Below are 72,089 nucleotides of genomic sequence, written 5' to 3'. Positions count from 1 at the left end.
TTTAATGTTCTTTTTTGCGTTTGTCAAAGGTGGGAAAGTTAATGAAAATAATCAACTGTGGAAAGTTAAGTTATTTCAACTACATTGCCTTCAGTTAAGTTAAAACTTAACAAAAAAAAATTTAACTAGATAAGTTTAGTTAAGATGAAAAATAAAATTCACTTAACCCAGTTAAAAAATATAAGTCATAATAAGTCATAATCTGCCCTAGTATTTTGTTACACTCAAACATTTACCAAGACGTTTAACATTTTGTGAAAAAGTAGATTATTATAATATATAATTTGAAAATAAATTAAAAAAATTTAAAAAGATTCAACGAATTGGGAATGTCTAGTTGATGACAAGAAAAGAAAATTAACTTAATTGCACGACAGTGATAATTAACCATAAAAAGTTAAGTTACAACAATATAAATTTTAACTAAATAGGTAAATTAAAAGGACCTCGCACCTCACATATGTTGTCACTGTCTTACACGTGTACAACATAACAAATTTTACGTTCAGCAGATCACGTTTAGCCCCGTTAATTTTAAAATTAGGGTAAATTGACTTCTCATAAAATTTAAAGGTGAGAATATTATCTAGGGCACCTCATCGGCTTTTTGTTATATTTTAGTTTTAAAGTGAATTATGCGTGTTTTAAAATTGTAAATTGTATATACATCTTTTAATACTCATAACTCAATTTAAAATTAAAATATAACAAAAAGCCGATGAGATGCATGTCTTAAGAGGACGTCACACCCGTATGTGTTGTCTACCTACTTGTCTCCGTACAACATAGTAAAAACCGTTTTGCGCGGGACAACTTTTATCTTTCTGTGTTTGTAGTAGTGGCTCCAAAATGTCTGAACATATAGGGTAGAAAATGATCTATGCAACTGCGTGCCTATATTTTAGATGACATAAATACAATAAAATTTATTTGCTTCTAAAAATTTCGTTTTTTTCATTTGCTTATCAAAAATGATTGGATAGTGCTATAAAAAAAAAAAGCACGCTGTTGCACAGATAAAGTTCTCCTATACGTGTTGTGAAAATTATGTGGTTCTTCAACAAATATGGTGCAAGAAACATTGTCCCGCGCAAAACAGTTTTTGCTATGTTGTACATTTGTAAGACGGAGACAACAAATGTGAATGTGACGTCCTCTTAATAAGTTAAAAATAAAAATAATTAACTAGTTGAGTTAAGAAGTTAAAAAAAATCAACTTTTTAACTTTACTTTAACCTTTAATGCCCACCTTTGCCGGTTGGGGGCAGTAAAACTGTTTTGATTTTCTTCGACAGTTTCTTGTCCAATGGGAAAGTGAACCTAGTTGATGCATTAAGAAGGTAAACATTTAAAACTCCTAGTAGTTTTCAAAAGCTCCGGGAACAACAAATAAAAAATTAAGGAAAACGGGAATTTTTACACAAAATTGATTTCTGACAAAATCTATTTTGGTTTTTGGTGTAACTCTAAAACAAATAACCATAGGTACATGCAATTTTTACTGAATTTTTATATTGCATTTTCTATACACTATAAAATTGTCATAATATTTTTACTTGTTTTGAGCTGTCTGTGAATTATGGACATTTGAAGTTTTCAATTTCATAGTTTTTTTTTTCTATAGATGTCAATAAAATGTTATTCGGTGCGTCAAAAGGCTCCTAATGTTACAATGGCAGTTGAAAAATATTAAAAATTCTTAGTTACAATTTTTTTTTATAAGGATAAGCAAAAAAAATCACGAAAATGTGCAAATTATTTTGAGTTACAAACTCATAAATATATATTTTTTTAAATCTAAGATTTTAAATGTAATACAAGATTCCTCATAAGTTTGTCTAAGTTCATCAAAAGAAATGTCGACTCGAAAGTCAAATTACAATTTTATGAGCATTTTTACAACATTGGATATTCACTCGATTTCTCAAGACAAGTAGCGATTTTCTTATTTTATTTAATTCAAAAACGAATAACTGTAAATAATATACTTTAAATTCACACCATATGTTTATTTTATTAATTCCTATACTAGATAAAATCTTCAAAATATTTTGACTCGTTTTGAGCTGTTTACGGATTTTTTCAGTTTTGAATTTTTTAGTTTTTTTAGGAAGATCTGAGGATATTAGGAGTAAAGAAATAAGGAGTAACACAGAGGAAATTGCAAAAGACCGATAAGAATGGAGCCAATATTTTGTTAGCAATGGGTCTGAAAATCCAAAGAATGAAAGAAAGGAGGATTGAAAATTTGAAACAAAGTTCCTCAAAAATAGTTCATACTGTAACCAACAAATCTAAAAAAATATACAAACACAGTTATTTTTACAGATATTTTAAATTCAAATTTGGACGAAATTACAGATTAAATCCTAGAATAACGATTTTAGTTATTTTGTTGTAATTTAAAAATATTATTCGTGGATGTATAGAACTTTTAGAGTATATTTTATACACACATTGACATTTTCAAATGTAATTATTTTGGCAATGCTTAATACTAAAATTAATTTGGTACTTTAATCACAATAATATCATTGTAGGCTGACAGGCCGTCTTCGCTCAGAATCGTTTTCCGTATACAATGATATTTTATCATTAAATTCAACTTTAACACCATCCATTACAGCGATCCACTGACCACTTGTAACATATGTACAATACATGATAAACTGTACAGCAGAGTAACATCCACTTACCAGATTTCTTAGTTTATGCTTAAATACTACACAATAACATGTTAAACACTAACAAAATCTAATTGGCTTTTTAAGTCATAGAAAATATATTAAGCACAGAAAAAATATTTAGTATTCTATATTATATAAGAAGCGCATAATATGGACTTTTTTTTATAGGGAGCCTTGTTATTTTTAACTTTTTGAATTTGAGAGTTGGTGGTATGATATTTTAGATTTCCTTTTTTCTTTTTTTCTTATTTTTATGTATTTTAATACTTATTTCAGTGCTCGTGATAAAGTTTTAACAACTTTAATTTTTTTATTATGGTTTTAATTGCTTTACCTGAATACTGATTATTTAGTATTATTATGCATAGGCACATGATACACTACTCGCATTGACATATGCATGAAGAGGGGGAGATCCAGTTTTAATCTCACTCCAAAAAAAAAAATTTTAAAACTTGTTAATAAAATCTTAAAATAAGTTAATAATGTATTATTTGTGTTTAATTTGTTTATTATAATTATCATTTAGTTAAAACATAATTTGTTCTGGGAGAAGATGATTTATATTTAATTATAATTATAATTATCATTTATCATACGTATACTCACTAGTCACTAGTATTTACTAACTAAATCTCTGGCTATAGTCAATAACAATATATAAATAATTTGTGTTTAACTACCTAGTTATAATGTTTAGTAAACATCCACCATATTTGTATAAAAATATATTTAAAAGCCATTATTAAAAAGGCGGGTAAGTGAGTACTGTTCTCCTGTACATTAGGTGTAATATGCAAGCCTGGGCATAAACGAGTTAAAACTTAAAAAGATAAAGCTAAGTTAAAAGTTAAGTTTTAACTTGACATTTTTAAATTTAATTTTCATTAACTTAATTTTTAACTTAACATGTTTTTATTGATATAAACTTAATGATTAACGAGTTACTTTTAATAAAATCCAAGTTAACGATATTTTATAAATAACTAAATAATAATTATAATACAAATATTATTGATGATACATATAGCATAAACATTTACATTTTATTATTTTAAAGCATATAACTTATGGTTATTTTTAATCAAAAAAATATATAACTTAACTTAACTTAATAAGTTAACTGTAAGTTTTTGTATAACTTTTAACTTAAAACATCTATAAAAAAAATTGTATTAGTTTATTTTTTAGATAGTTAAAATACAATATGAACTAGATACTTATGAGAAATCTTATTTTAAATTTTAAATCTTTACCTATAAAAATTGAATATTTTATAGATTTTTAACAATAAAATAATTTGAAAAATTTGGTGATTTCGAAAAATTTTGTCAAAATTTAAGCTTAAAATATTTATAAAATACTACTATTAAAACAACTTATGAGTTATGAGGTGCCTTGAAATAAATTTACAAACATGTTTACCCAGCAAAAAATTTTTTATCAATATTTATATACAAAGAAGGTGGGCAATTGGGTGTCGCTTTGCTGTACAGTAGATTACAAGTGGGTAAAATTTGATGGTTGGTGTTAAATTTGAATTCAATTATATATTATCATTGTATGGAATAACGATTCTGAGCGAAGACGGGCAATCAGCCTGTGCTATAATACTAAGTAGGTATATTAATTGATGATATTATGAATAAAATAATTTAATTACCAATTTACGTGGAACTTAATTTCAATTTTCAATCCTTAGCTATAAAAGTTGGACATTTTATACATTTTTAACTACAAATTTTTTTTACATTTTAAATGCTTATAAAAATTATAAATTTGTGCCTATTTATTTTTAATATTTTTCAACTGCTATTGTAACAATATATCAATACCTATCCTTTTTCTAAATTTTCACACTTTTTGACCCAACGAAGAAAATGTTATCGACGTTTATAGAAAAGTGAAAATGTCAAGTATCTACGATTATTCGAAATTGAATTATCCAGTACCTACTAGCCAATAGGTAATCAATTTAAGTGATTGACATGATTTTCTTGGTCAATTTTTGTATTAACATTTTTTTTTAAAAATATTTATTAAACTAGATAGGTACCAATGTTATTACCAAAATATTCCTAATATTATATCAATATTAAATTTATATAGGTATATTATCTATGTATTGATGTTGAAGATTGTATATCTCACAAAACCTATCAGTTTGCAATGAAAAGCAATTATATTATAATAACAACAAATTAAATGCAATGTTTACTGACTAAAAATACCTATTGTTCTTATGGTGGTGCTTAAATCAAACTAACAGCGGTCGAGTGGTATACCGAAAATATTATAATCGGTATTCGGTTGGATGGGTAGATTAACGTTATAACACAATAATACATTTTCTTCATTATGATGAAAATATACTACAGTAGTACACAGACAGCAGGTTAATGAGGTTATTCACATAATGTAAAAAAACGCACTCCGTGGTAGAATGCTAATAATAATTTAATTAATAGTTGATTTTAATTTTCAAGCTGTTTTAAGAATGATTTTTCTGAGATTCATTCTAGCATTAAAGCATGTAATATAGTCATACATCATAATGTAAATAGACATGACTTAAAGGGATAAGAAATAATAGAGCTGTGACCCACTATATAATTTTTACTGTTGGATATACATATTACACACACGACATACATATAATAGGCCTATATTATAATAAAAAGAATTAATAGCCGGAGAACTCGCCCTGCTGTAACTACTATTACTTTACTCAACTATGGTAAATTAGGTACCTCCAACTTCGTCTACTGTATTATATGATAATAAAGTATTATTGTTATTAACTATTAAGATAATACCAAGGTAGGTACCTACTAGGTACGCAATAGAACAAAAAATAATATGTTCCTGGTGGCTGGTATAAATAATAACTATTTAATAGTTTAATATGGCAAAAAAATGATAGTGAAATAAGTAATAACTAAAATCGATTGATTAGAAATCGCTTTTATTTTCATTTAAATATCCAACTTCATGTAATTTTTATCTTCAAATATTTATAAAAAAATAAATATTGCTGGTGTATTTTTGTTAATTTTAAATTAACTGCGAGCAAAACTTATATGGGGAACCTTGTATATTTTCGTATTGTTAATTCGTGTTATAATTTTAAAATGCTATAAAAAACAAACGAGGAACTTTGCGTTATATTTTGAAGCTTTTGACAGAATAAAACTATTTTATCGATATTTAGCAAAAATAACTAAAGATATTCGAATATTTCAAATACCTACTTTAAAATTTTAAAAAATAGTATAAAAACATGATAGCTTAAAATTAGTCCAAATATGTCAAATTTTTTATTGCCTATAGAAAATTATAATTTAAGTTACAATAAAATGTTTCAAGTTTCTGCAATTAATATACTTGAATTACTAAAATATAACAAAATAATAAAAATCAATTGAGGGGAAAACTTTATTTATATTTGCATAATAGGTATCCAATTTTATCTATACTAAATACTTTATTATAGCATCGGCCGTTAATAAAAAAATAATGTGTCTTTAGGTTGAACTTTATTTTTAATCCAGAAAAAACAACTTAAGGTATCTTGAATAAGATAAGATTTATTTCAGAAATTTGAAATTTGCTTTTTAACATCAGCGTTTATTAGGCAGTCAGCTACGGTATTTAGTCCAGGGTTACTACTTACTATTAGTTAAAAGTATTATAATTTATATAATGCCGAAAATATTCTGATGGCTTATTATTTTTGAATACCTGCCTATCTATTTGAAAATGACTATTTCGTTACGAAGGAATGGTGTAGGTCCCCTGTATAAATATAGTATAGGCATGTATTTCTATGTCTCTATATAACCCCCTCCGAAATTATATCATAATTTTGCCTCTATAACTAAAAAGGGGTATGCAGACTGTCCACCTCTGTAGTTAGCGTATATTTACGTGCATCGCGTAAGTATTTGCAGTTTTTTTTTTTGGCTTTAGATCAAAATAAATTTCCCAAGGCCCGACAAATTCTGACATCAACATCGTTTTCTGCCACTAAAAAAAGTCACACCAGTTAAATGGCGTCCCATAAAGTGCATTAGCGTGTTGTTTTAATAATAATTATTGTCCCCCACTTAGCAAGAAGTACGACATCAGACAAGCCTTAATAAAAAAAAACTTCAGTCGACGTAGGTAATATGTTTTAGGTGATCATTAACGTCCATTATAAAAGTGTAAGCTATATTCTATGTTTTTTTTTAAGCACATAATCAAAAAATGTAATTTCTATTATTTACACGATAATAAGTACCTATTCGCAACACAGACATTTATTGGTTACACAATAAATTATTGCGCAAACGGCCTAGATCGATAACGGCAGTTTGGAGGTAGGCAAAACAGGTACGTAACGGAGCGTAGCGGAACGTAATGCTAGGACCCTCGAGTGTTGCGCTCGCACAGTCGCACGTATTTTACTCTACATTGGCGCCGTGAATTCCGTACACCTACGAGAATCGTCGAGAGATAAAAAAAAATTGATAAAAACCAATAGGTAATAATCGACAATTTTGCGGTATAACCAAATCGACGCAATCGGTTGCAGTGTTGGAACAGCATAGGTAGTACGTTCGATCGGGGTACAAACCAACGGGTCGTGGGAGATGTTATCTTTTTAGAACGTCTTATCTTAACCAGACCGTGGTACAAGCAGATAAGTGATAACGCTCAAGTTATTTTAATTGCTCGTATTGTTGTTGTTTTTAACTTAGTTTTAAGTGTTTTATTACGATAAAATATTCTTTTCATGATATATTTCATACAAACTAAAAAGTTATTCGGTGAGTTACGTATACACATCGAAATGTCCAACCCGGTTCTATTCCACTAGATTCCATCATTTACTACGCTGTGCGATTCCTGCATTGTTTCACTTACTGATACATATTATTATGTATAGTAGTAACATTCAACAGGTTTTTAAGTAAATATTATTTTCTAAATTATCATACTATGTGCTTTTAAAATATTTCAGAATGTATAAAATTGATAGAGATTTTATCGTTATTTTCATTTTAAAACGTCTAGGTACTAATAATATTGTGTTTCTCAATTGCTTCATTAAATGATAATATTGAGATTTTGTTGTTAGATTACATACCTTAAGTATTAAAAAATTAATTTTTTCTATCTCTTGAATGAATTGTATGATTTTATTATTTGTTTTAGATGTTGAAAGTAATTAATATTCAACAGAATAAACATGTCTCGCGGAGAAAAAACCAAACCAACCACTGGTTTTGTAAGTACTTATACATATTATATACTAATACATAAATATTTCTGTAATTTCTTTTCAGTATGTAGGTAATTATTACATTTATGATAATAACTATTTTTAATTATTGGCCAAATTCTTAATTCATTTAAACAAAATTTTATTTTTACATTTATTCCTTTCTGCTATTACTTTTTACCTACTTATTATTATCAATTATTGATTTTATTTATGTATTTACAGCTAGATACATTGTTTGGACGACCAAAAAAATATGGGTCAGCGGCATCGTCACCCATCGGTGGTGTCGGTGGCAATGGTATCTACAGCAGTGGAAGTACATATGGTGTTGGCAGCCGCTCTTTGCCACGCATAAACTCGGATAATGATATTTCATCAGGTGGTCACAACGATGCAGATGAGTGTGAAATGTTTGTGGAACATTTAGATGTAGAAGCACTCAATGATAAGTTTGAAGAAATGCTGGTAATAATAAAAAATACATTCTAAATATTTACATACTCAATTTAATACAATATTTTTATTTGTTGGAAAAAAAGTATATTTACATTATACATAATATTATATTCAATTTATCTAAGATTTTATATATTTTAGGATGATATGAATTTAACAGAAGAGAAAAAAACCCCAATAAGAGACCAATCGGTTGTGAATAAAAAAAAAATGTTAATGATGCATTATAAAAAATCAAGTAATGTAAGTTAAAATTTTCTTAATATTATATTATTATTTATTTTATCTAAAAATATTAATGTTGTTATAAATACAATCGTAATAGGAAGGAAATAAAAAAACGTGTGACAAACCTACGGAGTATATCCAATATCTTTCTCAACCAGATTTAAGTGCCAATAAGACATACAATTGTGTAGTATCCCTCCGCATTGCCTTAACTAACCATCCGTTAAGCTGGGTTAGTGAATTTGGCACCGAAGGATTGCGTCAAGTATTATCTGTACTCAATGAATGTTATCGCAAGTAAGTACAATTTTATATTAGTATTACTGTATTATACTAATCATAATATATTTATGAAGTTAAAATTAAACTAATATAGATAAAGTTATTAATGGATAGGTAGGTATGGGATATAGAAAAAAGGTATCGATACTTGTATTGAATACTTATATTAATATCAGTAAATTATCAAAAGATCTTTTGGTAAATTGCAGAGAATTAATAATAGCTAAATGGGAGAACTAATTATGCAATTTCTAGATTTTGTTATTGTTTCTTCGAGTTTTAAAAAGTAGTTCATAAGGAACAGATATATCAACCATTGGGTTAGGTATGGTACTTACCGTAAACATTAAAATCATTTGATACCGTCAATTTTGCTTGAATATATTTTACCATTATATAGGAATTGATATCAGTTAAATATTGTTACCATAGTATCGAACTAAAAAATACTGGTATTAAAAAAAAACTACCTATTCATTACTTGTATTGAAAGTATTGGTTCCTATTAATGGATATAACATAAATATCAATAGAAAAGGAAAAGGAAATCATTATTTTAGATATATTACTAAAATCTATTTCATTTTTCCCAGTTCTGTTTGTACATCACTGACATTGATTAAATATATTTGTTTCTGAGGTTGTGCATTAATCACATTGGATTTGTGATAATTTGGTAATAGGCTTTTTTTAAAACCTATTCTTAATTGTTTATATAGGTATTTACTATTTAATACATTTTAGAGATTTTTCAATAAATATTTTATGTTTTAGTGATGGGAAAAATGCTCAGTTTGCTCGTATACAGTATGAATGTATCAGATGTTTAAAAGCAATCATGAATAGCACTGTTGGCTTAAAGCAAATGTTTGGACACAAAGAAGCATTGACTGTTATTGCTCGATCGCTTGATATCAATAAGCCTGCTGTTATGCTGGAGGCAGTAAAAGTCTTAGCAGCTGTTAGCTTAATACCTCCAAATGGTCATGAGAAAGCTCTTGAAGCCATAACTATGAGTGCTGATATTGAAAATCGCTGTCGATTCTTACCTATAGTTCAGGGCCTGAAAACTATAGGAAATGAAGCTTTGAGAGTAAGTAAATATATTTTACCTTTTATACGTAACGTATTTAAAGCAGTTTATTTAAGTATTTAATATTTTATTTTGTTTATAACTATTAAATAATTTCAATTAAGTTAAGTATTCTCACATCAAAAAATAATATTTTGTATTATACAGTACCTATTAAGTTATATATTTTTATTTTATTTTTATACAATAAGATTTCCTAGCTTGCGCTATCTATTTCTAGGGGATGATAAAATATTATGGACATGTTCATTTTTACTAACTACAATAAATAAAATGTATATTAAATAGTGAAGAGAGAAGTAATTAACTAATATTAGTCTAGTTATATACTAATATATTTAATTACATTTTATTAGGTAGCTTGCTTGCAGTTTATTAATGCCATTGTGTCCACACCTGAAGATTTAGAATTTCGTGGTCATTTACGAAATGAAATCATGCGAGCTGGCATGTATGATGTTATTGATGTAAGTTTTTATTTTAATTATTATTTTAGTTAAGGTATTTAATAATTTATCCTATGAATATCTTTCAGAGCTTAGAAAAAGATTGCAGTGAAGATCTTAGTAGGCAATTAAACATATTTAATGTACATAAGGAAGATGATTATGAAGAATTAGTTCAACGATTTGATAATGTACGCATGGATTTTGATGATGTAGGAGATTGTTTTGATGTCATTAAAAACATTGTGGCTGATTCACCTGCTGAACCATATCTTTTATCTATACTTCAACATTTTCTATTTATTAAAGATGATGTTTCTATCAGGTAAAATTTCTTAACAGAAATAATAATAGATAATCATCAAATAAATTATTGGTATTAATCAACAAAAGATAACACCTATGTATCAATTTAATTTAGTTTAAAAAATATATATTTATTATATTAACCTGGTTATAATTATTTTTATTTTTAGTTTTGATTATTTTATAGAGTTTTTTCCAAGGATGAAATCATTCTAGTGGGTAATTAAATATTAGTAAAGACTCTTTATTTTGATTGTTAAAAATAAATGTAATTTCTTTTTATAACTGAATTTTTCATGACGAAATTTATACTTATAATTGTTAAAATATTTGTTTCTCTTTGAAAGAAATAACAACATTTAATTTTTATTTTATTTCTTACATTTTTAAATGTATGTTTGATATAAACAATAAATAAATAGCACACACTTCCATATTTTACTAAATGAAAGTTGCTACAAAATAAGTTGAATAAATGTTATTTTAGTAACTAAAATAACAATAACTCACTAAATGTATAGGATAATTTAAATTCATTTTATTGTTAACCTACATATTGTACACAATTTTCATTTGAAAGATTTTCTAGTTTATTGTATGCTATTACTAGAGTAAAGGGAAACAAAATGTATTAATAATTTGTTTATTTTTATTGAAGGCCTGCTTTTTATAAACTCATAGAAGAATGTGTATCACAAATTGTTTTACATCGCAATGGCTGTGATCCTGATTTTCATGCTACAAAGCGTTTCCAATTAGATGTACAACCATTAATTGACACTGTTGTTGGTAAATAATAATTTTTGCTTAATTGTGTTACAAGTTATTACTATGAATCTTTAAAATGTATTAAAATTATTTTTTGTAACAGAAAAATCTAAAGCTGAAGAAGATAGAAGAGTTGAAGAGTTAAAAGATAAATTAGAACACGCTGTAGCTACTCGCCAGGAAGCAGAGGCCAAATTAATTCAAGCTGAGACTACGATAAAAGAGTTCATGTTAAATTCATCCATGGAAATTGTAAGTATTTTATTGTAATATTTAGTAAAAAACACATCATTGTGATAAATAATGATACTTAGATTTAATATCGATTTACAAGTATTGTAAAAAATCTTATTTATATTGTTATTTGATACTATACTCTATTCGGAATGAGATCGTACCTCGGCGTCCAACTTCTGCTCATGGCGTGGCTTCGTTCCGTAGCGCTAGCCCCATGAGCTTTTTTTTAAGTGGGGTAGGCGTCTCACCATATGTCTGACCGCCGCCCGACGAAATCTGGTACCCGCCGAGGTACGATCTCATTCCAAATAAAGTATACAAATGCATAGGTTATACAGAATGGGGCGTGGTTACTTCCTTATTTTAAAGGAATTTTAATTCAGATAAGGAAGTGACCACGCTCCCACCCTGTATTTGAAAATCTAATGCTGTAAACATACATAAAGGACGAATATACAATTATTAACATACTTAAAATGTTAATTTTTTTATAAACAATACAATATTATTTCAACATTGACATATTTTATAATTTAGAATGGGAAATCAGGATTAAATAAAAAACAAGATGGAAATACCGGTGGACCCCCTCCACCACCTCCACCGCCACCTCCACCTCCGATGTTTATTGGTGGTAATTTCCCACCTCCGCCTCCTATGCCTGGTTCTGCTGGTCCACCTCCACCACCACCACCGCCAATGCCTGGAGGTGGTCCTCCTCCACCTCCACCATTTCCAAATATGATGGGAAGTGGAGTACCTCGTCCACCACCTCCACTTGGTAATTTAGGAACTCAACTACCTCCTGGCCTTAAACCTAAGAAACTGTGGCATGTGGAAGGTATTAAACGAGCAAATTGGAAGAGTGTAAGTACACATGAACTTTTAATTTATATCAGATATTTTGTAATATATAAGATGGTTAATAAAATATTATATAATAATTAGTTTTTTCGTAATGGTTATTACTTACTCAGTCACTTAACTCCATATCCATATAATTTTAGATAATACCTCAAAAAGTATCCGATAAATGTTTTTGGGCACGTGTTCAAGAAGAAGCGTTAGCATCCAATGATATATTACAAGGGTTATCTGAAAAGTTTTCTTCAAAACCAGCTCGAAAAAAACCAGAAGATTCCACTGACAAGTATAATAATATTTTATAATTTTATTGAATTAAAAATTAGAAACAATTTTAAATGTCAAAAAACTTGTAACAATATTACATTTTTTATCATACTTATAGGACTATGACTCTAAAGAAAGTAAGATGTTTAAAAGTATTAGAACCAAAAGCTTCGCAAAATCTTTCTATTTTATTGGGTGGCTCATTAAAACATTTGAGTTATGCTGATGTGAAACGTGGTGTTCTCAAATGTGATGATGTAGTACTAAAAGGCAATGTACTGGATCAACTAATCAACTATTTACCACCACCAGATCAATTGAAAAAACTAAGAGATTTAGAATGTCCTTATGAGGATCTTGTAGAAGCAGAACAATTCGCTGTAACTGTGAGTATTTTGAAAACTATTTGATATATCAGAGAGATTAAATCTAAAATGTTGTTTTAAAAATTGTAGTTTTTTTTAATAATATTATGTTATATATTTCATGTAAGTTATGTCAAAAAATATCTTAAAGCTTAATTTTTAACAATATTTTATGTTTTTGTAGATGGGAGAAATTAAAAGACTGCTACCTAGGCTAAAATCTTTAAGTTATCGACAACATCATCCTGAGATGGTACAAGATATTAAGCCAGCCATTGTGGCAGGTACAGCAGCTTGTGAAGAAGTTAAAAGTGGTGTTAAATTTAACAAAATGTTGGAGCTTGTTTTATTATTGGGAAATTATATGAATAGTGGTTCACGAAATGGACAAGCATATGGTTTTGAGATAAGTTTTTTGCCAAAAGTAAGTGTTATGATTATAATTAGTATATTTATTGAATTAATGAATAATTTATTGAAATTTTACAACATCTAATTTACTTCTCATATTCAAACAGCTCACTGCAATAAAAGACGTAGAAAATAAGTCAACTCTTCTTCATTATCTTGTTGATATAGTTGAAAAAAACTATCCGGACTTAATTACATTTGGTGATGAGCTAACACACTGTGATAGAGCTGCAAGAGTATCAATTGATGTTATACAAAAGACATTACGTATTATGGATACGAGCTTACGTAACCTCGATGTAGATCTTGCTAATAATTGTAGTAAACAACAATGTGGTGAAGATGATTTATTTTCAGAAATTATGACTGTAAGTATTCCATAAAAATCTATAGTAACATAATATGTTTGTCATGAATTATTTTAGAGCTTTACAAAAATATTATACAAATGCTAAATTCAAAAATGTATTCTTGTTTTTCAAGTTACAAGACTATAAAAAGATCTTAAAACAATTTATGGTATGCAAAAAATGAATCTGAAAAATGCCATCTTACATTTTTATAATAGCTCTAAAATCATTTAAGGCAAATTTTCAGGACTGGTTTTTTGTATGTTTCTCTTACTGTTGTGGTATCAATCAATATTGGCGTATTTCTTAATTTAATTCTTAGATCAAAATCTATAAATAAAGTTACCATTATAATAACTGTGTGAATATTTTAAAACATTTATAGCCATTTGCAAAAGAAGCAAAGTCACAATTTGAATTGTTACAAAATATGTGTAAGAAAATGGAAGCTTTATATGATGATTTGGCTGAATATTATGTGTTTGACAAGTCAAAATATACCTTGGAAGAATTTTTCACCGACCTTAAAGCATTTAAAGATAGTTTCTATGTAAGTACATTTTTAATAATTACATTTAATGAATTATAATATACAAAATAGATCTATTTCATCAATATTTTCATATTTATGAAAAACACAAACATAGATAATGTTCTTACCATATAGTTTCTTTTATTATAATTTATTTACGTTTAATTGTGATATTAACTTGTACTCTATAGTTTACTCTATAATCTTCTATTCATGTATACTGTATAGTGTATACTGTTTTTTTTATTTTAATATTGTATAATTTATGTACATTGTCCATTGATGGAATCAGTAATTATAACCGGAACCTGCCTTTTGATCTTTAAATTAATTTTATAATGATTACAAAAATATTATGTCCATGTGTACTAATAGAAAATAATATACATTTTAGGAAGCTCAAAGAGAAAATCATAAACGAAGAGAAGCAGAAGAAAAAAGTCGTCGTGCTCGAGATGCTCGTGACAAAGCGGAGAAAGAAAAAAAGGAACGAGCAGCACGTAAAAAAGCACTAATTGATATGAATGCAGATCATACACAAGAAGGTGTAATGGATAGTTTATTTGAGGCGTTGCAAACAGGATCTGCTTTTAGTCGAGATCAAAGACGTCGAAGACCAGGTGGCACAAGTACCGCAGGTAATACACTTGTACTAATTAATTTTTATACTTAAAGTTTAAATTAATTATTATGCATAATTATATTTATTTTGTAACTAATTTCTATTTATAATATTTTAGATGATAAAAGAGCTCCATTGTTGTATCGCAGTCGATCAAGGACGGCTTTTACAGAGCGAGATTTACCAACTACACGAGTTCAACATTAACAATGCTCATTGCAAATGCTTATAGATGAAAATCGGTGCAAATTTTACATTTTTTTTCTTCCATAATGAACTATTCAACTGTGTTTTATATTCATTCAAATGAAATATTTGATATTTTCATCAACAACATTTTATTTATGATAATTAATTATTTAAAGATAACTTAGGACAAAACATGCATTAATATAATATGTTAATAGTAAAAGAGGCATATTGAGTATGAACAATTTGTACATAATTCATATACAAATTTGTTAGCTTTAAATGATATTATAGTCTAAAGGAACTTAATTGTATTAATAATATCCTATTTTTTAATTAAAATATGTAAATTAGTAGAATTATTATTTTTTTTTTTTATTTACTCAAATCATTCTTACTAAACTAGTAGTAAAACAAAACTTTTCAACTCAAGTAGTAAATTGTATATTAATTTTATACTAGAATTGATTCAATTATTTTATTATTTGTTAGTAACATTTTATTATTTTAGTGAAGTTTTAATTTTTAATACCTGTTTTCCCGTTGAATCTTAAAAATTTTATATTTGTTTAAAAAAGTAAGGATATTATATTTAATATGCTTAATGCATTGTTTTTTAATTGCCTCTTCTACTATTGTAGCTGTTTATCATTAAGCATATATTTTTTTTATTTATATATATATATATATATATATTATATAATATAAATAAGAAGTTGACTAACAAGCTGAGTTATTGAGATCATATTTTAATGACATCTTATAGACCTTATGATACTAATAATAAATCAAATCATTTTTCAAACCTGTGATACTTATGACATTTAAGATAAATTAGTTTGAGTTAACAATTTTATGTAACAAATTTTTTAAAATTTCCAATTTTATAAGATAATTAAACAATTGTAATAAAATATTGAAATAACGTTGATAAAATAATGAGACTGTCCCGTATATTGTTGCTCATTTATGTAGATTAAATTAACAAAAATTTTACTATTAAGTAAGTATATTTGCGAATTATACAACATTTTAATTATATACCTTTATTTCAACACCTATCATGTGAGTTATTTACAAGTCAATGGAAATAATTTAGTATTTTTTTTTTCAAACTTGACTGTTGAGTTGTATAAAAGTTCTATTATTTCTTTTTCTTATGGTATTGTTATTTATATTCTTGTATCTTGAATGTTTCTATTTTTAATGCCAGTGTCATCAGATGTAAAAATCAAAAATTTTAAAATCTCTAATGCTTATATTTTTTAATTTTAGACTTTTTTTTTGTATAATAACTTAAACTAGAATATCTACATAACTGTTATATGTGTTTGTAAAAATGTTAACGGTTAAACATTTTATATTATTTGAGTATACATAGTAGTTAAGAAATATTGTAACTAACGATTTATTATATATCTGTATACAAATGTACATCGAAAATATAATTAAAATTAATATATTTATACAAATTAAAAAAATGTGTAAGTCATATTTAATTGTATAAGTTGCACATATTCATATATAAATTTATTATTTTGGTAATAAATATTTAAATTATGTACAGAGGTTATTAAGATAATATAAATGATAACTGTTAAAGACACAATATACAAAATACATAGTCACCTATCAATAACATTGTCATCACAGCTCAGTATTTATGGAAAGTTTACACTTTACAGTCATTTTCAGGACGGTCAATTGCCCCAGGCGGCCGGACTTGAATAATTTATTTAGTATACACATTTAGTCTTTAGTATAGAGCACGACATAGAGAAAATAAGGTGATACCACTTCTCTATCTCACAATGTAAAAAAACGGATGCCAAAATGTAAGGCGATCCAGGAGTTTGGAAATCTTTCAACAGCGTACACTACTATCCGCCCAGGGGGCTATTTTATTTCAAGTTGTAATGCGTAAATGCATTATTAAATATTTAAAAATATATTATTATTTTATAGATATAAACATAACTAATATTATTATATTATCATACTATCACTATATTATTATGTTAATAGGTATGCAGATATTGTGCATTAAATTGAACAAATAAATACAATTTTCAACTATTATTATATTTATTTTTCAATAAGTTATTGATATATTTTAATATAATTATAATTATAACTAGCTATATTTGTTTTCTCTCTCTGGCTCACACGCAACATAGACAAAATGCATTTACGCAAAATCATGTGTTTAAGTAATCTTAGAGTAAAGTCACCCTCACAAAAAAGATAGAGAATAATACTTTTGAGGGAATGACATAGCGATTTGTCTAAATATTGTCTCAAAACAATTTAAACATCATTTAAATTTACAACATTTTTTTATTTATTTTGAAAGTGGAATACAAAGTCAAATAATAATAAAATATAAAATCAATATTTCATTCACTCAAAAATATTATTCTCTATCTTTTTTGTAATAGATGACTTTACTCCAAGATTACTGAAACGCATAGAAAAAATGATGCGTAAATGCGTTTTGTCTATGTTGCGCGTGGGCCAGAGAGAGAAAATGAATAGTGCGCTGACATCCTCTTAAGATAAATTTAAATGTAGTAGAAAAATTAGAAAGAACTACTCCAATTTTAAAATCAGTGGCAATAACAACAATTTTACCAGGTCTTCCAAAATATTTGACCAAAACTATTACATGTAGGATGCATTGTGCATGTACTATAGAAAACATAACTAGAGAAACAAATAAAAAAACAAAAAAATCTAGCCAAGGAATCAAAATTATAATTTTTATAATATAAATAATAATCATGTACCTGATTAATGACTGTTAAAAAATTGTATTTTTTATTTTAATTTTATAATGCTATATTATTATACCTACTCAATATGATTTGATTTTTAGATAATTATTTATACTTACTTAACTGTTAGATTTTCATTATTTTAATTATTAAAAATAATAATTATTCAAGGTACATGTAAAAAATGTTTATTTATTAATTAATTAGGTAGGTAGTTATTGATTTTTTTTAATATTACTAAGCTCTATAATCAAGGCTGGATTTAGGGGGGCTCCCACTAGATTCAATTAATACAAGGTCCAAACAAAATAAGCACTTTTAGCAGTAAGTTTTTTAGCCAGTACTTTATATGAGCCCTTAATATTATATAATCGAATGTGCCCTGACTTCTGACTGACTGATTGTTGTATATAAATTTTAATAAAATGTAAATACTAGTCATGTCATTATTTTAATAACTGATAATAGTTCTCATTCAACGAACATATTGGAGTATTAATTAAAAAACAATAATCTGTCAGGTACAACTCTTGTTAAGTATTAACTTCACAATCTTATATTATTTTGCAAAGAAAATCCTCTCTTCCTCGTGTTTTACATTCAATAAAAAGGAAAAACAGGCACCCAGGTGTCGTTATTTACTGCGGTACCATCAAAGTGCCGTTGAAATTGTCAACCAGAATATTTACAAGTAATATCTATTACCTTATCTTCTCTACATCGTGGTACGGAGTATACAACAAAATCATAAGAATATATTTCCAATTATTAAAACCAAAATGGTCGTCAAGAAATAGCCTTAAGAGGACGCCTCACTCGCATATAATATTATGTTGTCTCTGTCTTACAAGTGCGTAACATACCAAATTGTACGCTCAGCAAAACACGTGTAGCTCCGTTAGTTTATAAATTATAGTGAATTGACCTCTTATAACATTTAAAGCTAAGATTATTGTCTAGGCAATTTCATCGGCTTTTTTTATTATATTTTAATTTTGAAGCGAGTTAAGAGTATTTTAAAATTGTAAATGTAAAACTGTACATTGTACATCTTAAAATACTCATAACTCGCTTTAAAATTAAAATATAATAAAAAATGCCATGAACTTGTCTAGATAATAATCTTACCTTTAAATTTTGTAAGAGGTCAATTCACTCTAATTTTAGATAATTTAAGATTGTGAAGTTAAAACTTAACAAGTGTTGTTCATGGCTGATTATTGTTTTATAATTAATTATACTTTAATGTGTTCGTCGAATAAGAACTATTTTCAGTAATTAAAATAATGGTTTAAGTAAAATAATATATGGTCCCTAACACTATAGATCCACAATAATAAAAGTTAGAACCTTAGAGGACGACGCATATGCTGCATCTGACTTACGCGGGTGCGTTAGTAAAGAACAGCACTAAATGTGGGTACGACAAGCTATAGTCAGGACACTACTTAGGGGGGCAGGGAGCTGCAGCTCCTGGCACTCTTAAATAAATTTAATATAAAATAACGATATACCATAACAACTGAATTTATAATTCAAGTTAAAAGACCCCACCAATAAATTAGTTCCAGGCCACAAAATTCAAGTAGGGCTCTTGTTATAGTTTTGGATGTCAAATGCATGTGAGAACTTGTGAGTTGTGTTTAATCAACCCTAAGGCGAATTGAGACCTGGGGCACACCAAAGCAGGTGGCCTACAGGTTATTGCAGTGGGCATGCAGTACACTAAATGCAGTGGATCATGACATTTTTTTTTTCAATGCATTAGAGTGCACCCGCCCAAATAAATAAAATTATATCATTATGAATTATTTAAAATGTCGTGAATAAAAAAAAAAACAGGTAGGTAGGTATGGATATATACATCGCCTATACCAAATGTAATTAATAACTGCTCGAAGTGCATACCTATAACTCTACATACTTGTTAATATGTTATTAAACCAACAATAGTTTTGTCGTTCAAACATAATGGGTAGGTACACCTTATTGTCACAGTATAGGTACCTAATTCGAAGAGGCAAATATGACACGAATTTGTATTTACCTATAGAAATAAACTTAAACATAGGTAGGTAGGTAATACCTACCAATTATAATACAGGTCGTAGCAGGAATATAATTACAAGAACTGCATTACATAAATTATAATACAGCCAAACGATTTAACGCACGTTAATGAAATCATCAAACAAGTGGGTAGGTATCTACATATTATTAAATATGTATTTAACATTATTGACACGTGTAATATATATGAATAGTTGCTAGTTAGGTATCTGTACTTGGATATTGTAATTTGATGTTTACCGACTGTTTTTTATTTACCTTTTGTTAATTTTCTATTTGAGTATTGGCCAAGCACAAACTACATCCAACTGTCGAGTTAAAACGATTAAAGTCTGATCTCGTCATACACCTTCGCACACGACATCGTTTTATGCGAGTGGCACACATATAAAAGGTGCTGTACGAGTATACTTGTAGACTGCAATAGCTGGTACCGACTGCCCATCGATAATTCATCAATAATTGTATGCATAATCATAATAATTACTTATTAATTATTATTATTATTATACACGCGATGACGACGATTACATTGGTAGCTGCGTTGTTCGGTTGTCTTTTGCTACATTCGTTTGTGAGTAAATTATAACATTATACATATTTATAGGAGGGGGAAGAGTTGACTAAATCCCTCACAAACGCATATTTAGATAACTTTTATTCTAAAATATTTTTTTAAATATTTTAAAGGCACCCTGGGAATTAGTTGTTCGTACATAAAATAATCAATAGGTTTATATAGGTATACACTATAATATACAGTTTACATTATTGTCAAACAATTTTTGAATTGACTACCTATATTAAATTATGGGGTGCATGTGAATTCCACCGATACTCTTTTAATACCCGAAAAAAATGTAAATTTCACCAGTTACATTATTTTATACAATATATAAAATTAAATTAATGTAGGTAGTAACTATACAGTAGGTACTCACATAATTTATTTACATATTTATTATATATATTATATATACTTACCTATATATTTAAATAAAATAGAAAATTATTTTAAAAGTTATATAATAATATTATTTAAAATATAATAAATATTAAATTAATTAAAAAACAAGACAGTTTAAAGTTAATGTGTAACTATACTAAAAATAGATGGTACTTCTTTTTAGATGGTACTTCTTCCCAAATAATTTATGGAACCAAAATTAACTATTCTATTGATTTTACCTATTTTGTCTAAATATATAGTGAGTGAAGGTGACACAGATTAGACTAATTAGTAATTAGTAATTACATAAAAGTACTTGAAGAAATAATATTCAATCATTATGATTTTTTAAAAAATAGTGTTAACACTCAATAAAAGTATGAAAGCATAAAACTCGGGCAAAATGATATCTTTGACCCCACTTAAAATTTTAAAGAGCAACAACTCGTTATATTACGCTATGATTCAGGGGCGGTTCCAGAGACTTGGTTTGTGGGGGGGGGGGGGGGGTAATAGTTATAATTTTCACAAAACTTATAATAACAAATACCTAAAAAACAACAATTTTTAGAAATATATTATATTAAATATATTTTTAGAAATACGGGTTTTGGGCTATGGGGGGTGGTCCCTAGGGCCCCCCTGGAACCACCCCTGCTATGATTGAGTATAGGTTTAATGTATATTGTAAATGTATTATATAGTACGATGTTCACATTGCATATAAATTGTCTTATTATAAAAATTCGCTTTATGTAATACATTTTATAAGTTTTAATACAATAAAATATAAACTAATAGTAAGAATTTAATCTAAATAATGAATATACCTCCTAAGTATTGCAAGCACATTTACACAAAACCTATTCGTTTTTATTTTGTGTGTATAGGCTCCTACTTCGACCGCCGCAAGAATGCCCGATTCAGATTTGCCGTTCGAGTTTAACCACAAAAAAGGATCAATAATGACCGATGACAATGTTCTCACCCAATCAGTGTCGAGTGACGGGCAAAATGTGTTCAAAACGAACGAACCACAACCAATAAAAAAATATCAAAAAGCAAATACAAATAATAAAAATTCGCCTAAAAATCAGAATTTGGATAGAAAACAACGATTACAAAATAATGCAGCAAACGGCGCAATCACGCATCCTGCTGGGCATTTGAGTACATCGTATTATAGCACTTTCCCAGCGATGGATGAGAAAAATTTTTTTGAACATTTCAGCAGGTATGAATAAAATCAAATTCAATTACCATTTCACACAACCTAATTTTTGACAGTCTCAAAATAATGGTAATTTCTACAAAATATTGTTTAATAAACTAAATTATTATTATTTTTTGAATACCTATTTATTTGCCAACTGCATGTATTATAAAATATTTTTTGCTCATTTGGACATGTTTTTACGCAGATTATTTCCTGGATTTTCAAATATGAGAATTGAATACGTTTGAAAACACAGAGCGGTGTATTTAAAATGTATGAATATGACCACGCGGAATCACAGTTTAATGGAAAATTATATTATATTTTATAAAATAATGATAACCATGTACCTAAAAAATATACACAAGTAATTTTATTTCAAATTTATTTGTATTCAATACATAACGTGGTTACATATACGGTTATACTTATACTAACAATGTCCTACATATACGATGTTATTAACTTTGACGTATATAGGTACATGAAATAATTACATTTATGATTTAGATTAATACAATAATATCATAAATATCTAAATATAGGAGGTATGTAATGATGAATATAAATTGAAAATTAAAAAATTTAAGTTAAATTAATAGCACATTTCAATATTGAGAAAACAACAAAATAAAAACGATAAACAAGAAATAACTATTAGGTAGGTTCCTACTATAGTATATTTGTATATCCAATTTTTATATTATAGTAATTATATAGTTAGGTATTGTAGAAGAAACCAAAAATAGTATTATTCAGATAACCGATAGTCATACACGTTTTAAACCACCGGCCCCCTCCTCACACCCCCCCACCGCCAAAAAAAAATAAAATTACTGCTAATCAGGAACTAGTTGAAAATATAATAAGTAACTATACTCATTAAAAAGAACAGAACGAAATCACTGTATAGTACCTATTATAAGTTATAGCATTCGCTTACCACTTGAAACTACACAATTACCCAAATGCTGATGTAATAAACTAAATATTTTACAATATATTATGTATGGTTTTTATTCATTTGATTTTTTTAAGACATAGGCTTATAAAATAATATCAATATAAAAGTACACTGCGTCCAGACGTCTGGACAATAAAAATAATGGACCAATTTACATTGGACAAATATGACGTATATTGGACATAACTGATAGTTGGTCTAAATAAAAATTAGACCTATTATGTACCTATAAGACCAATATTCTTGTGACTATATATACTATACAGTCATATATATTATAATTTATAATTTATATGACTGTATAATTTTATAAATAAATTCAATGGAGATATTTAGAATTGTACCTACCTATGCTTATAAAACAAATCATAAATATGAATAATTTAATGTCATAAATCCGAATATTATTATCACGTCATTACTTTGTTGATCCACCATCCACGGTAAGAAATATTGGTGAACCTACACCCCGAGCATTTTTACGACCACATCTTATTCCCCAAGAGACTAATCTAACTATAGTTTTCCGTCCGTTCAGAATCATTGTCAATGGATTATCAGAGTCACCCTAAATAGTAAATTGTGTTGTTTATATTATTAGGAATTCCGAATTATATTACTATATTAATTTATTAGGTACACTACTACGTGAATCGCAAAAATTATGATGTTTTCAGTCATAATCCCCTTGTCTACGACAATTTAGATACCTACCTATAGCCAATATATAGAGGATAATATACGATTAGGTAGTTAGGCATAGGCATCATCATGGGTTAGCAAATGCTACCCCACCAATTTTAATATTTATCTTAGGACAAAAATGTATGTATAATATATAGATGCGTAATATTAATTTGTAATCGTATATTTTAAATTTTCCAAATTTCTAACCACGAAAATAAAAGGTTTACTCGCACGATGCTTTTTTGCAACATTGATTTTTGTTGAATTTTTATTTATATTGTTTTAATAAAATAATAAAATTTAAATTCAACTTGAATACTCCAACACGCATTTTACATACTGTCATATAGAAATAAAATTAGAAAGTAATTAAAATATATTATTCCTAAAATCAAATGTTTAATATGTATGGAAAAATGAAATATGACAAGAGCATTATAAATTATATTTAATATTATACAAAAAAAGTTTTATCTAGGTTAATGTATAAAAATGAATGACAAGCGCCAGCTAGTGTATTCATCACAAAATATGTCACATGAGTTTAAATTATTTATGTTTTTAAATTTTAAATATTTGTTTAATTATGTGAAGGTTATTAATACAGTGTCTAGACAGTGGACATTAAAAAACAAGTTTGCATATATTTTTAGAGAGCCATCACTCATCACTAATCCCCTATTTTAATGTATACCTACTGCTGCAGTATAACTTCAGCGGCGTAGGACGGGGTGACAAGTTTGAATGATGTTTAACAGATTAATCAGACAGCTAAGACCCATCAATAAAGTTTGAAATAAAACGATTTCGAACGATATTAGTGATATAACTCAAACGTTGCAAGTGTCTCGACCACCTTATTTGTAGCCAGCACACATCAGAGACACGTCATCGTGAATGGTATTATTTATATACTACTATACCAGCCCCCCTAACCACCTTTAATAATTCGGTAATTATTCCCTTGATTAGCACTTATTGAAACACCAGAGGAACTACTACAACCCACGTGCTTAAATATTGTATTAAGAGTATGTTGCAAGACATATTTTGTTGTATCCGTCTTACAATAGTGCGTAACATAGTAAATTGTACGCTCAGCAGATCAAATTTAAAAATTAGAGTGATTAGACCTCTTATAAAATGTATAAGAAAGAATATTATCTAAAGCATCTCATAGGATTTTTTATTATATTTTAATTTTAAAGTGAGTTATGAGTATTTTAAGATGAACAAACAATTTACAATTTTAACCTACTCATAACTCGCTTTAAAACTAAATGAATATGTTTATCGTTAATAGGTAATTTAATTTATATAATGTAATATCGAATAAGTAGTGAAATTAAATAAACATCTTTTTCACACTTAAAAATATTTCATGAAATTTACACTCCAATTTGATATTTAACTATAATATGGTTATTCTGTATTCACTTTGTGAATTAAAACTTTAACCATTTGTGCATATTTAATACCATACAAGAATTGCATATCATAATATATGTATAAACTATTAACTTGTATTTATATAAATGTATGTTAAAAATTATTAATATTTAGATTTTAGGTCATATGAAATATAAAAAAAAAATAAAAATACTTGCTTAAAAAAACTGGAAAAATAAGTACGTAGGAATAGTAAAAAAATGTATATATATATTATATATAGATAAATAGCAAGGTACATACTGTCTAATTATTCTTCAAGCTACACATCGCACTAGTATAATTATGAAATTACAATCACCGCAACACACTAATAAGTATTTATTTTTGATTCTCCTTACTATATAGAATCTAAATATCATTATAAGCTTCTAATTGTACAATTATTGTCAATATCAATTAAGTTACTTCGTATGTAAAGATAATTAATTTTGCGTATCTACAGTGGCAGCGTATAAGTCCCTGAGATTACAACTTTTATTTTAAAAATAAAAATGTATTTTATGCGTTGTTATACAGTTAGATATGATTAAAACAATTAACTTATTTCTTTATTTTGTCTACAATAATATCACGTATTGTTTGATTTCTCCGTCCATTTAAGATTATTATCGCAAATCGCCGTGTAATTTATATGTGGATTCTTAACTGTCAACTGGTACAATTTATATGAATTATTTTCAAAACTAATATGCAATAGGTAGTTTTTGTTTAATTTAACATATACTTAGGTTAAGATTATATGATTATATACAATTATGACAACTAAATTGATTTGAACTAGATGATGTAATCCAGGGCTGTATATGCAGCCTATTGTCTGTATATGAATTATATTTTGGGAATTAAATTGAATGGTACTGAAAATATTGTACATTAGTAATAATAGATAATAAACCATTTTTCTTAAATTATATAAATATTTATTTGGAGGGACTACCCCTCCCCACCCATTTAAAAAATACTGCCTCGGGTATATGGGGCTTGAATCGGTTCATTAATTTAGCGCTTTTTAAAGACCTATCAAATGTCTAGGCTGCCGCTGCGAACTAAGTCTAGTCACGCCTAGGTGCAGATATATCCATGGATTATACAATATGAAAATTGAATACATCTAACAACACACAGAGATGCATTTAAAATGTATGAAAATGGTCATGTCGAAAAATGAATCACTGTGGAACAAAAGTAATGATATTTATGGATACTTGTGTAAAAAAAAGTATATAGTTTTTATTTCTCAAAATTCTATATCATGTCATCTGTATAAATTAGAAAAACATGCTTAAGTGATAAAAAAATAAATAATAACATAGAAAAAAGACAGAGAGAAGAGGCCTCCCAGGCCTCAGCAGAAGTAAGACTTCAACAATATAAAAAATATACTATGTATAAATTCTACACAATAGTTTTATTTTTATTTAATGCATAACAGCTACCTATATATATTATATAGGTAATTAATCGTATTTTTACCAGGGACACATAGTTATGGAATAATTACATTTCTGGTTTTGATTAATATTATATTATATTTATATAGATTCATATATATTTTATTATTTATATATAGGTAATTATATTAAAATTTAAACATAGGTGGTATGTACACATTTATTTTACATGAATGATGAATATAAATTGAAAATCAAAATAATTAAACTAAAAAAATAGCACAATTCGACATCGAGAAATTACAAAATCATAACGATAAATAACTATTATTAAATTTGTTTATATTATCTAACTGTTACGCAATATTCGTGCATTTATCACATAAATATTAAATAGTATACATAGATTATAATATGTATAATTTCATAAATAAATAAATAAAATCAATGGTAAATGTAGGTACCTAATTAAAACAGATCATAAATATGAATAATTTATAATAACATAAAATATATTTAAATATAATAGCTAAATGTTTGCATAATATAAAGTCATAAACCCGAATATTACTATCACGTCATTACTTTGTCGATCCACGGCACGAAACGCTGTACATTGGTGTAAACTCCGGGCAAATGTTCACGACCGCATCCGATTCCCCAAGAGACCAATCCGATCAGAGTTTTCCGTCCGTCCAGCATCGTTGTCAACGGTCCGCCAGAGTCACCCTAAATTGTGCATATTATTTGATTAGGAATTTAATTACACTCTGGGAGTCGAACAAATTGAATTATTTTAAGTAAAAAAAACCTCTTGCTTACATAAACGTATAGCCGTATAGGTTCCTGTATGTTCCTGTATAGCACTATAGTAGCATAATAATTATATGGCATATAAATGTAGGTAATTACGCGTTATGTATAATATTTTCCTATGCAGACTACGGTAGTGCAGTTTTCTACATTTGTTTGATCTGCTCGGAAACGTTTATTCGTATAATATATGTACCTACTGTATATAATATATATACTATTGCATACATAGATGCCTAATATAATATTAGTGTTTTTATTTTACACTTTTCAAATTTCGTAGCTAAAAAAAAATATTTTTCCCACCGTGTTTTAACTTACAATACCTACGTAATTATTAGTCCCAAAGTTCGTTTTTTTGTTGGAATTTATATACATATATACGTTTATTGCTATTATCGTATCGATAAATATTTTTCATATAATACCTATAGAAAATGCTAGTACAAGCACTTGTTGAAAATTTCAAATTTATATCGTTATTTATCAAATAAAAAAACAATTTAAAAAAAAAAATTAGTTTTGTATAAAAATGTAATACCTACTAAGAATTTTTAATTTTGATTTCCTATAATAACCGACTAGATTCATTTTCCTATCAGAAAATATATTGACGTTTAAATTCAAAGAATACTATAATATCATGATTTTTTTGTGTAACTCAAAAATGATTAACTATAGAGAATTGTTTTATATTTTATTTGACACTTTTTTACCCAGCAAAATAATGTTTACCAATATGTATGGATAAAAAATATGTCGCTCTGATGTGCAGTAGGTTACAAGTAGGCCATTGTAATGGATGATGTTAATAATTTGAATTCAATGATATAAAATCATTGTATACGAAAAATGTTTCTAGACGAAGACAATCTCTCAGCCTATAATATTACCAAGTAGGTACCTATATTTTATGATATTATTGTCGTTAATGGAGGGACTGAAACCGATTTTCAGTTGCTGTTCTAACAATATAATAGGATTGTATTAAGTTGTCAAGCTTTTTGACCCACTGAATAAAATTGTATTGATATCTATAGTGAATAGAAAAAAAGCTCAAAATAAGTAAAAATATGTTGAAAATATAATATTCATGTATCTTCGGTCATTTGTCTTAGTTAGGTACACCAAAATCCAAAATTGATTTTTTAGAAATCCAATTTTACATATTAATTTCCGTTTTTTCTTAATTTGTTTTTTCCGACGCTTTTGAAAACTACTGGGAATTTTGACCTTTCCAAAGCACCAACTAGATTCACTTTCCCATTGAATAAGATACTGAAGTTGAAAATCGAAGTATTATTTCAATTACTTATCGAGTACACAGACACAAATTAAAAAAAATTAAAATAAAACAAACACCATTGTAAAATCTATACATTCATCGCTCCGCTCAGAATCTAAAACATAACACAACATTGTGTTTAAAGTTTTCTTACAAAAGTTATATAAAAAAAAATTATCGCGATTCTCGAAATATTATGTTTATGAATGTCTGAAGTTCAGATTTTGACGAAATTGAATAATAGATGTTCACGCTTAAATTAACCGTTTCTCTTCAAACTATTGATGTAAAAATTGATATTTTTTTGTTGTAACTCAAATAGTATAATTTATTGAAACTTAAAACAATAGGTACACTGTTACTTAAATTATGATTTTCTATACCTACACAATTAAATTTTTAAAATATTATTGACTAGTTTTAAGCAATTTGTATTTAAAAGTTTTGAATTTTTTACCAATTTTTTTAAAGTATTAATACATATTTTTAGGTTTTGTCAAAAATCGTGAAAACGTATTATAAGATTTCACATAAATGTTTTTAAAGCTATATCACTGCCTGTATTAAAATAAAAAATGATTAGCTTATGATTGGAGAGAGTAATCATTAATTCATAATTTTAATGTAACTACATATAGGTACTACACCACTGCACCAATAACTTCAACCGTGAAGGGCAAGTGGAACAAGTTTGACTAATATTTAACAGATCGATCAGACAGCTAATACGAGTAATACACTAATACCCATAAATAAAGTTTGAATTAAAACACCTTTGAAGAATTCTACACAAACCTGACAACTGTCCCGACCACCTTCTTTGTAGCCGGCACACAGGAACACATCATGAATGGTTTCCCTTCGACCAGCGGCTCGGAACCATCTTTGGCACCTTTCATTCGGTATCACCTCGACTTGCACTTCTTGTAACACCGTAGGAACTGTTGAAACTCCTGTGTTTGAAAATTGTAATATGTTAATTGTTAAATATTAAATAGTGTTATTATTTATATAATCTATAGAAATGTAAAATATATGGACATATTATAATTATATCATATATTTGTAGGACATTTTTTTATACATATAATCTCATTTGTTAGTTTTTAAGTTTTTTTTTTTGTTCAAAATGTTTGAATAGGTATTCTATAAACCATATTTAAGAACATTATAACGTTATAATTCTTACATTTTTATCTGTCTAATATAGAAGAAAATACTTCAATAAAATTCATGTTTGGATGGAATATAATTTTCAATGAGCAATAAGTTGGTTTACAGAAATCTTATGACCATAATATGACGTTAATTGTATTATGTATTGTGTAAATGTGTAACTATCTTTCAATACAGTCATAATTAATTGTAATAGATTATAAATGTATTATTTATTATGTTATGTCAAAAACTCAAAACAAAGTTAGAATTTTTATTTAATTTACTTAATAGGTATATCTTTCTATTTCAATTATTATTGTTTAAAATAGTGTAACATAATTTCGAAATATTTTAATTCTACTTGGTAATTAGGTATTAATATTTAATATCATAGGTATATTATTGTAGACTATAATCAATTTGATAACAAAGTTCGGAACTTCTGAGTTCTGGGTACCTAACTGTAATGACCAAGATGTTATTAAGATGTTAAGTCGTGTTCGTGAGTAAAATATTGAACTTTTTAGAGTTAAGTTTGAATTTTAAGGTGAGTAGAATATTATAATAAATAGGTTTATGTTAAAGTTGAAAGTTTCATAAGTTTATAAAGTATAACTTTTAAAAAGTTGAAAACTAATTAGGGTCTTTAATTTTTCAGATTGCTTAAATATGATAGGTACCTAGATCTAGATGAAAATAAATATACTTACCAAACTTATGTAAGGTTAAAATAAATCCATAAATGGTAAACATAATTCCAATTCGATTTGTTGTAACAAGAAAAATATTTTATGGTTTTCAAAATGTTTTAAAATGTTTAGATAGGTACATTTGTAAATTTCTTGTTAAGTTTAATAACAACATTAAATATGTAAAATTATTTAATAGATACTAACCATGTCGAGTACGACCCCAACCAGCTACTGTAGCTGTCTTGCCAACCAATTTAGCAGCTGAGCTTGGCAAGCACACCGGAATAATGTGCTGTTTATATGTTACGTCGTGGTCAATTTTGACTAAAGCCACGTCATTACGAAAATCTGTAGGACTGTATTGTGGATGTACCTGTAATTAAAAATATTATATATTATAATTACTTGTGATTGAAGTCAATTATTATTACAGGGATCGGAACCTTTATACCTTTTTTGGTTTCGGTTTCAATTAGGTTCTTTAAAATGAAAATATGTACCGATTTCAATTTTGGCTCCAAGCCCTGATTATTATAATTTGGTATTATTAAAAGTAAATCAGTTATTTTATATACGTGAATTTACAGATTACACAGATCCTATAATATAAATTATATTATCATTTGGAGATAATAACTAATAAAATCTATAATAAATAGTTTTTGCCCCCCACAAACATACAGCACATACCTAACCACTTACTTAATATTATAGGTAATAAGTTGACTACCGTAGTGTTTTGGCGTTCTGATAAATTAGACCCAATAATTAAAGCAACCAGATTTCTCATATTTATTTTATGACTTAAATGTAATTAAATGCAAATAGTTCTGTATAATAAATTTTAACAACAAATCATTGTTTTCTTAATTATACATGTCATGGTGATTATAAATTGTACACCGTGTACCTATAATCAAATAAGGAAGACGGATTTAAGATAGAAAATCAAACACGTGTAGTAGTGTAGTACTGTTCATTATGACGTATTTATTCACTATATTTACTCTTTTTACGGTTTTAAAAAACCTTTACCTTCCTACTTATATCAACATTAAAACAAAAAGTGATTTAGGTATGTTATATATTTTTGCGATTGACTAAAGCCGTTTATACATCAACTGCATAATTGGTGATGAGGTGTACCTAATACGTTCCGGTTTGGTCGAGTACTGTACTGGTTTAGAATATAACGTCCCGGTGTCGTGATGAAGTGTTCCGGGACGGTTAATTTTCACGGAATTAAACTATGATAGTTAATGTTAACATTTTGTCTTTTACTAAATATTTCTAATAGAAAATCAATAATTCTTTGAGATATTATAAAATAGTCAAGTTATCCCTAGTTTATATTTTTTTCAGATACTCATATTGATTTTAAACATTGACTTACATTTTATCTTATAACCGCATGTTTTAGAGTATAGATCATTTTGTGTGGTATTCCAGTTACGAAAAAATATTATGCCATAACATTTAATTGGTATGGTTGACCATGGAAATAAGATACCATAAGATTTTTACAAAATCAAACTAGCACATAATTAATAACTACGATAAAGGTGTATGACAATATTAATAAAATATATAATAAATCAATAAATCCATAAAGATAATCTGAGTCAAAAATCTAGAATGCAGATTGTATAATTTAAATTTTAGATACAAAAAATTAAAACCACTATATCAGTAAGAAAAATACCACCATTACATAAGTGCTACGGGACACTGGCCCCCTCTAAATACGTCACTGATGTTAAGACAATAGAAAAAAGTAATTAGAAAGGTAAATATTAAGTAGTTGATATCTTTTGTGTATTTATAGACAGAATTTTCACATTTATAATAAATTATCCTAAAGAATTAAATTTTTTATGGATCATTATTTTCTATATTAATACTTAGATAGGTAATAAATTTTATAAAAAAAAATTAAATTTGGTTTTATACTGCTATACGCTGAATAGTATCAAATACCTATTACTACATTACTAAACTAAGCAATCGTACAAAAATATAATATTATCATTTCTTACTTCTTTGCGCTCCACATTGAATTCTTCATGTGCGTACTTTTCTGATTGATCACGTACATCCCATTCACCGAGCCGTACTTTTAAATTATTATTCGCCGTGCTTTTTAATATAGTAAAAATGTTTAAATTAATGTAATTTAAAGAAAAATATTACACTAGGTATTACAAAATCTTAAGTGTTGTCGTAGACGCGCGCGCAAAGTCCATTTCGGGTCAAACCACCTTATGCAAAATCAATAGCAAAATAAGCCCGTTTATATTTTAGACCTTTATTAAACTATAGGCGTCACTTTATATCTTAAATTTTTTTTTTTGTTGCGTGGAAGTGACATCGTTTTACTTAGTACTTAGTACTTACACACAAATATACATACTCTTATGTCGTAATACCATGTCAAATTTATGTCTAATTCAACCCATCGAGTACACCCCGCGCGCACGTCAATGAAAACCTTATGAGTTATTATACTTACGTGGCCACGCAATGTGCAGCAGTAACTACCCATCGATTACTCAGTAGAGCACCTCCACATGACAATTTTTTTGATAAAAACCCTGACTTGATGATAGCGGCCTAGATAAATAAACATATTATATTGTAGTTAGGATCAATTCAAATAATAGCAATAAGGATAGGTTTATTACGTAATATGAATATTTATTTTATTTACCTGCCACGGATGTGTACCAAAGTTTGATCCATGTCCACCCACAATTCTATGGCTTCTTGCATATAGTTCTCCACAACCTATTAAAATTAAATGTGTATATTAGGTAATGTAAGTTATTTATGGCAGAATCGTAGATTTTATACAAGAATAAGATGTACCTATAATATAAAAAAATGAAGAACAAGTATAATTAAAATAAAATAAAATAATATCATAACATTTCAAATAAAAAAAAAGCATAGGAATAAAGTTTCAAGTTTGTTTTTTAATTTGTATTTTAATTATTCATTGTATATTAAAACAATTTTGTATGCACTGGTAATAAATATTATACCAATTTATAATATAACCTAAAAAATAGCCAGATAGGTAATTTATTGTATTCAGAAGATAAGAACAAAATATTAAGCTTGACAATTTTAAAAAGTGTTTTTAAAGAAATATTCAAATATACCTTACCTACTAGTTATTTTAATAAAAATTGTCATACTAAATACATAGGTACATTCATAACTAATATTAAATGTAGGTAATCTGCTTGCTAATAATATGTATAAGTCAAATACCGGGATTAAATCATACATTGTAATATGAATATAGAAACATAAAACATAATCACAATTCACAAATGAACATTATCAGATAAATAACTATTATTTATATCTACGTTAAATGTAAACAATTGTTTTATTATTAAATTTTTTCCTCCCAGCATTTAATATTACTAAAACAATGTTAATCTACGTTTAAAGGATCTTCAATTTATACTTTCAATTACAATTTTAAAAAAGCACTGACTTAATATGAACAAAATTGGTATCAGTAACTTAAGTTTAAGTTTATCTTTTTAAACTGTTTATTTATTTACAATCAGGACATTAAAAGTAGTACAATAATTCAATAAGAAAATTCGATCGTGCAGAATATAACGATTGACGAGACATGACAGGGGAAGTTGTCAATTGGTGGGTGACACCCCTATTAGCTCAAATCAAATGCTTTACAATTAAATTTTTATAACTACTCAAGGACAATATTTTATTTGCTATTATCTTATATCTAAACTCTATCTCAATAACTATATTTGAATTTTTTTTACATTATTCAACTTGATGTCAGATAAAGTAACGTATTAATAATAATATTAAGTTATATATTTAAAAAGCTGAACAGGATAATATTGAAATATGGTTAGGCAATAGGCACTCATGTCATTACTTTCAATTTCACGCAAAACACTTATGCATTATAATAGGTATAATAATATGTTTTAAGAGTTGACAAATCGTGATTCGTGTTATTTTAAAACTCTAACCTCTCATGTTGAGAATTCATCAACACATTTAGCAGGTATAGACAGTATACATAGTTTCACGCTTTGAAAAACTACTTTCTAAGAAAATCAACGCTTTTAACTTCAAAGTACCTATTTGATACTCGATGTCCAATCGATAGCTACGAAAAATTTTAGGAGTGCATACTTGAAAGAATACTCTAAAATCAATTCATTAGTAAAACCAAAATCTAAAATTGTACGGTTATGAAAATTTGGCTGTAAGTATTAAAGAGATGATACAAAGTCCAATACAATTATTTTATACAGGTTATATATATCAAAATACATGGAACATTTCGTCATTTTTAGTTTAATAGAATAAATCAGTATTTTTTTTAAATTTTAAGTTAACGCACATAGGTACTTGCATGGGTATAAGGACAAAGTTACTTTGCTGTATAGTAGATTTTGCGTGTACTTGGTCATTGACTAGACCACTGTAATGGATGGTTTAGGTTAGGTTATTTGAATTCAATGATCATTGCATTAAATATATGAAAAACGATTCTGAGCGGAAACCGCGTACGGCGTACCTATTAGTAAACTATATTACTAATTTATTAATGTAACTATTAGTTATTTATTTTTTCCTAAGTAATACGGTAGGTTGAACTATTTTTTTCCAAAAACATAGCATATAATATAAAATAATAATTTTAATGGGGCTTGGTGTAGCTCGATGGTTGGCCAGTGGCCTCAGTCACTAACATGTTGTGATGTCAAGCATCAGTTGACGTTGCTAGTTCCGTGATGGGTGGCAAATCCTCTCCCCACATAAACGTGTTCCTCAACCAACGATAACCCCCTAATAAAATGCTGATGGCCATGGTTGTCAATAGTTATAAGATAAATAAAAAAAAAAATAACAATTTTAATGTTATAAATTATCATGTACCCATTATATTATTATTATAAATTATAAGTCAATACCCACATACATTGAACGGTGTGAATAGGTTCGTGAATCGTGATATAAATAGATTAAAATTATTCTAAATAATTTTAAAATGTCATTGCGTATTACGGAGAACGATAATTTAAGTTATAATGAGTCTTGACCTACCGCAGGCCGTCTCACCGCAAGTTAATCGCATCAAAGTTATCGCGTTTTATTATTTAATTGATTGAAAGTTATCTATAAATATTGCACCTTCTCGGCAGAAACCCTGGCACTCATTTAAGTGGGCTAAGTTCCTATTCTATACCAACAATATTGTACCTATTCTAACAATTATAATATAAATCAATTAATTATTATTAATATCATTGCTTAATAAAATACATTATTTCTACCCATACCTACACTTTTAATAAATTAGTCTTCGATTTTATATACCTATTTTATATTAATAGGTATCTCATATATTTTTTCAAAAATTTAATTGTTACATACTTAATGTAGTGTTTGGAATTTGCTATGATTTAATCTTTCTATCAATATTTATATGTATTTTTTTTATCTATCTAAAATATGTATATCATGTTGAAACCTTAGATATTAAAATTGAAAACTGTATGCATTTGTAAGAACAAAATAATTTGTCGATTTTGGTGATATTGATGAGTTTTGTCTGTAAATCAACTTTAAACGATTGAAAAAATATTCTGACTATGTATTTTCGATATATTTTAATTTGTGTAAGAACATCTTGTATTTAATTTTCAAGCTATTGACTGATAAAAATGTTATCAACATTTGTAAAAAAATAGGTTGATAATTTTAAATGTCTATTAAGAACTCAAAAAGAACCAAAATATTTAGAAAAGATATCATGTGTAGAAAAGACTCTAGGCTATTATTTTTTGAATAATTACAAAAAACAAAATTGATTTTAACGAAAACTATTGTTACGTAAAAAACACTGTTCTGTTACTTGTTTAATGTTTTTACTGATCCAAAAGTTAATGGCAAACACAACAATAAGCTCACATCATAAAACCAATACATACAATAAGAATCTTAAGTTATAATATAAAATTTAATTTATAATGAATAAACATGACAATTTAAAATTTAAATAACTGGATAATAAGCAAAATAATATCTAGCGAAATATACAATTTTGTTATAATTGTTTGTGCTTTTAATAATAATTTTCTAAATAAAACTACAGTAAAACACATACTACCTATATGTATCAAGGAAAAGATCAAGAAGTATTTTCTTATAAAATATCATTACAAACAACATAATATAGTACTCCAAGACTGTTTTTGTTTGTAGTATAAAGCGTGTAAATAAGTAATGACTAATTAGTAATTTGTGGAAGCATATAATATATTATTTTAATTAAGATGACATCTCTTCCGCATGATGTGTTACCTATGTCTTACGTTTGCATATTATATGCATCATAATAAATGTATGTTCGGCCGAACCAATTTTGTGTTGTAACTTGTTAGCTTTAATATTACAGTGAAATGATCAATTAGTATCAAAACCTTTGTTTATATGTTGGATTTTTCACAATTTATTCTTTGATTCTTATGCAAGTTTTGAGCATAAAATATTACGGTTTTAAAATTTTCAAAACTTGGGGGATCGCAAGAAAACAACAACATATAATAAACACAGATAATATTCTTAACTTTTAGTTAGATACTAGGTCAATTCACTCTACTATAAAAGCTAACAACGAAAGTTATTCTTAAGAGGATGTCAGCGCACTATTTGTTTATTCTCTCTAGCCTATGCAAAAAACATCAAATCCAGTAGGACCAATATTGTATTGTCAGTTTTAATATAAGAGTGAATTGGCCTATTATACAATTTAAAAATAAAAACATTAATTGTGTTTGTACGCTGTTTTTTTTTCAAAGATATTTTGATTTCAATTTGAGTTTTAAGTAAGCACTCAGTAGGTTACTCAGTAGTTACTCAGTAGGTACTCTAGTAAAATATATATTGTAAAATATTAGAATATTATTCTCATAACTTAAAAAAAATAAAGTATCGGACAAAAACAAATGTATAAACACAAATAATGTCTTTTGGGTTTAATATGAGGTCAATACTTAATTCACTCTTATGTTAAAGCTTACAGCACAAAATTTGTTTAACCAAACGCAAATTTTCAATGTTTTCGTTCATAAGACGGTGACAAAATACAATTTAAGCGGGAATGACGTCTACTTAATATACAAATTACAATTTTTGAAATGTATTTAAATAAAAAGAGTGAACTCGTGTTTAAGATCTCAACTAAAAAGTGTGAAATACGAAAAATTATAAAAAAAAATAAGATTTGGCTTAACAGTCATTTCAAAAATATTTTTTTAGTCCTACCTTGGTGTGACCGGTAGATATCATAAATATATATTGTACCCCCCCCCCCCCCCCAAAAAAAAAAGTAGGCAAATATGTGTATAATGTTTAAAATATAAGACAGGCGTCTCATCAAAAATTAAAATAAAAGATTGTAAACATATATTTTGTAATATACATTTTGATACAAAAAAAAATTGTTATGTTTTGTCTACAGAATAAGGCATATTATAATATTATAATATTTTGTTTGATTGGTGTTTACATTTTCCTATCATCCGATAATTCATTAAAATAATCACCCGGGTGTGTCATATACAGAAGATACAGAAGATACAGAAGATACTTTTCGGACTGTAAAACCACAGCTAGTAGATTAGAAATTAAAAAATATATTTATGCGTTTCAGATAAATGAGAAATACATACAGTAATAACCTACACGTAGTTATTGACGTAACATGTCAAAACTAGTTTATAGGTATATGGTAAAATCCATTAAAGTGAATTAAAATATATATATACGGAATTATGTTGATAGACGTATAATGATCGAAAATGTGGAAAGTAATTTATTGATATTAAATAATACTAATAATTATAATAATATTATAAAAACTATAAAATAACAACTTCGTAACACTTTACAGTTATCATAATTCACAATGTTTAATTATTAGTATATCTATAAAAATATATGTGTGTGTATCGATGTTTATCGACCATCGATGTATGCACCTCATCGTAATAATACGACGTATAATATACTATGTAGATTGTAGGTGCTGCTGCAGTTTAGTGCTATGCTCATAGAATGTGCTGTACCTATATAAAGATACGTTTCTAAGACCGAAATATGTGTCGTGTATTGTTATCGTGCTTTTGTGCGATTTTTCCTTACATAATACAATATTTATACAAAGTGCGTTAAGATGAATTATAAAGACAGCCCGAAGATCGAAGGTTTTTGCATTCGTGTCTCGTGAACATACAGTAAATAGTTGGTGTATGCGTGTCTTCCGGACTGAAGGTGCTTTTATTTACTCCATACGGGTAGAAGTGATATACGTGAAGCGTATGACCGGAAGTGCGGCTTTATGCATAATACAGCGACTGTAGTTTACCGCGATATCCGGACGGCATGTAGTGCAACAATTGGCTCTGTTGCTGTTGCGGTTGCTGTTGCTGTTGCTGCTGTTGCAGTTGCTGTTGCTGCAGTTGCAGTTGCTGTTGCTGTTGCAATTGATCGTCGGCACCGATGCCGCTGCCGATTTGCGTGATGTGAGAGAACGGCGCCAGTTGAGGTGGTTTATGCGTGGAATAAAACACGTTTCCGTGATCGCTGTGGAACAGCAAATTTTGTGACGTGGGTGGTAAAGTCGTGCTGGTTGACGTGCTGCTGACTGCCCCGGCGCTGTTGATCTGCCAATGACCGCCGGTGGCACTCTGGTGGTGCTGATAGTAATACGGATGGTAATGCTGGTGCTCTTGTTGGTAATAGTACGATGGTTTGGCAGTTTGATCGGTGACGAAAGACTGCGAAGATGGACTTATGTCGTTGATGTAGTTATCCACGTAACTCGCCACCGTCGGGGGCTGATGGTTGTGATGGTGCTGTTGTTGTTGTTGTAGTTGTTGTATTTGCAGTTGTTGTTGCTGCTGATGTTGATGTTGTTGATGCATATACATGTTGTAGTGATGTTGAAATTCGGGGTATTGCATCAGGAACTGTATGGCTTTATACAAGAGGAAACGACATGACAACATATTACATGTAACGCAATAACTACAATATTTTGGAGGCTTATCATTTCCCATACATTTTTAAAGTATTATAATACAGCAACTTGTCGTACGTGGTATAGCTCTACCATTAAAATATTATATAGACTGAAAGTGGAGGACAATAGAAATACATAACGTTAATCGTAATACACAAGGATAATGATCCTTATGGAGCGCACTTATCATAATATATACCTAATTATATTTGATATATTATAATACACTATAATTTATATACACCTATAATATTATAAGTACCAACTGCTTAGATAATAATGATATCATGTTCGTTCCAAAATTAAAACAGAAAATATGTTACAAACATGATACACAATTAATATAATATCATATATTTATGTTTTACTCTGCAGCCAGTGCAAAGGTAGGTGGGTATTAATTATAGGTACATATACACAGTCGTATTCGAATCATATAGTCACAACGAAACGCACGTGTTTATAAGCATGTGTGTCACAGAATTATAATAATTAAAGACACGTAAATGCCTACACGGCTAAACAAGCAAACATAATACAGGTACGACGACGACGATGAGAGGATAGCGCCGTCTCGGTGTTTTGTTGAGGTAAGAATTATGGTATCCAAGTCAAAATTAAAACCAAATAAATATACACCTACTCTCGCGTCGTACCTGCAACCCGTCCTTCGCTGTCATTTTAATAATATAATATATATCGTACACCGTGATTTTTACGAAAACGAGAACCGTGACAATATTATAATAATAATAGCGACCATAAAAAGTTTTGCTCTGATTATAATACCAAACGAGAGAAATTAACGCGATTATTATTATTATTATTATCATTATAATTTAAAGTGAACTGTGCCGTCGCACATCCAGTGTGCGCGCGTGACGACGTGTCGCTATAACAATAATTATAATAATAATAACATAAAGATGGGCACCACGTGAAACTGAATACGTCAAGTGAACAATATTGTGCAATGCTGACATATTATTATTATTATTATTATGATTATTTCGATATTTATATTTAAAACAATCGCGCGTTCTGGAATGAGACGTTAAAGAATGAAAATAAAAATAACACGGTAAAATGTAAAAACTCACTAGCATTTTCTATTGTTCCCACCGAACTCGACGCCGCCGTCACGGACGATGACGACGATGATGACGACGGCGATGACGACGATGAAGAAGATCCGGATGTCTGAATTTTGTCTCTGGACACGCAACAGCTCCATATCATGCCGCCACTGCACAAGTCCACTGGTTTGCCGCCCTCGAGCACGCACGAAATGCTAAGGCCGCAATCGAATTTGTTGCTGTTGTACCAGCAAGTCTGAGGTATCACTGTGGACGATGAAAAGAAAAAGATTTTAAAAAACGTCAACATGTGTATAGGTATATTATTGTAATATAGACATAATAATATTATTATTCGTGGTGGATCAACCGAGATAATGCATTATAATAATATTTTATATTATATATTGCTGTATTATGGTTGTTGTTTAATATTAGGTACTATATAACGTCAAAGTACCTATATATAATAATATAATTTACGATATGGCAACATTTCATATTATTATATTATGGTACGAGCGTACCTAATTCTCTATAATCAGAAATGTTATACCATCGATTTTTTTGATTGGACGTGTCTGAGTCTGGCCATGGTTATTTTATAGTTGTTTCAGGTGTCATCGGTGATCGTAATAAAAATAAAAGTAGATTTTGAAATATTTTTTTCTAAAAATCTAAACACAAATTTAAATTGAGAAAAAAACGCAAGTCGCGCGTACTAGGTAGGTAGTAGCGGTACCAAAACAATACATTTCTTTGACTATAAGAATTTCGGTAATATGATAATAGAATACTTAATCGTACACGTATACGAAAACAGGTTATCAAATATAGACTGCAACGACATAATAATATTGTCAAAATAACTGTAATCGCCGATATTTTGGGAGGAAAAATTGTAATAGTGCAGGTTAGGCCTCATAATGCAAACGGATCAAAATTAAAATAATATAAATATTAAATGTCAATAATATGAATGAGTTGTTTTTTAATTGCTTGAAAGTACCTTTACCTAACCTACCTATTCCGCAGACACTCCATGTATTTTCAACAAAATCTCCAGAGTACAGCATATTAATATGTGGGGAAATTGGGAACACCAGTGATTATAATATTACCATTGTACAGCGGTACCTACTTATGTTTTATTTTTTTCCCCGTTATTGTAGGATTATAAGAACGAGAAAACGAAAACACGCATTTTGTAAGAAAGCGTTTTCGACGAAATCGTATAAAATAATTTCAATATTTTTTTAATACCCAATAATAATGTAGTCATTAAACCCATGGACGGTACCTATGGAAGCTATAGTAATAAAACATACGTGTATTTGACATTATACCATAATAAATTTTTTTTCACAGCATAAAACGACTTGTTATTTTTGGTGTTTTAAATAATAACACTTTAAATTCTGTTGCATTTCAATAAAAACGTTCTACAAAATATATTATTTGCTTTACGTTGTTTGCTGTACGTACATAATAGGTGCCTAACCTACACACACTACCTACAGTTATAATTTATGCAAAATCTTTATTTACGACGCGCACCTCAGTAATATTATAATTTATAATGAATAAAGAAATTAGATAGGTATGAGAGTACCTACTCGATATTATAGAGTATTATTATAGTGCCTATAGTCGAGTATTATAATGGAATACATTTTGAATGCTGCAGTGATTATTCGAAAACGACTAATGTGTGTTTTTGACGGGGAAAGGTTTCTATATTGATGACATTCCATAAATGTACTTTTACATTTCGATTATTTAAATTCTGTAAAAGTAAAACGTGTTGAGAAAATAGTAATAATAATTATGTACCAAACAATTTCATACGACCCACTGTTATTAATTTTTTTTTTTTAGAAATGCGTATTATCGAATATCAATTTATCCTATCTTATAATGTACCTACACATTCTTAATTGATTTTCATATCCGTATAACCGGTCAAACGTAAGTACCTAATGGAAGGGTAACTAATTATTAATTAGCTATATAATATGTAAAAAATTATCTCATAACTACTATAATATAATAACAGGTATATCAATAACTTTTTATGTAAATTTTCATAAAATATACAGAGTGTAACAGGAAGACCTGACAAATGAAATAACTTTTGTTCTGATCAATATTTTTGAATTTTTTTCAAATTTAACAATTATAAGCTTTTTAAATATTTTATGAGACTTTTTAAATAGGTAAGTAATTGTTAAAATTTAAATTAAAAAAAATTAAAAAAGGTATTAGTTTTCAAATTAAAATATTAAATATTCTTACTTCAAAAAAATTTGACATTTTAAAAAATCATAAAATATAAACCATTTGACTTAGATAAATGGTTTTACAATCAAAAGTTTTCCAAAAAACAAGATTTGAAAATTAGATATTTTAAAACTTTAAAAATTAATTTTCATCAAATTTTAATTTTCTCATTTTTTATAGTTTTATAAAAAAAAAAAAAGTAAAAAATAATAATCAGAACAAAAGTTATTTTATTTGGCAGGTCTTCCTATTATACTTTGTATAATAACAACATGTAGATGAAGTAATAAAAAGAAAAGATATTTGGTCCTGAATTATAATAGACGTTACCATTGAACAAATTATAATGCTAAACTGAACCGATGTAAAAAATGGTTCGTATTCTAGAGCTAACATTTCAAATATATCTAAATTTTCAATTGAAATGTTAAAAAGTTTTCCTCAGAAATATTATAACATATGTATATGTATCTACTAGTAAGTTATTTTGTTTTTTTTTTTTTAAACGAGGGCACCTACCGAACAATAAAATAAATTATTGTCAGACAAAAATACAAATGTGTTGGTTTCTTTGTTTTCATTATAAACATAAACTAATTTAAATAAACAAAAGTGTTGCGGTCATAAATATTAAATATTTAAAACACAAATCGTCAACACGATATAGGTATTAAAAAATATTATTTTGTGTACAAAAATTAACCAAGTCACCGGCCGTGGCAAGTTGCAGACGAGTATTATAAATAGTATAACAAATCAAGAAAGGAAAAACACCAGACGGCCGTGATGAAGAAAGTGAAACCACATCACGGCCATAGTGTTGCTTTCGTTTATACTACCTATACAACTAATCGTGATGTGTATAATTTATTAATATCGCTATAGAAACGAGAACGGCGACACGTGCGTCGTTTTTTAAAATATTATATATTATATTATTATACATGTAACAAATTGTAATACGTCACTAAAAAACGCACCAGGGCTTAATTAAACAATACCTATAAATATCCCGGACACGGACACGGATGGCAAAATAATAAAATTGTTATAACAAATACGTATAGTTGTTACATCGTATTCTCGCCTTCTCGGTGGTTATCGTTACCAAATAGAGTTCGTCAATATCGTATCACGATAAGTAGGAATAGAACGTTGTTGTCATTAAAAACTAGAAAAAATCTATTCGAAATTTGCACATTAATTTCCTAAAAAAAAATATCGAGTTAAGTCATTAAAACAATCAAATATACCTATACAATGCGGTGAAAAATTGTAGTATTTATTATTCATTCAAAATAACCTGTACATTTTTAATAGATTATTATTAACACTTTTTTTAATTTTGAACATTTGTGTAAGTTGTGACATCGACAATAACTACTTATACCTGAATAATATGTAATTTATACGGATGAATATAGTATTCACGATAAATCTAGTAACAAACATTTTTTTTTAAATGTTCTTTGAAATCCAAAAGTTAAGAAAAATTACCTACAAAATATAAAATTCACAAAAATGTTCTATAGCATTAAAAAATATCGTAAAAATATAAAAGATAATTTTTAAAAACAAAAATGCATCTGCTGCTAAGAATGCTGCAAAATTAAATTCATTATCACTGTTTCTGTGTCATACCAAACGGATTTATAATTTGTCCTAAATCTTACACGACTATATAAGAATAAAATATGTAAAAGTCATAAACTTCCTAACCATAATGATTAGCCATTAGCAGCAATTTGTGCTATATTATTAATAACGTTAGAAAGGTACACCTACCTATATTATACCTAATTGTATGTACATATCAACTGTATTTAAAAACGTTTGGAAATCATTTAGTCGTCTTCGTCATTATTTTATTGCACCTATACCGGGCTATACAACCAACTACACGAGAAAAGTAATATTGGAAATTTCATGTGAGCATCGATCGAATTGCTTCGAGCAAACCGTTTCGCCGTTTCGAGATTGGTAACTACATTTTAAGAAATAAAATATTATATTATTATGTTGTTGTAAAAATGGGTTGGAGTGCAAAGAATACGTCCCGAAGGCTGAAATTATTTCATGTAATCTCAGAGAAAGTTATCAAGGATGTAAATAAATACAATGGAATTATTCTAAACGGAAAACCCACACAAGTATAATATGACATGATCGCTATCAGGTAATTGAAGCACATCATGTCTATGTGGTATAGCGGAGCGAAATCATTAAAATCATAATTAGGTGGGACAACACTGCATTGTAATGATAATATTATAATATACAGAAAACATTATTGTACATTTCTCGGTTTAAGTAAAGAAAAAAACGATCTAAGTATACACAACATGATTTCTATGTCAGTGCATCTGAAATAATTGTAGTCTGCGAGGTACCTATATGTATATTGTATATATTATGCCTAATATACAATTTAGTCTCGATAACTTGAATTTTTTCTTACTATTAAAATATTTTTAAGTTGTGTTGTTTCAGATGAAAACGCGAATAATACATGTCTAATTTATTTTTATTCCTCTTGAGATTCGAGTTATTGAGACTCGACTGTATAATGTATAAAGATAATATACGCAAGAAGACCTGTATAATATAATATCATATTATATTATATCTACTAAACTTTTCATTCCCGCAACCACCGAGTCCAACACAAATCGAAACGATAGTACAACGTTATTGAAAACGTCGCGGGTCGGACGATTAAAAGCCTAATCATCTGTTCACCGAATTATTGTATAGCCTCATACCCATTAGACCGCAAGAAAGAAATAGACGACAGTGATTTCTTCACAGATTTTAAGAACCTAATATAATGACTATAACGAAAACGACTAATCTCTGGCAGAACCGTGGTTAATTACACTTGTTGATTATTAGGTATACCGGCTACTGTACCTATTGTAGATATTTTTTTTTAGATCGTTTTCATTATCGCAGTCGTCCACCCGTCCACTCCAACCCCACCACCACCCGACAAGAGTCACGAGTATCGTTTTCTTCGATCGGTTATTTTTTTTCATCATATTTCTCTCTCTCTCTCTCTCTCTCCTTTCATTCATCTTCCTCTAATCACTCGGAAATGTCAACACACATCATCGCGTCGGCAATCGAGTTCCGCGACGGCTCCTCCGGATATTATACAAACACATTGCGTGGTAGCGCATCTGGTCTATATATATATATATATATATATATATATACCTATAGATATATTTTATAAGACCTGGAGCGTACACCCGTGTACTTGCACATTTTACTACGATGTTATGTATACGCACGATTTACCCGAATTTATGATGGGTTTTCGTAACAGGTATTACGTGTGAAACGAACGGAAAACAAAAACCGTCGCCGTTGGTGCGACACGAACGAACACCACAATAAAAATACCTAATATAAGTAGTTAGGTAGGTATAAAAGTAAAGCCATCATATATACCTATAGATACCTAAGTTAATATTACAATCATAATACGTATGAAAAAAAAGATCCCGGAAAAAAAACGGGTGCGTCACATACTTTTGCCCAACATGTCCATGAGATCGTTTTGAAAGCCTTTGGAACCGGTGATGGTTTGCCCGCCGTAATAGCCGCCCTTGCCGGCGGTGGTGTTGAAACCGGACTTTTGTCCGAGCACTTCTGCCAACAGAACGGCGTTGCTTCCCACGGCATCCGGTTGCTGCTGCAACGACAACAAAGGCGGTGCAGTGCCGGAAGCGGCCGCCGGAGACGTCTTGGTCGCGTACGACAACCGCTTCGAGTACCACTTGGACGCCACGTCCGACGACGGTTGCTGCTGATCGCCGTCCACCACCGAGTTTAGGTGCGGTGCCTGGTGTACGACCACCTGCACTTCGGACAGCGACGACGCAGCTTCCGATCCGGTGATGACCGCCGGCCACTGCTGCTGCTTGTCGTCCTCCGGTTCCCGCCGCTTGTTGTCCGACTCGCCCACGAATGTCACCTTGTCCTGGTGGTACTTGTGCGCGCCAGCCGACGCCCGTCGACGACTACCACCGATGATCCAGCCACCTCCGTTAGAAGCCGACGAAGACGTACCGTCACTGACGTGATGATACGTGTTGACCGTACGACGGTTACCGTCATAAGCGTCCGATCTGTCGTCGATGTGGTGGTCGTCACCTAAACCACCGTCTCCACTACCGCTTCCGCCTCCGTCTGTATCGCGATTTATCCGCTGATGCTGTCGATCGTTGGATCTGACTGCTAATGGCGTGGAATCCGCGTGGCCACCCGACGACGAGGCACTATTGCAGTACAACTGCATCACTATGACACTGACGATTATGGAGTATGACCTCATGGCAACGCGCTCGTATTCAACGGGCCGCGTGATTTTTATCGTTATTAACGATAACGATGTTGTTATAATGTCGTCGTTGTTTGTTATATGTGTCCGTATAACGCGCTATAACGTTATAATGACGAAGATCTGTCGCGGTTGTCGTGGTGTTTCGGTGGTGTTTCGGCGATACGACATTGACCCGTAAGGCCGCGGTGAAACACGACGATAACTGCTATACAACCGTCGTTATTGCGTAACATCCGATGATTATGATGATGATGACAACTATGATGACGATGATGATGACGAAGATGAAGACGATGACGAGTGACGGTTTTGACGACGACCGACGAATATCGGAGGAATGCGCGCCACGAATCTTATGCTCGCGTGTCCACCACTTTCTTCTTTCACCCGCGCGTGTTCGAAGTCGGCGCGTACGTGTGTATATATGCGATACGGCAAATAGGGCTTGGCCCGAGCAAATAATAATTTAATAATAATAATAGTATTCGCGAGTATATCGCTCGAAAAACTATCACTTCAATAACAGGAGTAACAGCAGCAGTTTACCTTGGATTCCTGCGCGTATACACAATGTCACGGAACGAGCGTATCCACTTTCTTTCTGCACACGCGCCGCGCAGTCGTCGTTGTTATAGTATTATTATTATTATTATTATTATTATTATTATTATTATTATTCGAAGTAGTAGTAATAGTTGTAGTAGTAGTAAGTAGTATTATGATTATTAAATTTTCTATCTCACACGCCGCACACACGTTCACTTTCACTCGCGGTCACTGAGAGTAAAAGAACAAGTGAAAAAAAAAAAATAATAAAAAAAAATCCGACACTACCTAGTATAGTGTAATAAAATTACGACGATAACAATAATAATATATAATATTATTACATATTATATCGTCATTATTAAAAACCGTATATTTCTTACGGAAACACGTGGTAATTTCAAGAAAAATTCAATATCAAATTAATTAAAACGAAAAATGATTTACACTTGAAAATCTTGCGCAGTTATTTTCATTCGCACCGAAAATATATTATTAATTAGTGAACGACGAACCGTCAAGGAAAAAATAGTATAGTAACTTTGAACTTACCACGTCTCAAGTCGTATTAATGCGTATTATCACTGATTGTGTAAAATCCAATAACTCACGGATATAATATGCTATTATTATTATTATTTTGATCGTAAAATAAAAGCAGATTTCAATAGAGTATAATAATATATTATATTTATATAGATACGTGGATGAGAAATTTTCTTCTTAAAAAAAATAAGACAACAAAAGACGTGAGCGAGAAAATTGTCCTTTTGTATAACTTAATACGATGATATATAGTGACAGATAAAACGGCTGATCACATTGGTGGTTATTTTTTTACATTTTTATCATCACGACTATCAATACACCACGGAGATATATATATATAAATAACGAAGTGTAGTCTTTCTTCTCCGAAACAATATTAACAATAAAGACAAATATTAAGAAAGTAAACCGACTGAGAGCCGCAGCAGCACACAAAAGACTAGTTGCTGCAAAACGTAGCGACTACCATCGTCATATTATTCAAGTGTCTCCGCCTAACCGCTCTTTTACCGCGAACTTTCTCTTAATCGGTTTGCTGTTATTCAGTGTGTATACTTGACGTTTACCCCTCCACGATTAAAATAGTAATCGCACTCTTCCAAACGTCATAACTGTGCTTTTACTATATTTTGTTGCATACAATTCGTACGCATGTACATAGGTACCTATGATGGGTACTCGTGTGGGTATTTCGTATAATATGTTATAAGTATATATAAATATTAACAAATTTCCAAAATAACCGATTAAACAGATAACACCGTTGAGGTAAAAACGGATAAAATCATCTAATTACATTTTACTTGACTGAAAATCCAAACCCATTTTTAATATGTACATATTTTACTATAGGCATTCATTATTATTTTATTAAAACAAGTTATATAATACAACGTCTATATATTATTAATGGTGTTGTCATTCAAGATATTTTCGGTCTGAGACCGAAACTACTAGACTATTTTTCATTAGAAAATAAAATGATCAATACGTTTTTTAATAAAAAATTTAAAAAAATATTTTACAATAAGTACCTATACGTTTTGTCGACTTAAACGTCGTGAAATAAATAATTGATGTTATTCAAATTAAACTACCTACCTAGTGAGTTATATAATCGAATCAGGTAACAGGTATAGTTGTTATATGTTAATTTCTTTTAGAAATTGAATATCCGAAATTGCCCAATAATTAATTAGTCAAACTGTAAATTTAAGGAAATGTTAAACTAAATTTATTAATTAAACTAAGTATATAATACAAATAGTTATTTAGTTTGTTTTTTACACATTGTCAATTAGTAGAAAATACTATATGATTCGTCGATTTTCTTGAATTCTAAGTTCCATCTAACTATACTTCATGGGTGTAAAAAATATATTAAAGCATAGAATGTTTACGATTAAAGTCAAAGTATAAAAATGATATTGAATTTAATTTTTTTTTTTAATTACTTAGGTACTTGTTTCTATTTGCTGCCGAATTACCCACAGATATATTTTGAATTATAATAAAATTACAATTTTTAACTTTATTGGTTATGTATACATATGTTTAGAATTAGGTATTCATTTTAGTTTGGGTGAATAACTTTAAATATTAATTTTTTAGAGCAATAGCGCAATCTATCAATTTCAAATTTCCAAACATAAGTTTTTAGAACACCATAATATATCCCTGCCGTGTCCGCCCATCCGTTAGTTACCAGGGCTTAGTTACGATTGTATAATATATTATTAAGATATTTATTTATTGTAAGGTAGTAACGATTATTAATATAAAATTTGTATAACGGTTCAATTCAAAGTAAATTCATTCTATTCAAATACATCAAAATATGAGTATTCAATATGGATTCATACTAGCCAATACTAAATAAAATAGGTATCAGAACGTTTATAAAGGTTACCAAATTTATTTTAAAAAGTATAATATGGAGTAATAGTTGTTATAAAATACGAAAAGAAACTGAAAATTTAGTGAATTTATACCTACCTAACTTATTTAATATACGAATAATATAAGATATCTCTTATTTTTAATGTCATACAGCTTTGCTCAATTTTTCATCATGCAAATATAATAATAATTATAAAATAAGTAATAACTTATGTACTTACAAAATTGTTCGAAAAAACGACCCTTCTTCTTCTTTGTTTTATGTTGCATTCCTTGTTGTTTCAGTCTGGCTGTTGAAGAATTATTAGATGTTAAAACGTTTGCTGTATCGTTATATTGTAATGTAGAAACAACATCGTGTTCGCCAAATGGCATCTCTAAAATAACATTTTTTTTTTTTTTAATGGAAGAATAATATTTTACAAAAAAAACCCTATTATTATTTACTCTTGATAAATTGGCGTGTTTTTGGTAAGTCAACGGCTACTGATTCACAATTGCTGATGTTGGAAATAATAAAAGTAACTAAAACTACAGCAATTATTGTGGTGTGCATGATAGTTTAAGTTACATCAAATGTTTCCTTTAAAACATAATAATACATCACAATTATTTCAAATTGCTAATTGGTATGACAATTTAAAGTGTAAGACTCAGTTTTAAATGGTTATTACTAATAACACGTAAATTATTCATTAAGAAAGCAACAAAACTAATTAATAAAATAGGTATTTATGAGATTTGTAGGTACTAATGAGTAAAATAAAATATCGTGGTGCAAGACACTGCCTAAGCCTATCTGAAGTTGGTTTGAATAAAATATACTGGATACATACAAATATTACGAGCATAAAGTGTATAAATAAACAAGAAAGTAGTTCATAAAAAACTTACTATTCTTTATTTATCCTCACTATAATATTATTCACTTCCTAATCTTTAATGACTCATACTAATTTATATTACACGTATCGATTAAAAATGTATAACATGATACATCCGTATAGGTAATTATTACGAAGGTAGACGGTTTTCTATTATTTAATGTCACTGTAACTACCCAATCTTAATTGGCATATAAATTATTTGTTTTTTATGAATTAAATTATTCGTAGTAAAATTGAAGCTTTTATCTATTTATTTAATTTTAAGGACCACAAATATTTGGTTTTTATTTTTGTTTTTCAAGTCAACAACATAAACAGTAAATACCTATTTCTAATTCCTAAAATATGTAAAAATCGTATTTATATAATTTGTAATTTACATGAAAATAATGCACACTTTGCGAGAATTATCAGACCGTATAATTGTGCATTGGAACTGTACTACAAATATAAACGTACTAAAAGAACTCAAAATTAAATCATAAATTCATAACTATTCTTACAATGCCCTCTGTTCAAAATATATATTTAAAAATATTATGTATTATTATTTTTAATTTAACAACTTACCCGTTTTTTAATTAAAATATTTGGTTAGAAAGTATTAACTCAACCTGCAGCTATTATAAACGGCACTTACACGACAGTAATGACATTTAATAAGGAACTATACAATTAGGTTTGTAATCGTTGTGATAATGTAACTTGACATTTGTTGATGTTTATAAATAATATAAATAGCACCGATATAACTTGATTTAATTACGTTGAACAAAGGCTGATCATAATACGTAATTTGATTAAAATTAAACTCTAATCAAATATCCGAGCATAATTGCTCAGAGACTGTAAAAATATACTCATAAATAATGTCGAGAAGACATTCCCGCGTATTAACTACACGGGTACTGCAGCATGCCTACCAGCTGTTGATGTGTTTACTGGGAGCTGCCGTGGCCGTGCAGTCCATTGCCGGGTGAAAGTGATACTCGGCAAATGGGATGTACGTATGTTCGACGTATACAAAAACGGCATTTCTCCTTTGGTTTTGTCATGTCCGAGGAAAATATTTAACACCATTAAACAATGTGACAAGTACCTGTATACTACAATCTAAGAACTGCGGTGATGATAACATAACATAATATTATTTTAATACCTACACTCTACAGTTACTATAATATGTCTGTAGGTACCTACTGTTTTTTTCTAATGCATATTTTGAACCTTTACAGACGCATACAGCCTAAAGTATTTGGCACTGAACAGTTTATATCAGGGATGTAAAACGTTTTTGGAAACGTTTTTAAAAAACGTTATTAAACGAAAAAAAAACAAAAACCGAAAACAATTAATAAAACGAAAAAAACAAAAAACGAAAACAATTAATAAAGCAAAAACAAAAAACAACATAAAAACGATAACAAAAAATCCCAAAAACCGAAAAAAATTTAATAACGAAATCAAAAACGAAAATAAGTTATCGTATTATACATTATTAAACTATAACACGAAAAAAAATGTTTGAAAAAAAATTCACTAGTCTTTACTTTTTAATCTTTAACTTTAAAAAGTTTTAATTTGAAATCAGAAATTTTGAATTTTCTAATTTTTATATAAATTATAATTTAAATATTAAGAATAATTAATTTTAATTTTCAACTTTTAAGTACATTTCTGTATTGCGCGTTACTATTATATCTTAAAACTTGAAAGTTACAAGTTATAAGAATATAATATATTCTGTATATAATATATATCATACAATATATACAAAATATATAATATATATTGTTTCCAAATAACGTTTTTGATAATATTGTTTTATATATATATATATATTATATATAAATATAATAATTAATTTGAATTTTGAATTTTTAAGTGCATTTCTATATTGCGCATTACTATTATAACTTAAAAGTTAAAAGTTATAAGAATATAATATAAAAAAAAATATATATTATCAAAAACGTTATTTGGAAACATTAGGAAAATAACGTTTTTAAAAACGTTAATCAAAAACAATATAGAAAAATAACGTTTTTAAAAACACATTAATCAAAAACGTAATGATCAAAAACGTTTAAAAACGTTAAACAAAAACGATATTTTTTAAATCAATGAACAATAACGGAAACGAATTTTCCATCCCTGGTTTATATACATGCATTATTAACTCCATTCATTAACGGATAAACGTATTACGTATATGATCAGATTTAGAACGACTACGGTACTCGCTGAAGTGGCAAGCTACGTTATGTGGAAAATAACACACCCCTCATTATGAAAAACAGATTGTAAGGGCTTCATGTCTACATCTAAAAACTAATGTACTCGAAAAATAGTTAAGTGTTAGTGCGTACATATTATTAACAATTAACATGATCATCATTATAATATTTTTGTATCTTTGAAGTACGAGTACACTAAAAATTAGGTAGGTACCTATACAACCTACAATAACCGTCGTATTAAATAAAAATATATTGATACCTAGTTGATACCTCCGATTTTCTTCCAATTGGTGACAAATACACTATAATTTAGATTTAACATTTTAAAATAAGAATATAATCAACAATTTCAATTAATATCCTATTTTCGACTTGAACCCGACAACGCCGTGGCAACTACCTATATATTTCCCCGATGCCACCACTCAAAAATTTCACATATAGGTACATTAAAAGCGATGTGAATGATGCACCTAACTAAATTTTACTAGGAGAGGCAATGGATTCCAAAAAATACATACTATATACCTACCCAGACAAGCAATATTATAACATAGCCGTGGGAGGCTTCACCCCATCCCCCTCTCATACCTCCTCTAAACTATACATTAAAAAATACTTAATTTATTTTCAACAATTAAAATCGAGTAGTCCCTCTGCTTTGTGCTGCTGATGCTGCTGTCACCGTAATGTGTATGATAAAATTTAATTCTATGACAAATCAATAATCGTTGCGCATAAATGACAGTCGACTTTGAGTGGTGGCGATCTGTTGCACAAGTCCTCACAATTAATATTTTTTTAATTAAATAGGTAGGTATTACAACAAAGTAACTAAAATCGTTAAAGGAAAAATATTTTTTTGTATTTATATCCTATATCGTCCAAATTTGAAATTTTTATAAGAAAAATTATGCATGGGTATTATGTATTTTAAATATTTTTAAATATAAGTAAGAATCCAAACATCCAGTATTCAGTTATAAATTATGATTTATATTGGTTTTTAGAAGGTTCACCATTTGATTATGTTATAGATTGCAGCGGCATTACTACTCGTATATACAATAAGTCATGGACGCATTTGGTTGTGGGTGGGTCACGAGAGGCCCTCCCCAGTAAAAATATTAAGAGGACAAACTTATAATTTTATTCGTGTCAGTAAATTGTGGTTAAATGTTGTTGACCACCCCCCCCTCCATTCCCACAATTAGAGCCATGTGCCGTCTATGCATAAGCGCAAATAGTGTTTGGGATTTGAGGGGGCGGGGGGGGGGGGCAAAAGCCTTACTTTTATAATATTGAATAAGCTTAAAACAAAATGTAGGAAATGTTTGGGGGCTTTGGATAGATATTTTTGGGGGGCTTAGCCCCTAAAGCCATCCCCCACCATAATTGCGTCTATGCGTCTATGCTATAAGTGTTAAAGATTATAGGTAGATTAGGTGCTAAAAAATGCCAGTTACATCAAAATTTAAACATTACACCAATGCACAGTGTACGTACCTACCTACATTCAACAATGACAGCAATCGCCAATCAGCACTCATCCAATACTGCAGCACTGTAATCATCGTACACTTACCACCAACCCACCTCCACCCACACATATGAATAAGGTGGGTGGCTCAAGACACAATGTAACTTTTCAACTTAAAACATTATATAACTTATAAGCAAATAACAAAAAAGCCTAAACTTGTTAGCTTACAACACCATCATTACGAGCTTTGTTTTAAAACCAAGCTTAATATATAATAAAACGCAATGAGATGAACTATAAAATAAAAGTAGATTTTAGTTTCAGAGTGGTTACAAAGAATAGCTTATTAGTACCTAAGTACCTAAGTGCTATTTTTTTTTTTTATAAAAAATCACTTTTGATTATATTAAAACAAAACAAAAGCTCCATTCAGTTTCGATTGAAAATTAAACACAGGTGTTATACCTACTATATACACTTTATATTATACAGAAAGGTTTTCATTTAAAGTTCTAAAAAAAAAACAGTGAAAAAGTATTGGAATGTACCTATATGTGTATATTTTAGTATATTAGTATAGCGATAAAATAATTAAAATTTATTTTAATTTTAAAATTATTATGTTATACTAACGTTTTATTATTGATCATACATATTACAGTAATAATGTGTATAATCAATGGGTTTATGCATAATTTTTACCAAGTTAATATAATATATTATAACCAATATAACCTACTACATAAATTATTAAATTAAAATACATTGATATATTTGTTAAAGTTTTTTAATGAAAGATATAAATATGATTTTACTGTGTATAAACCTAATAATAATATGCTCTTTTTCGTACCTACATAAGAAACATCACCGTAGTCTCCTTTTTTGGAGCGATATAAAAATGCTCAACAAGCAAATAATACTATTTATAGATTGGAAGTTGAACGAACGTTATACTTTCATGAAGTTATTTCCGTATGGTTTTCGAAAAAATTCAACTCTTGAAGGTATTACATTTTATTTTATTTTTATTTGATAGTTGAGATAGTTGTATATAAAACTGACAGTAAAAAACTTTAAGTAGCTGAATTCCATGAATGGTAAATGTACTTAACTGAATAAAGTAGAATGCTGAAAAAAATACACACACACACGTACCAATATGAATAATATGATCACACTCTTTCGTTGATTAGAAAGAACTAAGTCAATGGTTATAATAAGTGTATAATTATAATCTAGAATGATATAATTAAAAAAAATTTTTTGCAGGTCTATTGTTTTTTTTAACGCATCTAAGATTGTGGAATTTTACAATATACCTATTGCATTTGGATAAGCTGTTATCATATTTTCTTTTTTTTCATATGCATAAAATTGTTAATTTCTTGAGAAACTCTTAGCGTTTTTCTTACACAATAAGTGCTATATTGCATTGTAAAATATTTTACTAATATTGGAAATTAGTGCCTAAATTAAAAATTATATATTTCATATTTTATAATATATATATTAACCTAACCTATAGGTTATGTCGTTATGATATAATAAATAGTATAAGCAATAAGCTGAGTAGTTTTTTAAGCACCTAGTTTCTTTTATGTAGTTATATATTATTAATTAGTTATTACTATTTACATATTTTGTTTTATTATTACCATTAATTTTGTTATTGAACATGCGTTAGAAACTCCTATGTATAAGTTATGACTATTTATTTATTTAAAAATATAAATGCATAATTATATATGTATACATAAATTGGTTTCCACCATTTATTATGCGAGCATTTTCAAAGATGTAAATTAGAAATTTAGAAATAATATAAGGTAATAATGTGTAAGAATATTGTATTTTATATTTTGAACTTTTAGCTGTTACGCTGTTTGTACGTTGCTTATATCATAAGTGGCATGTGGAACGACATTGATGCAATTCTGAACAATTCGTAAAATAGTTTTATATGAAAAAAAAAAATTATTTCTTGTAAGTATGTCTTTATCTAATGTTAATTGTATTCGATGTACTCTAATTACGTCAATTGTTGTAGCCATTGTCTGCACCAAACGTGATAATGATGACACACACGATACACTGCGCCCGCGGTTATGGGCCACACCGAACAGTTATCTGCATACATCAATATAACCCACCCGACATGTGGAAATATAATTTTCACTTTTATATTTTTTACTATGATAATATAAACATAAAATATGTATATACCAATACAGCAATACCAAGTGTCTACATTATATCACAGTGTAGGTACATTTCACGCTTTTTCTCGTCATAATTACACTACCACTACTTGTCCGAGGGGCGTGTTAAGTGTAGAAATCTAAGTTTTTACTTTTTAATTTTTAGATTAACAACAATTAGAAAAAAAATACATTAGATAAAACTGCAAAATTCAACCTACATAATTATTTATATTGGTATTTGAAGTATATTATTAATATGAAATTTTCTAATTTCCTAAAAAATTGTATTCTCAACTAAGTTTTGCTCAGGATTTTATTTAGATTTACTAATCTATAATTTTTGTAACCAGGATGTTTACATTTAAAAAAAATACTTATGTTTATTAGAAATACTGAATTATTAAATATTAAATATTAAATATTAAATATTAAATATTCTAAATTACTAAACATTGAAAAAACATTTAATTATAAGTTGAAACAGTTTTTTGAAACAAAAAGTCACAGAATGTTCTAATACAACAACTTTACTGAATTGAAGCTAAAAGAATTTCAACTGTAAAATAAATTTATAAAATGATGTAGGTACAAGCAAATGCCACACACCCATCAATAAATTGTTCATAAAAACAATTTCGCACGAAATTAACAATTCAGCTACAACATATTTTTAATTATAATATTATATTATTAAAGTTCACACATCACGATGTTAAAAATAGTTACACCATTAAAAAAAATGTATCAATATGGACTGGACGATTTTGATTAACTTTTTAGGAGTGACATTCTGTAAACAAAATAAACCACTTTTAAAAAAAATATCGTTCATGTTATGTTTATTTATTTATAAATCTATTTTTAACAGTAATAATTAAAATAAACTTTCAAAACACTTTTCACTTCATTATGTTCATGCATATGTAATCATATAATAAAATATAAATTATCATTAGTTTTTTATACACATTTTAATAATGACATATTATAGTTAACCGACTGGAAATGTATAATATGTGCATACGTCATTACTCATTTCGCAGCAGATTATTTTTCCAACAAAAAAAAATACTTTTATTTTCCAGAAAACAAATCATACTTCTGAGATAAACTATAGACTATACAACTATTGAGTATAATATTAAACTTTTATGTAAACTATAATACTGGACAAATTTTAACTGGGGATTGCATATCTTACTTATTTTTGTCATACATTAGAATTATATTAAGTAGGTACTGTATTTTACGGACAGGTTCATCGTATATTTAGTATACACTTTTGAACATAAAGTTCCAAAGAAAAATGTAGGTACTTAAAACGATGAACTTAATGAATATAACAATTAATATCATACTCGACTTTTATATATTATAAACAGTCAATAATATGAGATTTGAAATGGTTGAGAATGATTTTGACGAGGTCAATTTATTATGAACTTTTTCCAACTGAATTTAAATTTCCTTTTCATCACCAAATTATTGTGTATTCATTTAATTATGATAAATTATTAAATATTTATTTTTAAATGTGACCAATCAATTTTCCTCGTAAAAATACACATATCCTTAAAATAATGTATAAATAATATTTACGATTCAATATAAGGAAATTATTGAAACCATTTTTATATCCTATAAATATATTTTAAAAAACGATTTTTTTTTTTATTATTATTAAAGAGGTAGAAACACTATATTGACATAACTCAGTAGAATTATAGATTTAAATAAATAAGGAACTAGTAGATATTCTTAAATAATATATTTTTTTAAGTAGTTAATACGATAAAATATTAATTATAATATGTACCCACATTAATATATATATATAAGAATTTAAATTTCTCTTTTAACTATTCCAACATAATAATTTCTAAACAATTTCACAACAAATTGCTATATCTTGTATATTATAATGTATCCAATACCTACTAATAAATTTTAATTATCGTGAATGAAAATAAAAAATTATGATTATTATTCAGGTGTATATTATATGGTGGTATAATGATCATTTGATGACATGTCATTAAAAATATTAAAATAATAAGATTTGTATGCAATTATTTATTTTATATTTTAAGACTTCAGATACTGAATGAACTAAGGAATGTATTGGTGTTACAATAATGTATATTTTTATTTTTTTTAATATCACTTTTTGAAGCAAATATTTTGCCCCAATAAGGTCGTAAAATCAATTTTGTATTTTTTGTTGTAATTCAAAAATAAATAACTATAGACTCATACAATTTTGAACATATATTTATGATAGTGTTTTCTAGATATTATACCATTATAAAAATATGTTGGCTCTTTTTGTGCTATTGAAAGACATAAGAAATTTTAATTTTTTCAGTAATTTTCAATTTATGGTTTTATATGACAATTTTTAAAATGTAATACAACGTTCCTCATAAATTGTTCTTAAGTCAATTGAAAATAATATAAAATACATAGGTATTTTCATAAGCGTGTTTTAGTTCAATTAAGTTCAAATTTTGATGAAATTCTAAAAACGCTAAACGTAGGGATTTTCGCCTTAAATATTATATTATTTTCTGTTTGTACACAAAGGCATTTTCAATATATTTAGACTAATAATTGTAAGCCATTTATATCATAGACATATTATATAATTGTTCAATATGTCGGTATTGGTTAACTAGTTAATATAGTTAATAACAATCATCCAACTTATCCAAGTATACCTAATAATTGTTATTAAATAAAATTTTCTATGTTAATGTACAAAGATTAGTTCAACCTACTTATGATAAAAAAATAAATTACTAATATTAGGTAATATAAATAAATTAAAAACATATATAGATAAGAATCTTCTAAGTCAAAAAACTTTAACAGAAAAAATATTGAAAATACCCAGGCAGTTTTTTTTTTAAAGCATTCTAAATTAAAATGTTGACGAAAATTTACAAATTGTATTGTTGCTTAATAACTGATATATTTTTTTATTTTAATATTTAAGGGTTGAAGATGTAATAGGTACTACATACAATTTTCTTACTAGAATTTAAAAATATCGACAATACTATGAACTTTTAGTGTCATTTGATGTTAAAAATTTGACAAAATTGGATATTTATACGAATAATAACAATTTTTCCTTTAAAGATTTTTGTTATTTCTTTCTAATTTAAAATATATCCATTGTAAAATCTTGAAATAATTTATAATTACTTCAATCATCATTTTCTACATAATGAAGTTTTCAAATTATTTAGTCTTATTTTTTAAGTCCAATTAAAATTTTAAACTTATTCTTTATTAAATATTGATATTTTATATTTAGCTATTAAGCCTAGATACCTGTTGTAATTTTAGAAATATTGAAATCACCATCGAATTAACATTTTTACTCAATGCCATTTTTTTTAAATATTTTGACTAATTTTAATCCATTTATATTACTATACTATTCACATAATATGTACTTCAATAAGATACATTCGTGTTTACTATTATAAATTTATAACAAAAATAGGTACAAGAGCACAAGACGGATAATAGTTATATGCGATGTTTTGGGAAAAAATTATGGTATTTACTATAACGATATAGGTATATTATAATATATGTCGATAGAAATGGCTAATGAAGATATAATATAATAATGATTAATAATTTAATACGTGCAATATGTATTTGGCCAAACATTTTTATAACATTGTTTAAATAAACGTAATAAAAAATGTTCATTAAAAAAATAAAATATCAGAAAGCGCTTTCAGAACAAGAAGTCTTGCTACTAAATTAGTTTATTCAAAAGCTACCATAGGTATATTATTATGCTTGCATGAAGTACCACACAGACGTTCAAAACAATAGGATGTGTCTAAGTAATGATTTAAGTTCAGAAACGATAAATACATATGTAATACGTGATGTAGGTATGTATTATACTAGTATAATATAAAGTGCACATTAGGTAATTCATTATACTATTGTTGTATTTATATACTGTGTTTGTTTGTCTTAACATTTTGAATTCACCAATTGTTTATAATACCTATATATCAGTTAAAATCTCAATTCTTTAGATATTAATACGAACTTCTTGTAAAGATTAAAAATTATTTATATATTTTGCTGTAAAAGATTATTTCTATATACAGTGTATCTATAGGACCTGTTTAAGATGGAGGTTATGATCATTTTAGTATGACTTTTGTTATCACAAGAAACAATAAATCTTTTTTATATATAGGTACCTACCTACTTATATATTATGAATTGATATACTGTATGTATACCTAAGTCGTTTTTCAGAAATACCAAATATATTAACACATAACATATATACGAGTACCTACATGTGCACTAATATAAGTCGATAGTTCTTACAAAATATATACTAACAAAATATCAAAATATCCCATATAACTTTATGCCACGGTCGCATTGTAAACGCTGTGAACGAAAGAGTTGAATAATTATTATTGTTGAAGAAGTATCATAATATACACAAATTTTATTGTTGCTTTCAAATATATGGTATTAAAAAATAGTGGTTTAGTTTTATTTTATATTTTTACTCCAATAAAATCGATCTCTTGATATAACGCAACTGTATATGTAATATATATATATATATATATATAATAGTATATAGTATATACAATAATACAATATACATGTTACACATTATTATGGGTGGAGAGACTTGTTGCACAACCCTCATAGGATCGCCATCCAACACTTGGAGCGCCCATTTATGTATGTGGGTGTATGTGTGCGTGTATAAAAGGGTATATAAACCCAAGTCGTTACTGAAAACCATCTTTTCCTGTACCATCGTCAGCAGCGTTGACACTTTTTAATAGATATTTATTAAAAAAACGTATATACTTGACGTACATATATTTACTATTTTTAACAACAATATCTGCATAGGTACCTACTCAAAGTCTACTAAAATGTAAGTATTAACAATTACGTATGATAATATAAAATAAATAGTATGTGTAATATAATAATATTCTTTAAATGTTTTTATCATGTTTTTAAATAGTTTATTAGGGCTTTTTAGGTTTAATAATGTAATTTACTATTTAACTATATTCATAAAAATTGTCTAAACAACAGTGTTATGCCAATTTATTTATTTTTTGAAATAAAACGGGCACGGTCCAATTCAAAATATCCATATAACGGACAGAAGTTATATGAGAAATAATATTAACAATATTCAATAATGGGTAAAATTAACAAATAAAAATAATTATAGCAACAATAACTTTTAGACAAAATAAAATTATATTATAAAAATTAAAATCAAACAAGGAATAATAGGTGCCCATATAGTAGAGAACTAAAGTACCTCGGTAATAAAAAGTAATCAATTTTGATAAAACTATTTAGAAATTTCATTATATTGCAATAGCTTACATTATTATATTTTAATTTAGAAGTAAAACAACATTATTTAATACAGTAATTACTATATATATAAATATATAAACTTAATTTAAAATGCTTACCATAGTCAATTTGTTGTTTTTTCAATTTTTTTTTTTTAAGAATGTAGTCGTATCAACTGTGGCCATTAGCTATATTTTTACGAATATCATTGCATACTTTATAACTTCACAACTAAATGCATTATTTTTTGAAATGTATTCATAATTATTAATTAATATCTAAGTTTATTTATTATAGAATGAATTGTCTTGGTAGCCTACGTAAATATTCTTATTTTAAATATGTAATTAATAGAATGTACATTTCACACTTCATCAGTAGATAATCAGATTAAATTGACACATTTTCGTGGATTACTTTGATACACATTAAAATTATATTATAAGTATGTATAAATATATGCTAAACAATTAGACTGTTATAGGTAACTACAAGTTATAACACTAAGTTTTGTGCACGGATAATAAAACAATTCTATAAAGTACAAAAATACATTCTACTTGTGTTTACTAAATCATGCTTATATTATAGGTAGGTATTATATAAATTATTAGCTGTGTAAGGTATTTTTTTATTTATTAAATGTAACATATTTTGTTTGATTTTATTGTTTTATGTATTTACAACTTAATAAATAATAATAATTAAAAATACGCCAAACTTAAGGAGCAATAATAAGTAAATCATTAATGACACTTAATTACAATAGCAGATTGATGATATACAACCAAAATATTTAGCTGCCTATATAATGCATAAATTAAATAATAAATGTTGATTCTAAATTTTATCAAGATTAGAATTTAAGTTAGAAGTCATTTTTAATTAAATTTAAGTATTACGTAATTAACAAATTATATACAAATTACTATTACTATTTATATATTTCAACACAACCAATTTATTAAAGAAGTTTATGTTACGGAATTTCAAATATAAATTGTGAAAGTTTGTTTATCATTGAATTATGAAAATAATATTAAACATTTCTTAAATCCTAAAACTTTTTTGTTTATCATACTTAAAAATAACAAATATGTTATGATGAAAATACAATTTCAACTTGTAACAAATAATAGATACCTCAACACAGGTTACCTATATTTAATTTAAAAACTAAACTTAGCATTTCTTATATTTCTTTTTTATAATTATTAAAAAATGCTTTAATTTTATTTAACGAAGAAAATTTATATCAGGTACTAAAATTAAAGATTAATTATTGCTAATTGTAGTTCGTACCTATGTCTTCGTAAAGTTTACAAATATTTTTAATTAATCCATTAAAATGAATTATATTTTAAATGATAGACAACTTGAAATAGTCTTTATTTAAGATCATATTGTCACATAGTATTATAATTTGAAGATAAACCTATAGCAACAAAACCTAATATTAATAAAATATTGTCAGTATATTATATTTATTTGTATATGCGTTTGTACAAAAATATTGGTTACCTACGGAAAATATATATAAAAAATATTTACAACATATTTTCAATGGTTTTACGATGATAAGTTTTTTTTTTTTACTGGAGTAAAGACATGAAATTTTCAACAAATATTTATATTATCATATTTTTGACATACAAATACATTTTTAAAATAATATCTCGGCTATTTTTGTTTTATTTATAGATATTTAAATTTTGTTTATATTTATGTTGATACAATATTCGATTGTAAGCAAACAGTATAATTCATAGTTCCTCATACGTTTTTTTTACAGAAATCTAAAAAAATAAAAACAACATACCTATGCACTCTTTTTTATATTTTTTAATTATATGGACACATTCAAAAAAGGAAAAACTTTAAACTACTAAAATTAATTTTTAAAACATGTCATCAAACTGTAAAAAGATATAAATCAAAAACGTAAATTATTTTCCATGAAATGATTGTTTACTTCTAAAAGAACTACCTTTTAATTTCTACAATATAATCTATGTAAATAGTAAATACTATACATCATATTTTAATATTTATGTTAGTTTATTTCATTTAAACGATTGAACCATAAATAGTATAGTAAGAATGTACGTTATTAAAAAGTTTGTTGTAAAATCTTAACAATCTTCACAAATCTACAAGTCAAATTTAATAAAAATAAATGTATGATAAGGTTAAAAGTTTAAAACACTAATATTTCATAATATGAATCCTACTGTATTTACGGTTTTGACCAAATATTAAATTATATAAATATTACCAAACCATTTTAAGAAGTAGATTTTTTTACTAAACGTACTAAAAATAACAAGTATTTTACTTCAAAAAAATTGTTGGGTGTAACCGTGAATTTTAATTGATGACTGGTAAAAATGACTTGTTATTCCTACTATTATTTTCATTCTCAAAAAAATGTTTTTATTATTATTACACTATAATACAACGTTTTTGCACTCTTGGGATTAATAAAAAAAAGTGTAATTTTTATTTAAAAACAATAACATATATTATAATTATACATATGTTAGGTATACGTATTATTTTAAAACGTAAAAAAATATTGAGTATTGTAAAAATAATTGTTATCTTTTTATTATTTTTAAAAACCAAATAACTTCATCTCATATGAAATTATTTAATTTTTCAATCCAACCGGGAATATTTTATCATTATTTTCATTTGGGTGATACTTGGTCACTGGAATTTAGAGTTTTAGACACACACTAAAATATATTTATTTAGTCTGAGTTGAGCTCATTTTATACACCTCATACTAATTCATACGAAGAACTTTCCATTTTAAAAAACTATGTCGATACTAAAAATCTGATCTGGTTTGCAGCGTCACCATACTAATTTGTTATTCTAGCACGTATTGGTCGTTGTTGACATGTTTTAATTGTATTTCTTTCTCGGGATTATTATGTAATCACTATACGTACACTTTTAACAGTCTCAAATGGCGCCCCCTATGCATTTTTAACTTTCACACAACACTGCCATATATTGTTGTTGTATGGACCACTAATTTCTTGGACGCTTTATAAAATAAAATTTAAAAACGCGATTTTAGTGTACACGAAATTTTAAAAAAAATTGTGCATTTATTTTTTTAACATTACAAACCTGTTTTCACTCATCTCAGCAATAATTATCTTAATCTAATAAATATATTATTAATATTTTAATAATTTCACCCATCGGTACCTAACTAATATGTTATTACACTTATTATCTTAGTATGTAGGTAGTTTAATAGACTTTTAAGTTTGGGGCGTTCCTTGGATGATTCCAAGATTCTTAGCTTAGGGCCTCATCAATTTAAAATTACAGTGGAACCAAGTCCAAATTCAAGTGAAAATAAATGTATTTGACTTGTCAAGGTTGTCGACTTACTAAGGTTAGATTAGGCAAAAGAACGGCATTTATTTCGACTTATTAAAGGTTTTTGACTTATCAGAGTTTCACTGTATAGTGTATTTTGAATTATCATAATTATCATTATATAACATAAGACCTAAGTTATGTATCGTAGATCATGTAGTCAACGGTGGGCAAGTCCCCAAGTCACTTGATGAGTTTTAACTGTTTACAAGTTACCTAATTATTTATGAATATTTCTATAGAATTTACTAGGTAGTGAATTAGTATTCGTTATCACTTGTAATTATTTCTATCATTAGTAATTTTAATAATGTTCAGAACTTAGTTAAGGACAATAGTAAATAGTAAGTATTAGGTATATTCAGAACAATAAAATAAAATACTCGTCAAAAGTCTATAATTTTGTTACTTTAATAATGCGTCCGTTGATTGTAGTCGGTGGCAAAATAAGCTTCATAATAATTAAAAATACTAATAGATCCCTGATTTTTAATTATTTTAAAAAAACGTTTGAAGTTTAAAATATTTTAGTGGCTTTTTTCATATGTTTATAATACAGGCAAAAAAGGTAGGTACCTGGTACATTATACAATTTAACGGACTTCACCGATTTTCTTCATTTCATTTTTTAATCTATTAGTAGATATTAGTAATTTATCGACGATGAAAGACATTCATAAATTAAAATAATCAAAACGGTATAGCATATAGGTAATTGTAATATGTAATTTAAGGATACACGTCAAAATATCGCGGAAATATTGTCGCGGTAAAAATATTGAGGCAATATTATCGCGGTAAAAATATCGCAAAAGTAAATATGTCGTTGGTACAAAAATATCGGAATAATATAGAATTTTGTTTTCATGACAATTTTAGTAAAAAAAAATATTATAATACAAAATAATAAGTACATTCATGCGAGTATATAATTAATAAGGCCAACACTTGATGCATTTGCATATTTTTATCGGTTGGTCAAAAAAATTGCTAATTTATACCAAAATTTGTTTTATAACCTAACGATGCTGTATACAAAACTTTATTTTTTAATTTTTAGGGCTTATTTTAGCATTTAGTATATTTTTAGAGCATATTTAAGATTTTAAAAACTCGGGAATTACAAAATATTAATTTGTTTCACTCATATATCTTATTATGGGTATTTCAACTGATTTATGAAAAGAGGTAATCTACTCTAAATCGCTAATTATTATTAATCATATTTTTTTACATTAAGTAACATTTTTTATTTTAGAGCATATTTTAAGGGCATATTTTGGTAATTTTTAGTGTATAACTGCATACATATTTTATAGATTTTTAGGGCATATAATTATTGGCCTTAATAATTGATAATATCGTTTTTGCGACAACTTAAGTTATATTACTAAACGAATACTGTCGTATAGGCGTACACCAAACAAACAAATTATAAAATTGTTATCTTGCGATAATAATGACGCGCGAGATTACTGATGTGCTATGAAATGAACCGCGACTTTATTTCCGCGACAATATTGCCGCGATAATTTGACGGGACACCGTAATTTAAAATATATATCATGTATGTATATGTAAAAAAAAAATAGAAATAAGAACATTTGAAAAGAGTAAAAACCATTGGTGAATATTACAGTTTACTTTTGAATACGGTTGACTAAATCAGTCCGGCACTAAGTGCTCACAAAATAGTAGTTAATAAACTAAATTGGTTTGCACCTACCTACTGTTATTTTATACTGAAGAAAGAAAATCACATGTCAATTTAATAAAAGTTCCAATGGGGTTACTCTCAAAATAAAGTAAAAATAACATGGTACCTACACTATATAGTATGTTCTTCTACAATCGTTTAGTACTCACGTAAAGAGCTTTCTTCTACAATTATTTGTTTAGGATTTTTTAGCTTATTGTTTTTATATTTCAATACAGATTACAGTACTAGTCAAATGACAATTGTTATTTTCATTATGATTGTAATTTATTTAATTAAAATAAGAATATTAGTTAAACAGTTTATTTCCTAATTAAGTAGTTAAAAGTTATATACAACTTAACTTAAATTTATTTTACTTTACTTTACCAAGTTTTTTAAGCATAAAACCACAATACACCTAATTATTTAATCACAAAAATAAAAATAAAATTTGTATTTTAAATATATATTTGTATATTTATCTTTTTCAATGATATGTATTTACCGAAACCTGCATTCTTCGCCGAAGTTCAAGTACTATTACATCTCACAACAATACAATATGTACCTACGTCAGTACAAATATTACAGTAAAACAACAATTAAAATCCAATAACCATTAAAAATAATCAACACAGACTTTGGTAGTTGGTTTATTTAATATAAAACATTTAAATAACATTTAAAAAATACAAATACATTTCTAGGACCAAAACATATTATAACTGAACCAATACTAACTAAATATTTTATTTCTTGTTATGAATATTTATAATTGTATTCAGTTGTTAAAAAAAAATTAAAGAATTTATTAATTAATTAATATTTTACTTATATAATATTTTATGAAATGTTGTTAACTTTACTATGAGACGATTTTAGCGGTTCCTTTTTTTTAATGATTACGGCTCCTTAGACACCTCAACATATTGTAACTTACCAATAAATTTGAATCTTATCCTCTATTATAGACTATAGCCTATAGCCCATGCTATAATTTAATATATCTTCTACTTGGAATTATTATTTATGTTATTATCATGCAGAGCTATTTAAATTTTACAATACATAAATAGTAATTGATATTTCATAATAAGTGTTTCCGTTTACGTCACAATATTTTTACCTATTTTGTAATGTAAAATATATATTTGTTTAAAAATTCACTATTATAATTTTTTCAGACGTAGATACAATTAGATCTAACGTTTTATCCATGCATCAAAATAATAATTCTAACATGGTCAGAGTTGTGGTCTACATTGGATTTGTCATCTATGTGATGGTCTTGGCTACAACTTGTTGCTGTCATCCCGTGACGTCTACTGAAGTGGAAAGCATAGCTCGACCTACACGACCTAAAACTTTCGGTTCACCAGATGAATTGCGTTCGTACCTAGACCAATTAGGACAGTACTTGGCGGTAGTTTCTCGTCCAAGGTAAGTTCATTTATACCTTAATTTAATCAAACGAATCCCTATACATATTATTTTGATTTTAACAGCCTAATTCATTATATAGATGAAACGGTAGTATCAATTAAATCTAGAAAATTAATATCGTAATTACAATTTGTTTGACTTATGTTTCAACGCCTTCAATTATTAAACTATTTTACTTGATTAATTAATTAAATTGGATTTAATGTTATACACATATTAGTACTTGGCCCCACTGAGAGGACTAAAACCACAGATAAAAAGTAGGTAGTTATTATATTTTAATTCAAACATAAATGATAATATAAACTAATAATTTAATGTGTTAAAAACTTACCTAAATCATACACAACCAACAAAACAATTAAAATACTTACAATACCTATACCATTTTATTATGTTTTATTATTTATTATAAACTGTATTATAATATTATTAAATATAGAGTTCAAATTACCTAAATGTTATTGAGATCAGCTACAGTATTATTAAAATGATAAATAATAAAATTTATCAAAAAAATGTTGTCTAAAATTAGGTTTGGAAAAAGGAAACCTACGTTTCCAGTCATCCCATCCGCCATCACAACACCAAGGTTACAACAGTACATCGACCATCAACGCATGCTTAACAATATTATAAACAGAGAAGACGAGGAAGCTTATAAATTACAATACAAACCGGCTGCTATAAGAAATTCAAAAGACTTGTACGACATGTTGTTTACGACACGTCGCGAAAACGGAAATAATGACCGCCATCAATACTATTTAATGCAACAAGATATAACGAACGCAGACATTGGCTTAGATTAAAATTAATTATCATTAAAATGTATTTGTAGAATAATAATACACGTGTGTAATGTATTTGTATTTCTTAAAAACTTTAGTCATGTACAGACACTATTGTACTAGTTATTAATAATATAAGAGTCTTATAAAATGTTAATTAAACAGTATAAACAAAATCCGTAAAAAGTATTAGGTATAGGTAGAAATCTGAAAATTATCTGGACGTTAGTATTATATTAGCTGAATTCAATATTATAATTTATAAATAATAAAAATATCAGTTTGTTTTTAATTTTTGTTCTGAAATATAAACAACTTTTATAAATACAATAAGCCAGAGGTATTCAAACTTTTTCATCCCACGGCTCCTTTGTGTATTCACAATATTTTTACGGCTCCCAAATTATTGTAAAAAATTTAAACAAAATGTACGGATACAATATGGTCAATATCAGTGATAATAACAGTGTCTTTAGTACCTACTAGAAATAAAACTTCAAAGACCTAGTCACAGAATTTGTTTCATTATCGTTTGCATAATCGATTTAATGATTATAAATTATGTTTATTGGGGACGGAGTGGCCGAACGGACTAAGGCGTCGGTTGTGACGCACACCGGCGCTGGTTCAAGCCTCGGTTCACGGGCGGCATTTTTCTTCGGGCATGTCATGGTGTCCGAAGAACAAGTGCCGCCATCCCCCACCCGGGCATGACAGATACATACGGGTTCCCACTTGAAAATCTGCCAAAACTAAACACACGTGCTTACACCTACTGTTCCCTCCCCCACAGTATAAAAACCACCTTATGGCCTAAGTTTCCGCGGGTTAACTAATAAAGAAGGTGGGTAAGTGGATGTCTCTTTAAGCACCGGGAAAAACAAACAAAAAAGGTGGATGTCGCTCTGCTATACAGTAGGTTACAAGTGGGTCACTGTATAATGGATAGTATTAAATTTGAATTCAATGATATAATATCACTGTATAAGAAAAACGATTCTGAGCGGAGACGGTTCGTCAGTCTAGATATTAGACATATACCTATTATAGGTATACTTGTCTATAGTATTAAAAAAAAAATTGACCTATAATAGGTATCGATAATAAATTTCAAATTAATCACAATAACCATTAGGTAACGCGTTATACATCAACAACAAACCGTGGTACTATCATAGATATATAAAAGTATACTTTAGAAGTTTCAAGTACCCACGAATAATATTATACAATCATCACAACAAAATAACTAAAATAGTTATTCCACAGGTTTTTTAATATTATGTAATTTCGTCCCAATTTGAGCTTAAAATGACTTTAAAAATAAACTGTGCTTATGTATTTTTTTAGATTTTTTGGTAACAGAATTAACTACTTACGTGGAATCTTGTTTTAAATTTTCATAATAATTATTACATTTTAGATTTGATAAATTTTTTCAAAATTCGATCTTTAAATGCTTATAAAAAAAATTGTGCCTATGTAGTTTTAATATTTTTCAACTTCTATTATAACAATATATTAGGGGCATTTTATTAAATGTTTACACTTTTTGGCCCAACAAATAAAACTTTATTGATATTTATAGAAAAAAAAACTAAAAAAATTGATATCTGAAAATGTCCGTAAACAGCGCAATAAGAGTCAAATTATTTTCAACATTTTATCGTATATAGAAAATATAGAAACATTCAGTTAAATTTTCAAATATCTACAGTCATCCTTTTTTAATTAAAAAAAAATAAGAAAAACGTCACATGAGAAATTGAGCGATTATCAAATGTTATAAAATATGAATTTCAAACGCTCATAAAAATTGAATTTGACTTTCTTGTATACATTTTTTTAAACTGTGAGTAAGGATTTTTAATATTTTTCAAATGTCATTGTAACAATATAGTAGTAGCCTTGTAGTAAATTTTCAAGTATTTTTACTCAAGAAATAA

General features: G+C 27.6%; 4 protein-coding genes across 8 annotated transcripts; 3 read left to right on the top strand and 1 right to left on the bottom strand.

Moving 5' to 3' along the window:
* The first annotated feature begins 6,832 nt into the window (after positions 1-6,832).
* On the top strand, positions 6,833-15,814 carry LOC100160854 (protein diaphanous). 3 transcript variants are annotated; one of them, XM_029488614.1, is made up of 18 exons: positions 6,833-6,851; positions 7,887-7,959; positions 8,179-8,421; positions 8,554-8,655; positions 8,738-8,937; positions 9,697-10,015; positions 10,372-10,482; positions 10,551-10,786; positions 11,426-11,556; positions 11,639-11,787; positions 12,310-12,639; positions 12,780-12,922; positions 13,022-13,289; positions 13,453-13,692; positions 13,787-14,047; positions 14,415-14,579; positions 14,956-15,199; positions 15,302-15,814. In XM_029488614.1, exons 2-18 carry the CDS (start codon positions 7,921-7,923, stop codon positions 15,388-15,390), a joined length of 3,270 nt encoding a protein of 1,089 aa, XP_029344474.1. In that variant the 5' UTR covers positions 6,833-6,851; positions 7,887-7,920; the 3' UTR covers positions 15,391-15,814. The 3 variants fall into 3 exon arrangements, with proteins under 3 accessions (XP_029344474.1, XP_016662065.1, XP_001943564.1); XM_016806576.2 differs by lacking the exon at positions 6,833-6,851 and adding an exon at positions 6,883-7,061; XM_001943529.5 differs by lacking the exon at positions 6,833-6,851 and adding an exon at positions 7,178-7,641.
* Positions 15,815-20,528: 4,714 nt separating this feature from the next.
* On the top strand, positions 20,529-22,764 carry LOC100570017. The gene is made up of 3 exons (XM_003246244.4): positions 20,529-20,790; positions 22,056-22,399; positions 22,587-22,764. Exons 1-3 carry the CDS (start codon positions 20,683-20,685, stop codon positions 22,627-22,629), a joined length of 495 nt encoding a protein of 164 aa, XP_003246292.1. The 5' UTR covers positions 20,529-20,682; the 3' UTR covers positions 22,630-22,764.
* Positions 22,765-26,876: 4,112 nt separating this feature from the next.
* LOC100158786 (serine proteinase stubble) lies at positions 26,877-52,399 on the bottom strand. Of its 3 annotated transcripts, XM_029488600.1 has the most exons (11): positions 52,067-52,399; positions 51,057-51,192; positions 50,831-50,986; positions 41,012-41,254; positions 39,255-39,866; positions 33,531-33,607; positions 33,333-33,433; positions 32,860-32,959; positions 31,028-31,196; positions 29,769-29,926; positions 26,877-27,604 (listed from the first exon to the last, which is right to left on the bottom strand). In XM_029488600.1, exons 2-11 carry the CDS (start codon positions 51,163-51,165, stop codon positions 27,449-27,451), a joined length of 1,881 nt encoding a protein of 626 aa, XP_029344460.1. In that variant the 5' UTR covers positions 51,166-51,192; positions 52,067-52,399; the 3' UTR covers positions 26,877-27,448. The 3 variants fall into 3 exon arrangements, with proteins under 3 accessions (XP_029344460.1, XP_029344457.1, XP_001943624.2); XM_029488597.1 differs by lacking the exons at positions 50,831-50,986; positions 51,057-51,192; positions 52,067-52,399 and adding an exon at positions 46,802-49,168; XM_001943589.5 differs by lacking the exons at positions 39,255-39,866; positions 50,831-50,986; positions 51,057-51,192; positions 52,067-52,399 and adding an exon at positions 46,802-49,162.
* Positions 52,400-62,212: 9,813 nt separating this feature from the next.
* On the top strand, positions 62,213-70,463 carry LOC100167699. Its single transcript, XM_001944830.5, has 3 exons — positions 62,213-62,368; positions 69,094-69,349; positions 69,888-70,463. Exons 2-3 carry the CDS (start codon positions 69,126-69,128, stop codon positions 70,162-70,164), a joined length of 501 nt encoding a protein of 166 aa, XP_001944865.2. The 5' UTR covers positions 62,213-62,368; positions 69,094-69,125; the 3' UTR covers positions 70,165-70,463.
* Positions 70,464-72,089: the final 1,626 nt, after the last annotated feature.

The sequence above is a fragment of the Acyrthosiphon pisum genome, chromosome X, assembly GCF_005508785.2.
Source record: "Acyrthosiphon pisum isolate AL4f chromosome X, pea_aphid_22Mar2018_4r6ur, whole genome shotgun sequence".
NCBI lineage: Eukaryota > Metazoa > Arthropoda > Insecta > Hemiptera > Aphididae > Acyrthosiphon > Acyrthosiphon pisum.
Note: the sequence above shows the minus strand (reverse complement) of the source record. Positions and strands in the feature narration are given on the sequence as shown.

Bases quoted from the DNA above. Each gene is read 5' to 3' on its own strand.
- LOC100160854 (XM_029488614.1), top strand. From the start codon at position 7,921: ATGTCTCGCGGAGAAAAAACCAAACCAACCACTGGTTTT. The intron at 8,938-9,696 runs GTAAGTACAATT...TTTATGTTTTAG, and splicing joins CTCAATGAATGTTATCGCAA to TGATGGGAAAAATGCTCAGT. The intron at 13,290-13,452 runs GTGAGTATTTTG...ATGTTTTTGTAG, and splicing joins CAGAACAATTCGCTGTAACT to ATGGGAGAAATTAAAAGACT.
- LOC100570017 (XM_003246244.4), top strand. From the start codon at position 20,683: ATGCATAATCATAATAATTACTTATTAATTATTATTATTATTATACAC. The intron at 20,791-22,055 runs GTGAGTAAATTA...TTGTGTGTATAG, and splicing joins GTCTTTTGCTACATTCGTTT to GCTCCTACTTCGACCGCCGC. The intron at 22,400-22,586 runs GTATGAATAAAA...GTTTTTACGCAG, and splicing joins TTTTTTGAACATTTCAGCAG to ATTATTTCCTGGATTTTCAA.
- LOC100158786 (XM_029488597.1), bottom strand. From the start codon at position 47,606: ATGAGGTCATACTCCATAATCGTCAGTGTCATAGTGATGCAGTTGTAC. The intron at 33,434-33,530 runs GTAAATAAAATA...TTATTTATCTAG, and splicing joins TTGGTACACATCCGTGGCAG to GCCGCTATCATCAAGTCAGG. The intron at 29,927-31,027 runs GTTAGTATCTAT...TTTCAAACACAG, and splicing joins TTGGGGTCGTACTCGACATG to GAGTTTCAACAGTTCCTACG.
- LOC100167699 (XM_001944830.5), top strand. From the start codon at position 69,126: ATGCATCAAAATAATAATTCTAACATGGTCAGAGTTGTGGTCTACATT. The intron at 69,350-69,887 runs GTAAGTTCATTT...GTCTAAAATTAG, and splicing joins GCGGTAGTTTCTCGTCCAAG to GTTTGGAAAAAGGAAACCTA.